General features: G+C 35.2%; 1 protein-coding gene and 1 pseudogene across 2 annotated transcripts; one reads left to right on the forward strand and one right to left on the reverse strand.

Moving 5' to 3' along the window:
* Positions 1–749: 749 nt before the first annotated feature.
* Positions 750–36,464, reverse strand: LOC149800024 (interferon-induced very large GTPase 1-like). 2 transcript variants are annotated; one of them, XM_089959544.1, is made up of 2 exons: positions 36,303–36,464; positions 750–8,699 (listed from the first exon to the last, which is right to left on the reverse strand). In XM_089959544.1, the coding sequence occupies exon 2, from the start codon at positions 7,982–7,984 to the stop codon at positions 2,759–2,761; it is 5,226 nt and encodes a 1,741-aa protein (XP_089815670.1). In that variant the 5' UTR covers positions 7,985–8,699; positions 36,303–36,464; the 3' UTR covers positions 750–2,758. The 2 variants fall into 2 exon arrangements, 1 of the variants encoding a protein (XP_089815670.1); XR_016421304.1 differs by lacking the exon at positions 750–8,699 and adding an exon at positions 22,709–24,102.
* Positions 36,465–57,080: 20,616 nt separating this feature from the next.
* Positions 57,081–57,395, forward strand: LOC149800025 (calmodulin pseudogene; annotated as a pseudogene).
* Positions 57,396–72,089: the final 14,694 nt, after the last annotated feature.

The following is a 72,089-nucleotide window of genomic DNA, read 5'->3' on the forward strand; positions in this document are numbered from 1 at the left end:
GCTACAGCTTTCATTCTGTTAGTATAATCGTTCATACCAAGCTTAGTAAAATAATCTTAAGTTCGTTATTTTACATCATCCCCCACATTCACTTCCACATTCAAAGATGTATCGTGCTGATTATAACGTTGATCACGGTTACAACTGCTTCAAGCTATGTCCTTACCTAGCAATCACTGTTACAAATAAGATTTATTATGCTAAATGCTGAAACATAAGACAACAATATTTGTACTTAACTTCTAATAACGTCTGACAAAAACTGTTAATCATGATCATTCTTTGACAGTTTATACGCGTATGGTGTATGATTTATATATTCTCGTCGTGTCTGTAAATACATGATAGTCACCTTTTTTTTTGCATTTATTAATGATATAAATATCAGTGTATATTCTGATCATTCAGGGATGAAGTTTGTTTAATTATATGCATTCAGTGTGGTTTCATTTTGATACCCACTCATATCCATGCAGTTAATTATGTTCAAATATTTTCTTTTAAATAGACACATAATGTTCAGATCTGCATATCGTGAGTGACAGATCAAACACCATCACTCATATATTTAAACTTCTTCAAAGGCTCATGAAATGGTACGTTTTGCAATTAGGATATATATATATATATATATATATATATATATATATATATATATATATATATATATATATATATACTAATTGCAAAAGGTACCATTTAATGAGCCTTTTATTTATTAAATACATGTACTGGGGTTTCGTTTTCTTGGTGAACAACGATACCCGAAGGTGATTTATGCATAATGTACAAAGATTCGAAATAGTGAGTTCGCATCATTCGCATCATTCTATGCCACACGTGTGAAGTGCTTTCTATGGGAAGAACCGAATACTTCCAGGGCACAGACGACGTATTGCGGCATCATCTGTGTATAAATACCTCACCGTAGGTCAAAATCTTTACATTACGGAAAGTCTTGTCATTGAGAGGTCTGTTTCAATATGTTGTCACTTGAAAAGGAGTAATATCAGGAAGAGGCAAGGGAGTAAATTGCGCGGGAAGGCCAGACCACGAGGCGAGAGTGAATCAACTGTTACTTCTTAGGAAGTATAACCCATAAAGCAAATCTGCAATACCATGGCAATAAAACAGGAACGAATATGGACTCTGATTCATGATTACGGATTAAATATATACAGGAATTATAAACTTCGTACTTCTCATAAAGTGTAACTCATAAACAAAACTACAATACTTCGTAACGGCAATAGAACGCACATGGATAAGGACTTTGATTCATGGATAGAGATTTAAGGGAACTTTAAAACGCAGTACTTCGTATGATGGAAATTTTACATCAGGTTTTAAAAAAAAGATAATTTCAGATGAAATATTGTTTGCTGAGGCATGGATCTTACTACATCATGGAGAGAAAAGACGTCACTGAAGACAAGCAAATAGCCCTTTTGATGAACAAAATAAACCAAAGGCAATATTTAGTATGATTTTGAAAAGAGTTTGATGTTCACAAATATACCAGCAATATATAATGCACATAAATGATTTTTGAAATATAATGTATGGTTCATGAAGTTTTGTTAATATTAATACTGCTATAATCTGATATCAGACGTCATATCACATTAAATAGTCATTAGACAATTGACGGCGTTCAAACAATTGGACATAATTAAAATTACATTTCATACATAAAATATACTACAAACAGTCTTGAATGCGTAGAATGTTTATGCAATATCTCATTTAAAATCAGCATTGTTTCTCTATATTTAAACAATCGGAAACATGAAGATTTTAAGTATAAAAATGTAACAAAGCACATGTATGCTTTGAAACAATGACGACGTATTATACCATGGGACTGATGCACACTGATCGGGAGATGAAAAGGCGTACCATAATACAACATTGTATTGACGAACTAATAGCCTCTTCAACCATGTTTCATCAAAAAATGCAACTCAATTGCAGATTATCTACTGCTTAATAAAAATTGAACCTCAGAAAAGTCGATTAGTCAGTTTCTAATGAAACGATATTTGATGGTGTATCCAGTCTCCAAGGTAGCTGATTTTCGTTTTCAAGGATAATATATAAGTTACAGTTTTGGCCGAACAACTGAAAAGAAGATGCAAATGGGAAAACTGCAGCATATATATATATATATATATATATATATATATATATATATATATATATATATATATATATATATATATATATTGTCATTTTTAATATTTATATGTTGAATAATTTATGTTTGTTATAATTCTGGAATGGAAGCCTTACCGACTTCTTACTTTACGAGAAGATGCGGCCAGTTAGGTTTAAATATTCTTAATATGTTTTTTAACATAAGCCAATGTTTCTATATCTTGCCATATATATCCATAAATTTACTTGATTCTAGTACATTTTTAAAAATCTATTTACAAAATATACAAACTGTAAGTCCTTTGAAATGTGATAAAATAATACAAAGAACATAGGCAATACATTACCCGATAACAAGGCATAATTGTGATGTACTTACAAGAGCGTTGAACATTACCTGTCACTGTTATCTGAACAAAGAATATCCATAGCTTACTTGGGTTAGGAATATCGCTTCTACAGAGGCCTACATGGAATGCACATTTCTTTACATCATTCTTTTCTTTACATAGGATGTTGAACTTAACCCGGAAATTTTAATTTATTTGAAACCACGAATAGGTATGTCAAGTTCATTATATGATACAATTTGCAGAGTAATTTACATCGTACCATATTTCTTCAGCTTCTCTTCTAACTTTTTTATTTCAGTTTTACAATCAAGTTCCTTCCAGGACAGAGGTATAACAGGAACATTTAAGCCGTCAGCTGCAATTTGTTCTGCGTATTTTGCAAAAAAAAAGTTCCAGAAACTTGTTTCATCTCCAGTTGCATCTGCCGTTATTTTCCACTCTGGATAAACAGTTTTGTAATCCTCACAATAACACGATTTTTCAACGCCATTTTTATAATATACAAATTGCATATCTGACGATGACACAGATTCAGGACACGTGCTCGTAACAAGGATCTTAGTCCCTTCATAATGCCCTCCGTTACATCCCTGCGGCCTGTGAAGCGTTGTGTAATGCTCTTCATTATGACCAGCGTGGGCTACCATACAGATCGCTCCACAGAATGGACAACTATTTGTGCACCCTATAATGTATTTCAAAATTCTTTTCGTAATTTCGTTCTTGATTAACTCGTGGTTTTCTTTTAGGTATGAACACATTTCACTTTGTATCTCTTCTGACGCACTTTTCAAGCAGTGCGACAGACGTTCGAAAAATATATTTAGGTCGAATGCTCCATTTTCTCTTAATTCATGAAGTATATCAATGTTTTCGAGAACAATAAGTTCTCTTGTTTCGCTGCGAAAGGTTTTGAGCCAAATGTTAAAATCCGATCTCCCAGTCACAACACTTTTTTGTAAAGCTTGCCATAGGCTATCCTCTATTGCATTAAGCGTGATAACAAATTTATCTTGAAGTGGGTTTTCCGTTTGTTCGACATATTTTTCGATGCGTGTACAAATGTAATGAGTTATACTAAGGAGTGGGTCTCTGATGAAAAGTTCAAAATTTTCATAACATGCGTCTCTAGCCAAATTTATCATGAGGTCATATATAGCCATGGCTTTTGTTGTCGGTATAAATAACCCGCGTCTCAAGTCTTTCTCTATCGTGTCAGGGAGAGTATGTGATATCCTGTGTAAAATCCCTTTTCTCAGAATTTCTCGACATTGAACCGCTAAAATGTTTACTGTCTCATCATTGTTGCAAAGACTCATGAATATCCTTAGGTAGTGCATCTTCTCTTTTTCTAACAAATTTCCGAGACTGTTTTGAATCTCACACTTTTCATGAATTCTCTGCAAACGTTTAATAGCATGTCCACATACAAGTACTGCTAAGTAGACTTCCTGGTTTGGCTTCAACAGGATAAGTTTCCTATTTTCTTGGAAGTGTTCTTTGATATCCTGTACAACCTGTTCAATATCATGCTGCGAATATGGTCGAAGGAAACCTTCTCTAGATTCAAGTGTGGCTTTTACTCGGCGAAATAGTGATTTGGCTAAGTCTTTAATTTGTTTCTTTCGCGACAAACCAATCTTAACTGTCCAACATTGAACCTTTGTTAGCATGGAATCCCATTTAAAATCATCAAGATCGTACCTTGACAGACTTTTTACTCGCACCCAATGCTTCAAGGCATTTGTTCCTGATGAAAATGCCCTGGAAAGAGCATCAAATGCATCATCCTCTATGCATATGTGTGCCGGACGAGCTGTGGCTCCTTCTAAAATATTTGACTTCCAAACGATCCAATGACCGTCAAAAAGAATAAATTGTTCAGCTTCTGTTATGGTACTAAATTCCGATAATTTCACTGACTGGACCAATTGTTCTATGTTTCTTCTCAAAGTAGCATTATATTTTAACTTCGCATCTGTTAGGGAAAATTTTCGTCTTTGATCTCGTTTAAACTCTCTAAATTTGTCTTTTGTTTCTCTGTGCAACTCGTTGCTCAAATCGTCGAAACGTTTATCCATAGTAACTGACCATTTCTTCATTGTCTCACTAAATAATGTGTCAGCTTCGCTTATGAGGGCAGAAAAGTCTTCTCTCTGCCTTAAGCGTGCGTTTGCAATTGTTTCTCTCACCTTAATTTGAAGCGTTTTGACAATCCTTTCGAGCTCATTTATATTCTCGGTGTTTTGTATCAGTATGTAGCCTGTCGACATAATATTAAGGACTGGTTGCCTTAATTTCCAATTTGCTTCGCACCAGTATTCCTCGAGTTTGGCCATAACCTCGGTCTCAATTGTGTTGCGGAACAGAGGGACGAAATCATCCTGCTTAATAGCAGACCATAGCTTTTGCAAATGATTGATGAAAGAAGAGAGTGTATTGCTTGGTTTTCCTAATGTTTTCTTGACCAGATTTCGCTTTAGTAGGTTCAGCTCATCACTATACCTTGTATTAATTGGTGCCATAGGCTGACTTTCCTCGAAGAGATCTGGCAGGTAATATACGTCCTTACTAACGTCAAATTCAATAATATCTTTGAACGATTTGAGGTTCGTTTTCTCAGCCTTGCAGGCCAATTTTGTCATCTTATCCAAAGAATCTTCCAATATTCTTCCTTGTTGTAGAAGTGTTTGTTTATCGTCCTTTTTGACATTATGATGAACAATTATGCATTTTGGCCTGAATCGTGTTGTCATTTCCATTCTCAAAAATGCATGCACTGATGGTGGAAAAAGATCATTAAGATAAGTGGTATTTGCTCCCATCACGTTCAGAATAGTCAAGTCTCCAAGACCAATAACAAAAGTAAAAAGTTCATTTTCGTGAAGGACCATCTGTCCACTTGCTGAGTGTTCTGGTGCTCGCAACCCTTCAGTGTCTACTGCTAAGACATAATCTATTCCTAATGTTTTACTGTATGTCTCCTCAACTTTAATTAGATGGCAATATGCACCGCGTGTACATCTACCGGCACTTACGGCGTTTTGGCATCCAAACAAAGCGTTTAACATAAGAGATTTCAATGAGCTCTCTATTCCTATAGCTGTTATTACTTTCATTCTCACGGCTCTTTTGTGCTTCCTCTCAAGGATATTATCGAGATTTCTGAGTACATCTGTAACCCACTGAATTGGAACGGCATTTGCAGAGCCATCAAAAAACTCTAGCGGATATCCGTCCAGTAGAATTTCAGCCGCAAGTTCCGGCAAATTGTGCTTCAAAAGCAAATGTCGAAATCGCTCAACATGCAAAGCTTCGTATATTTGACCAATCTCTCTCATGATATTCTCTAAACCAAAGGTGCGTAAAGCTAGTTCCTTTTCTAAGTCTATCAGTCTACGTTTTAGCTTCTCTTTTCCAGCGTTCTCAGCCATTATAAATTCCTGCATAATATTATGGTAAGTTTCATATACTTGGCTTAGATCCTCTCTGGATAAATCATCAATTTCAAATTTTAACCATCTGAGGAATAATTTTCTCTCGCTTGATCTGCTCACAGAGTCCAGAAACATATCAACCAAGCTTCTTTTGTCTCTTCTTTTAAGAATTTCTAGCTGTTGTGCTCGACACCTTTTCATAGTGTTTACTCTTTCCGCCACATAAATCTGATGATCTTCATTATTTTGTTTGAGCGTTGCTCTTAATCTTTCTTTATCAGCAGTAGCCCACTTGATCCAGGGATCACATTGAAGGGGAAGAAATGAAGCCTTTCTATCTTTATACGGGGTTTTCTGTAATAGTGTGGACATAGCAAGAGCCTTTTTCTTTGTTTGTAGAAAAATATCAGTTTTAGCATCGACCTTGACGTTTATGTCGGAAGAACAGGCTTTTTCTAGACATACACGTTTTCCCTCAACCAGTTTCATTAGTAGAGATCTTGTCTCTTGTACAAATTCCGCTCTTTGTTTGTCAACAACCTCCAAATACTCCACTTGATTATCTGCCGCTCTGAGATTGTCCGCAAAATTGTCAATAACAGCTTCATCGTCATCTTGGATCTGTTTGTCAGTTAGTATTACGAGCACTGTGTTTCCCATGTCGAGACAGTACTGTATAACATGTCTACATCTATCAAGATACTGCACTGTAGTCAAGACTGTTATGATATTTGCAAGTTTTGATAACACTGCAAGGTGACTTTCAAACCGATATGCATCTCCATGCAAGTTGAGAAACATTACCGCATCTTTGAAATGATTATCATTTTTTCCATCCAATTTCGGCAAGGGAATGTACCAGCTAATGTCTATCAGGCCATCAACTAGATATCGATGCTTTGTGGATTTAGGAGAGTCTCTGTGAAAGAAAATAGAATGCGTCTTCTCAGTCACACTGATCACACTATTTATCAAAGCTGACTTGGATAATTCAATGTTACCTACACGAATGAAGGCGACGCTACTGAAGAATTCCTTGACAAGACGACCCTCTCTCACAAAGATGTTTCCATCATGTTTTGTTTCCCACGTCATCACAAGATTTTGCAATGGCCATAGAAAACATGTTGGCCGGACTGGAGGTGCCTGTTCTTGAATAATGAAGGGAATGGATAATCGACAGTTCCACATATGAGACACAAGGTCTTGTTTGCACAGATCATCGCAGCATAGAAATACAGCAATTACGATGTCCATAGGATTGAGGTCTAATTCTCTCTTTCGTTCCGCTCTTCTATTTATCTTTTGTCTCAAACTATATTTTCGATCAGTTCGAAACGTGGACGGCTCTTTATCTTCACTTCTTAAGATAGGGAACTCCCTTGCCCTGTAATCGTACCTCGCAATGGTATGCAAAAAGTAGCTCGCTAATTCGTCCTGACATTTTGGCAGCTCATCGCACAGAGAACATTTTGTTATTTGGTACATGTCATCTCGAGATAAGCGTCCAGGGTATTTGTCTGTCAAATTCAAAACTTTAAGGATCATTAATAGTTTATTTTCTGTAGCGCTGAAGTCAAGGTCCACATCTGTCTTAATTGCTGTACTTTCTCTTTTTGTTTTTGAAGTCTCGGTCATCAATGTTTGCTCATTTACATGTAAACTCAAATCTATCTCTTTTTCGGTCAGTCTTTCGTTTCCAATATTATTATGATTTCTTGGACTACTTTTATCATACTCTGACCGATCGTCATCTTGTACCTTTCCATTTACAGATCTTTGGTCTTCATGGGCCTGCTTAATCTGATTTAGTAATTTTTGTTTCAGTGATATATTTTGAGTGATGGAACGTTTTTGGTTCCGATTCCACTGACTGTCACATTTCTCTGTTCGAGCTGAATCATTTCTGTCCATTGTATCTTTGTAGGGCATGTGTTGGTTATACTCATCTGAACTTTCAACACCCCTTCCAAATCTGAGTAATGTAATGAACACTAAAAACCCCAAAAATAGACTTAATAAGATGACGATCATCATCTCGATATTATGTTCTAAGAGATTACAGTTTGGTATTCTTTGTGAGAAAAAGTAAGAAACGTATTAACGTTGTGAGCGATAAACTATTTAGCATAAGCTTGAATTGGTAACTCAAGGTATTGGCATGATATATATTAAGGCGATGTAATCAATGTATGCATTTTCATGAACTCAGGTTTAGCTTCCCTTATAATACATGTCTACGCCTTAATATTAGAAAGGACCACTCCCCCTTCCAAACAATGGACAATACAAAACCGAAAAGCCAGAACATCGTTGCAATCAAACCAAATCATACTAAACAAAAGGCAACAAACGAAACGCGTGAATTAGATAGTTTTCTTTTCCTGAATAAATGAAGCAGAATGAAGTCCTCACATTTTCATAATTCAAATGCTTCTTCCGGTTCCGGGCTATGAGAGTTACCATTCTTAAGCGAAAGTCTGTATTCTATCATTCTCAGAGCAGTTATAAAGACGATGAACGACCATTTTTCGATTGATATAAATACAATATAATGTTGCTGTTAGGTTACGCTCGCTCTCAGTGTGTCGTTCATTAATTGTCGCAGCTCCTTTAATTCGTGATTGAATAATGCCATCAAATCTTCTGTACTTCTTTCCTCGGAATTATTTCATTGAGATTAAAGTTCTGTTTTTCATTTGAAGTTCTTGTGGAGCCTGGCAGTGTAACTGAGTGTGCCGCAATCGTCTTCCTAAAAGAACATAAATTCTTGGCATCAGTTGTAGAAAGCGATCTAACTTATATACTTAATATTGAATGCATTCAGAATACACCGTTAAAGTAGACAAATTTAGGTTTACAACGTGGAGAATTTTTTTTACATCGTTGAATGTACATATATATCGTTATTCCTATAGATTTACCACTTATTAAAGCGTGATTAAAACACACTCTATATTATTTTGTCATTACCTTTAGAGTTATCAATACGCAGAAAAAAATGAGACGAACAACTAGATTCATTATTGGCGTTTTTTACATGTTTTATGCCTGGTGCTCTTAATCTATATTTCTTGCATTGCTCTTTCAAGTGTAGGTGACCCAGCAGCAGCGAAGAACCATTGAGTGTCGTGTAAACAACTGCAACTTCTAATATAGTTACGAGTCTATGCTCTTAAAATAAATAACAGAAAAGAGTGAAAAGCAACAAGCTTTTTAAAATTCAACAAACATTTATTTCCCTGGATACAAAGTGATAATAAAAGAGAGAACATACGATATTGTTAGTTAAATTGCAAAATATTCATAGAATTACAGACAGAAGTCCAAATAATTAAAAGTTCTGAATAAACTTTAGTAGAAATAAAAACTAAATCCAAAGCTGAAGTGTTGATGTGTCTGTGATAACCTGTATAATGCTCATGAGCCAACGGTCTTTTGTTGAAAGACATTAATATAATTCCAGGTTTGAATTCACTATATATCCCAAATAATGCATCTGTCCAAGAATATTATTTTTATGAGTACTCTGTATTTCCAGAGAAGATAATCACTGACTTAAATAATCTGAAGAAATAAATTCCAGCCCAAATGAAAACTAAACACAACAATAATACAAATTGATTCTTTTAGATCTTAAGCACGAAATAATACTTTTCTCCAGTAACAAGCTTGTATAGTCTTCTACTTGACCTCAGGTCACAATTAGCATTTTCAATTTTTTAAAAAAAAAAACATTTCGTAATGGAAAACACCGTCTAGAATATTCTTAATGTTAACAAAATAAACTGTTAGTTATTATGGGAACATTTGTTGCTGGGTTCTTTCTCACCAGTCATACTGGCCGCCACGCATATTCTATCATGCGCTGAGAAATGGCGTTAAACCCAAAACAAGAGCGGATTGATTTGTTTTGAATACAATAAATACCCAAACCCCTAATTTGTTGGGAAATGGAAAACTTACGTTTCCCGCTTTTTGATATGGTTATGACGAAAGAAAAATAAGGGGTTTCTTCTTTCAATATGCTTAGCTTTAACAAAAATGTATATTATTTTATTTTCTTATTTAATAGTTTCACATCATCCAAATTGCTCTGTCCGAACAGGTAGAAATAGTTATTCCACATCATATTGTTTTACGAATGGCCAAGTAGCTATGGTTTAAGGCGCATAAGAAAACAAGCTATCAGATCTATATGAAAGCATATAAAAAGAGAAACACCAACCCTTCATATAAGGATATACTGTTAAAGGTGTAATTCATTGGTATAAGACAACTCTAGTCACAGTTTGACAATATGTTTCTAATATTAAGGAATTATTAAACATTATCAGCTTAATAAGTCAAAAAAAAATAATGCATTTGCGTGAAATCTACGTTTTTCATAATATACGGGCTAACATGAGGCCAATTTCTTTATGTTAGGACTGAAAATTTAGAGGATAAGCTATTTTCAACCCTGTGGTAAATTACTAATTTGAACATAAATCCGCCAATTTTGTATAATTGTTGGAAACAATATCAAATCCATACTAAAATTAATATTGTCAACATTAATAAGCAAATTTAATCATTAAAAGATCATGCAGACAAGTTTGGACTTGCAGGAACATTCTTGATCACGAAGAACTAAAGGGCAGAATTAATTGAGAATGGTGAAATATTTTAAGTAGTAAACAAGATAAAATTTGTTTTAAGACCAGCAAATTTGCAACAAATATATTCTAAAGCTTCTTATGCTACCTTAATTTATTATTCATTATTGTTATTATTATTATTATTATTATTATTATTATTATTGTATCAGCAGCAGCATTAACATCACAACAAATGACGATCATCAATTAATACCTCGTTAAGAACAGCAGTGACATACATGCACATTACTTGAAATAAATCTTTTGGTAGTTCTGTTGTATATTATTGTTCATGTTGATCTATTATTTATTTTTATGGCTTGATCAGTATCATGCCTGATTATGATAATTTTGTTTCTGATCGAACCATGGGCTCGTGATAGAATTGACCTAATTGGTTTCTCGAGCGTCATAAATGTTAGAGATAAAGAATTTAGAGCAGAACGTTTTTCTGGAGGTATTTCTGCCGATGAAAAAGAACAGGCAGCAATGCTGTATTGTAATATCTGTTAACTTAAATCAAAATATATTGCCCAACTGAAAATGTGCCTATATTTACAAACCTTACAGGAAGGCCTGATTTTGGTGTGGTATATATGTCACCTTAACAATCCTTAATACAATTAGAGAAAGATCTATTTACCATTGTATAATTATGTATCCGAACCCAGCTTTTATTATTGTGAAGACGTCAGTACATTTCACACTACAGAACTTGTTTTTATTATACCTGATAGTAATACGATCATTTATAAGAACAAAGTCTGTATTAAGGATGTAGATTTGGGGCGGCGGGGGCGGGGGTGGGGGTGGGGGTGGGGGGCTAACAAGGATAGAAAAGAGTTTAATCAGTATGGTGAGAATTTACTGAAGTTTTCCTTCTTCAGATATATGGAAGACTTTTGCAGATGGCAGAGGTGGGGATGATAAAGGTATTGCAAACTTTACATGTATACAAGATAACGCAACTACAATCATATACTACGTACGTTTAAGATCAATAACTTTTGGCATGTATAGCTACCTTCAGGGTTGGTAGCAGGATTGAATCTGCTCACCAACCAATAATATATCAATATACTCTAGTTGATACCATTACACTTGCAGCTAAAATTTATGAATGTATGTCTCAAAGAGAGAGATACATAAGGAATGAGATACAAATATATATATATATATATATATATATATATATATATATATATATATATATATATATATATATATATATATATATATATATATATATATATATATATCGTAAACATTTCATAATATATTTCAAAAAGAGAATAATCAACTCGATACTGCTTTATATTCTTTTATGAGAGTATTTGTTGTTCAGCGCACACTTAGTAGTTCAATATGATATTACTAATGGATCGGGTTTCTTTCAACGAAACTGTAAAGCACCAAACACTCTCGCACCGGATTCACTTAAAACCCTTGAGAAATTATCATATGACAGCTATCTTGGTGTCATATAAGTATCATATAAATATGTACAAAAACATACCCAAGCACGCATGCAACCAATACCTAACAAAGAAATGGTAAGGTCTTGAAAAGGCACTTTCAGAGATTAATTCGAAACACTTCTTGGGATTTTATAATATCTAAATACCTCGTTCAATAGTAGCCATACCACACAGGATGGTACAAGTTGTTTTCAGAATTGCTTCATACATATGATGAAATGAACCAAATTTCAGCGAAACAACCAATAGTCTATATGAAAACTTGGACAACAACAAAGTAAGGAAATGGTGAAACATTCTAGAGAATATTAAATCGTTTTGGTAAACTGTCTACAAAATCTAAATTCCAGATATTTGATACTAAAATAACAAAATTTTAAATTATGGTCAGAAGTTTTGGAGAAATTACGAGAATTTACAAAGCAAATGATATTGCTGCTGTACATAGGCCATTTTATAAATATATAATTCGGTTAAAATCATACTCATATATAATGATTTTGGTAGAATTCCAGTGCCATTAGCAATATACAATAGAATTCTCAAATACTGGGTAAAGCTATTAAAGCTGACAGAGATTCCGAAACAAAGTCATAATCTACAATTGATTCCAAAACGAAAGCGATATCTACAATTAATTCACAAAACAAAGCGATAATCTACAATTGACATAGAGCGAACCGTGTGGTAATCTTAGAATAGGTATGTTTCGTGACGGTACCATATTTTATTTTCCATACACAATAATAGTAGTAATAATAATAATAATAATAATAATAACAACAATCATTATCATTATTAATATTAGTAGTATTAGTATTATTAGTATTATTATTATAAATATTATAATTATTACCATGATTAGTGTTATTATTGTAGTTTTTGTTGTTGTTATTGTTGTCATTATTACCACCTCAGAAAACACATGAAAAGTAGCAAAGTAAATTCATGCATAAGTCTAATATCAACACTTCTATGTCACTCATTATATAGAAAACAGTTGTATTATTCATGGCTCGTATCATGAAAACGTTTACAGTTTTGTCTAAAATAGAAAATGTTATGATACTATTCTGCAATGTTACTCACAGAACTTCAAGCCCAGGTCCAGCGATGCAGCCCTGTCACTGTTCTAGAATGCGTGTAATTTTTCAGACACGTGTACCAACTTTTATAGCTGCTACCCTGATGCCTAGTATACGGCCTTGAACAAACTCTTACCAAGATACAACAACATATTATTACTAGCAAAAAACTAATCAATATTTGGGTCGTGCTGTGTACTGAAAATGGACTTATTATAAATACGTGCCACTGCAACGTCATTAAAGGAGTACAACAGCGTTTTCAAATCGAACTATGTTTTAGATAATGACACGTTCTTTTCTTCATACTAAAATATGCTTTAAAAACACAGAGAGATTAAAATAGCTCTTTGTTATTGCTAACACTTTAAACTGTTTCTAACAAATACAATAGTTAGTCTCATTTCAGATTTCAAACGATTAGGGAGCATTTCTTTCATGTTACAAAACCAGAACCATTTCCACCTGGGTCTTTTTGATACTTTATAATTTCTTTGTTTACAGAAATACATAATAAAACGGGAATCAAATGATATATGTAAGTGTAATGTAGTCCTAGTCTGGATAGGCAACAAAGTTTATCTATCTACCTATCTATCTGCATGTCTGTATGTCTGACTATATATCTATCTGTCTATCTCTCTGCATGTTTTCTATCTATCTATCTATTTATATATCTATCTATCTATATATGTAATAAAAAAAAAAGCTTAGCAGCTTTTTACACATTCTCAGCCCGATGGTCTTTTTCACAAAATTTACAATTTAAACTGAAAAAGTAGAAAAGTATTTTATGTATGATCTTTGTTATCTTGAAATAACAAAATTCTTTTCTAGGTACAGTGAATCGGCGTTCAAGTTGTACCTTAAAGGTGTCTTTGTCCCATGTAAGCCTGCTGAAGTTGGTGTATGATTTGTGAAAGTTCTCAATAATATTTGATTGCTAATTTCTTCTAAGTTGGTTGTTCACGTAATTTTACGAGTGTAATGCATGAGCTGAAACAAAAATAAAAGTTCATCTTAATATAAATAAAACATTTTCTATTTTCCCTAGTTAAATCTAATTATAAAGATAGTCGTGTTCTTAAGGTATAGTTCTAATTAAACGAGCCCTAAGGTATAGTTCTAATTAAACGAGCCCTAAGGTATAGTTCTAATTAAACGAGCCCTAAGGTATAGTTCTAATTAAACGAGCCCTAAGGTATAGTTCTAATTAAACGAGCCCTAAGGTATAGTTCTAATTAAACGTGCCCTAAGGTATAGTTCTAATAAAACGAGTCCTAAGGTATAGTTCTAATTAAACGAACCCTAAGGTATAGTTCTAATTAAACGAGCCCTAAGGTATAGTTCTAATTAAACGAGCCCTATCTGTAATACTTCCATGTATTTAACAATACGTTCAGTTAAAGTGTTATATTAATTTTCATACAACTTATTTATTACAATAGCTCTATGTACAGATAAATTATCAATTCTAATATTACATTATATTTTGGTTGTAATTGCAAGCGATAATACATAAAGGCATAACCTTGATTTCGTATTATTCTATCGTTCCATTTCATTGTCTCAGTATATACAGATGATGTGGTGGAGGATTGGAGAAACATACCAAAAATACATTTTTTATTGTTCATCTCAATCTTTATTTGTTGATTGATTATTTTGTTGATTTACCAAACAACACTATAAGATAAAGAGGTGCTGGAGGCTTTAGGACCCTTTGATATTAACCAATCTGTCTTTAGAACTTTAGAACCTTAATAACAGGTTTTATAAAATAGGAGAAACACAAAACAAAGCATTAAATATATTATATTATGTATGTGCCTCCTAGCCGAGAAATGCACCGTGTAGTCTCGACAGGCTACTGCAACCTAGTATCAGAGGTGGGTTGAATAATGTGTTTAAATCGCATGGAAAATGTACATCAAACAGCGTCTTGTAGATAATTTGGTTTAAGTTCCATTTCTTGGTTTCATCAGACACAAATTCTTTTTCTCCGTCACTACAGAAAATTGTTCGTATTGTATCCCGTATGCATGTGTGTGTGTGTGTGCGCGCGCGCGCGTGTGTGTGCGTGAAAGAGAGAGAGAGACAGAGAGAGAGAGAGAAAAAAAAATAGAGAGAGAGGCGAACACAGAAAATTTCGCTGTGAATGTGCACCATGTTTACTATTTAAAAAAACGGGGTTTATTCGAGTTTTGTTTTAACTCGCTAATCAGTGGAACTTCAGCACCAATTTAGGTAGAATAGAAGCGACAGATTGCTGTTGAAATATTATTATATATGTGTATTAAAACGCCATGGACGGATCACAATATGATATACCAACAAAATTGATATATGAAATTGCTTCATGTGTGTTTGTGGGTGTGTATGTGTGTGTGTGTGTGAGAGAGAGAGAGAGAGAGCGAGAGAGAGAGAGAGAGAGAGAGAGAGAGAGAAAGAGAGAAACGTTTCTCAACTGGTGTGGAAGCTTGTGTTTTGTTAATATAGTTTAAAGCGTCAAAGTTCCGTTTAATGTACGCTTCAAGTACATTCACAATAATCACAGTGTACTTAACGTATACAAGGGTTTGCATTTATCAAAAGGCCAAGCACAAGATTAATTGATTTCGTGATCTGGATTATAATTATCATTTCTAGCCACAAATTAAGCAGCAGTCTCCCTTGCCGACTAACCATGTTTGATAGACACGCCAGTACAGTTACCGGTCTACACCTGAACTGATTTTACTTTCGTGCTTTTTACATGATATGAATAATGTAATAATCTACAAATACAACTCTACCAATAAGAGTAGATCTAGCTTTTATAATGTTTTCTTTCTTAGGCAGAAACTACGCTAAGTTGGATTCTGACAATGTACCAGTCAGCACCCTTCATCGCCGATAGTATATCAGTTATAAATAATTGGAAAAATGAACCTTCTCAGCCTGTTTTGATTTATTGATGGGTTCTCGATAAAAATGCAAACATTCCCTTTCATGCTGGACATAACGTTAGCCTGAAACGTAGGAATAAAAGATGAAAAAATGTGTAGAACGAGATAAAAGTTGGGACATCATAATCTGTCACTCATTTGCGTAAAGGATAAGCGGGAAAAATTCACGTGTGCGAGAAGCTAGGGTGAGATATTCGAAACCTAGGTGAAGACATTGTTAGAATAAATGATGTTATATTATTAAATAAAACTTTAGTTATACTTAAGGAACAGATTTATAAACAACTACTGCTAAATGAAGAATTTGCCAGAGCAAATGTCTGATTTATTTATAATGGTCAAGTAGAGTCGCAAATGCAAAAAAGGACAACTTTCAGCGCAATAATAACTATAGATAAGACCAACTATAAGAGCAACCCTAATGCATTTGAACCGGTCTCTGTGGATTTCGTACGTACAATCCTGATGAAGAGTGCACCAAAGTCATGTGAACTTGATCCAATTCCAACATCACTGCTGCTTGAGTGCTTAGATCCAGTATTGCCTTCACTAACTGATGTTATTAATACCTCTCTCTCATCAAGGGAATTCCCATCATTTTTCAAAACTGCCATTGTAAAGCCTCTGCTGAAGAAACCAACACTAGACCATAACGATTTAAAGAACTACCGCCCAGTTTCCAATCTCCCATTCATATAAAAAATCTTAGAAAAGGTTGCTCTATCGCAGCTTGTATCTCATCTGAATTCAAACAGTCTTTTTAGCAATATACAATCTGCATATCGCCCTTGCCACAGTACTGAAATTACTCTTCTAAAAGTAGCTAATGACATTCTCTTTGTACTGGATAGCGGAAAGATTACAGTCCTCACCCTCCTTGATTTGTCTGCAGCATTTGACACAATATACCATGATATATTACTTCAACACCCCCAGCACGTATTTGGCATTCATGATACAGCCTTACTGTGGTTCAAGTCCTACTTGGTCAACAGGACACAAATTGTATCTGCAAATGGAATACACTTCAGCCCAGTTGATGTATCTTGGGGTGTTCCACAAGGGTCTGTTCTTGGACCTGTTGTCTTGATTCTATACACTCAGTCGCTCTCAAGTTTCATTGTTCATCATCCAGTGTCTCACCAACTGCACGCTGATGACACCCAAATATACAAATCTAGCCACCCAACTGAAGTTGAAGCTACCATCCAAGCTGTAGAGAGGTGCATTTCTGATGTGAAGTCATGGATGACATGTAACAAGCTGCAGATGAATGATGCTAAAACTGAGGTCATTCTGATCACAACACAAAGACGTTCTCATTCACATCCTTTGCCTCAAACAATAAATATCAGCAACACCAACATTAAATTCACACAATCAGTTGGAAACCTAGGTGTTACTCTTAAGAGTACTCTCACATTGAACCAACATGTCATGAACATATGCAAGACTGCATATGTTGAGCTGAGACGCATCAGCTCAATTCGCAAATATCTTTCAGTTGATGCCACTAAACCTCAATAGGTGTCATTAAACTTCTTCAATTTGTTGATCATATATCTTCAATTGGTGCCATTGTCATTCATCCATTAGTGTCATCACCCTTCCTCAATGATAATAATAATAATAATAATAATAATAATAATAATAATAATAATGATAATAATAATAATAATAATAATGACAATAAAGTAACTAACACAGGATATGAGATCTTCTGAATTTTAGTCTCCGTTTATAGCATTCTTAACGTTTAGTGATTACTTGTTTGATTATGCGAGATCGCTATTAGTAATGCATTACCCAAACCGTGTAACGTGTTAATTTTTAAAACCGACGTCATAATGTACATTATTCACGAGATTATATGGTTAAAAAAAGGAAGTCTAGGGATATTTTTGCAGATACGTGTTTAGCAATTTGAGATTAGAAAATATCTTGGTACAAGATGTTTGAGTCATGTTTTGAAATTGTTATGTATCTCTATTTTTTGGTAACTCCTGGTACTCAGTTCTATCTAATTTTTATCATTTTTCATTCATTGTTGTAGATTGTACAGACTATTTTTAGTCAAATTTTGTATACGTGACCGGAGTCTGTCAAGAGCATAGTATTACATATTATCTATAAATAGATGCTTACGTATGTGTTGACAATTATTTATAATGATTTCAATAAGACCCATTGGCTTAATGTGTCATTGGTTGATGGGGTTTCAAAGTTTCTAAAAGAATTTAGTAACTTGCCACTGGTTCAGCCAGTCACATGAATATTCCAGTTCGACGCAAAATGACTAGTAAGTTCCGTCACGCTTGGTCTATTGCGAAATATAGTAGCAAACGATGGTGTATGTAAAGAGAAAACCGAGGAATTAGTTTCATTCGGGTTTTGGAGTCATCCTCATTTCATGTGTTCTTGTAAGTCAGTAAACGTGTGTTATGTTGTATTTATATATTGTTCGAGAGGAAAAAACATTTGCTTGAACTATACAATGGATATAGAAAGTGCTCAGTATTTGGACTATAACTTTATTCTGTAACTGTTGTGAATTATTCCAAGGAGTTCTAGAAGACGCCATCTTGCTAACGCCACGATTCTTGGTGAACCAGTACATTTCCGGTTATGAAGTTTAATCAGAACTTTTCATTCATTTAAGACTTTCATAGAACTTCGTCAGGATTATTCTGGATTCACATCATAATACTGTAAATTCCTCTCACATTGCCATTTATGATTTTGATAATGAAATTCTTTATTTAGTTTTACAAAACTTGTTGATTTTTTCTGGTACCTAGTTTGTGATCAGATAGTCAAAACAATAAGGAGAGAGAAGCACCAATATATGGCATGGAAAGACTTACTGATAGCTTATATTAATATTAACAAACTATGGTAATTTTGAAGTGGATATAGTTGTAGCAGATTAAAGAAAACCTACTTGCAAAAACCATTCATGTCACAACTTTTGAACTGTATGAAATTTCGATTTCAAACCAGATTCACCCAGGATTCGTTTCATTTGCTCCAAACTGAGACATCTTCCCCTTGTGATATGATTTTGTTCTATGTAGTGTGAAAAACGTATTCTGACATGCGGATCACCAGCTAAACATGAAGCAACCGAGAGCACGTTATACATGTGGATAAATATTGTAACTGTTTATTTAGTTTACTGTTTTTCCTTTCTTTCAACGTTCACTGTTTATTATCATTCTCTTTATGTACAACCAGTCTATGGTTTGCCAAAACATTTATAGCATCTTTCCTAACTTGTCTTCAAATAAAAAGTTAACAGCATCATTTCGTTCGGGTATCAGAAATTTCTGAAAAGAAAACAAAACAAGAATTTTTATGGTAAAAATGAGCCTCTACAATGGCTTAAAAGAGTGTTGCTAGAGTTCATTATTTTTGTTTACTCAGAGCAAGACAGAGTTTGTAGTTCATAGCAGCAAACCATAGAAAGAAAGAGAATAAAGGGCGTGAATCATAATGTTCTCTCTAATTTAAATAATAAATACAATGAGATGATTGTTTCCCTAGTTACATTATGTCACAGGATGAAGCCGGGTTGGGACTGGATTAGGGAAGACACCAAAAACTGCGTTTACAAGATGTGTATTTATAAACGCAATTTAAATATAATCAAATCTGACACCATTATAAACAAAAAGATAAGGAAAAATTATAAAGTTCCTAACATGGAAATATCATCAACAAATAACTCAACGAGAGAAAATCTCAACATTAATTTAACGAATGGAATTTCAAAACAAACGTGAAATCCTATCACCGATCAACAAAATAAAAGTGACCTACACCCCAGTATAAAGAGTCTTGAATGTAACGTTCAAATAACGATTTAGAAAAGAATGTAATTATGAATGTATCGTTCATAAAACGATATTGAAAAGCAGTGTAAATTACGAACCTATCGATCGGTCACATAACGATATAGCAATACTTGTAATTATAAACCTATCGATCGTAAACCGATATTGAAATAGGAATAGGAATGAATGAAATGATGAACCAATCGATCGTTCATATAACGACATAGCAATAGGAATTAATTACATTATAAACCTATCGATCGTTCATATAACGACATAATAGGAATGAATGACATTATGAACCTATCGATTGTTCATATAACGACATAATAGGAATGAATGACATTATGAACCTATCGATCGTTCATATAACGACATAACAGGAATGAATGAAATGAACCTATCGATCATTCATATAACGACATAACAGGAATGAATGACATTATAAACCTATCGATCGTTCATATAACGACATAACAGGAATGAAATACATTATAAACCTATCGATCGTTCATATAACGACATAACAGGAATGAATGGAATGAACCTATCGATCGTTCATATAACGACATAACACTAGGAATAAATGAAATGATGAACCTATCGATCGTTCATATAACGACATAATAGGAATGAATGACATTATAAATGCAGTTGTGGAAATAACATGGAACACTATAACTATCGTGGCGCCCATTTGACGACCAAGATGTTAACTCCGGTTCCACGCGCTCTAGTAAATGGCCAGAGAAGCACCCACGCATGGTCCGCTCCTCTCAGTCTGTTGAAGGATCCCTCACATCACAGATCCGTTGGTCGCGAAACCCTGGTCCCTCGCACCGAGAAAACCAGTCCACTCTTCCGATCCAACGTCACCAGAACACAGCATATACGTCACAGGAAACCTCACAGAGCTCTGTGACTCCACATCAAACGATGTACAGGGCATGGCAGGCATGTATAAAGCAGCTCTACAGCTGGTGACTCCACATCAAACCATATACAAGGCATGGCATTTAGGCGGCTCTACAGCTGGAGATTTGCTTCCGTAAAGGGGAAAGCTTCCTGACAAGACTTGGCGTAATGTGATTTGGTTATAGAGAATTTGCTCTATAAGTACACTAGCTGTGACAGATATGAGCAGCTAGGTACTTAGTTTCCGCGCTGCAGGCAATTTTTTCGTGCAGCATGGTCTGAGTTTCGCTCAGGATTTCGAAATAACTAAGCCGAAAAAAATATACCACCCTCGGGTGATGCTGTACGCGGCAACGAAACCCGAGTACATTTTTGACAACATATACATATTGATATAACTCCTACACAATTCCGTGACATTTATTGATCGTAATATAGACTGCCGAAAATATCTGCATATGTGTGTGTGTGTGTATATATATATATATATATATATATATATATATATATATATATATATATATATATATATATGTGTGTGTATATATATATATATATATATATATATATATATATATATATATATATATATATATATATAACTTTGATGTCAAAGGAAGCGAGTAAATTAATAACAATATTAAGGGTAACAACAATAATAACAATTATAATCATTATCATTTAACAGGGCCAAGAATAAATTTTTAAATAAAAGAGGACTTGTTATTACATTAGAACCCAATGAGATGATCTAGAGAAACAATAAGAATACTAATACGATTAATACTGAACAGAAAATATACCAAAGAGCATTTTAAAAACATATAGATGTCCGATAATAAAACAATGTTTGGGTGCATAGTTAACAAAGAAAATTACAATGAATATTCCGACAATCGGTTATTATGCACCCTCCCTTTACCTCCACCCTGTCCATCAAAAGCAAAATAAAATGCATCTCCGCAAATTGCTGCACATCAGAAGAATCGACTGTAAATAACAAACGTAAACTATGTACGCATGCACGCACGGACGCAATTTGTTTTAAATAAATTTGATAGTCGAATTTTCATTTCATTTGATTAACCCCCTTCAAAGAAAAACCCACGTCGAACGTATTGATCTATACAATGCTTGAAGTCAGTATAGGGAATTAACATTCGGTAGTGGACGATCGCTGGGCAGCTTTAGATGCTTTATCTGCACTGTATACTTTCCTTACCCTTTATAACAACGTCTCTAGGCAGCCAACAGTACATAATACATTTCCTTGATAGTTTGGGAACATCATGATTTTGTAATAATTTTGATCTTAAGCGGTCGTCTGATTTATGATTCTGCATGAGAATCAACGTAACGAAGGATTCGAAAATATCACTTAGCTCTTTAATATGAAATTTCAACATAGCTCATTGTTTTGGGTTTGGCTGTAATTTCTACAGAGAAAAATGGAGTTTATTCCAGCAACCATCTCGGAATCGATTTGTCATTTGGTCCTAATCATTACTTTACATATGCGGTCGGATGGATTAGAAGATGGTTTGGTAACATACTGAAGAGCCGGATTAGGTCGTATGATATAAGTTATTGCTTTATTTGCCTCAACAGACATTTTCTGCAAGGAAAGCTCGTAACGCATCTAGACGGAGCCCGAGTCCCTGACAATGTATTGGATCTAGCATATGCCGGTAAGATGTTATAACTGGTTCGTACACAATCAAGCCATAATCAACGACATGTATAACCGGAGCAAGGCCTTTCGATCTTATCCGAAGTCAATGATTTTTTAAACCTTTGCCATTGAGTTATTTAATATTTGAAATAATAATTAACATATAGTCAAAATTACACACACACACACACATACACACACACTCCAAGAATTAGACATCCATCAGGATACAGCTTTTGGTCATCATGATCACGATATAATCGACAGAAATCAATACATTTAGTTCTGAAAATATAAAAATGTGAATACTCCTCCCGCCCATTTCTCAGTCTGGTTTATGCTCATTCGTAGCTGATGTTCAATAGAATGCAAATTATTAGTCAACAAGGATTATGGCATTTAATTATGTTGATTTAGAACAGGATGACTGACAAGATGATTCCCTGGGATATACCCAACTCCTAAGGATAGCTTTTAGAATAGGCCCTGACTACCATAACTTTGAAATTAGAAGCAATGTTAGGCAGGCGGCCCATAAAACCTAGGTTAAATAGATTATTCGTCATACAGTACTTCTACGTGGCGTCGTGAGCTTTCTCCAAGTCGAGCAAGACGGTAATTATATGTCCTATCTTTATAAACGCTACTATAATGAATGATTCGAATCTCTCCCGAGATGGTCGATTATGCTTGTATAGCTGATGAATCCACATTAAATGTCTCATAAGAGTTTGTTGGATTCGAGATGCTTGATCAATTATTCATCACAAGTTCCATGGTCTTGCAAAAACGTATTATCAATGCGATGGTTCAGTAGTTCGCAGAGTTATTGTTTTGGTCCTTTCCAGGTTAGCGTACTCGTATCAACGTTGATTCTCGCAATGACTGCTAATGTTTGGACACATTTTAGCTCGATATATTGGAAATTTAACTAGATTTTCACTTGATAGTTTCGTAATAAAAATGCTAAAGGACTTTTTCCGTTCCCTGTTGCCATCATTACATCCATCATCACAATATAGTTTCTTTACACGTTTCGAAATCGTCTACGTATTTTGCATTGTATCGCTACATGCATCCTGGGGTATCTTTAGAAATATAAATATTGGATCCACTTTGTTGTCAAAAGGATTTCTGCAAGATTATAAGATTGGGAATATTACTTTTTAAATATACTGGAAAACACATTGATAGTCATCAACTTCCCAAGAGAAACCAAGCGAAAGAGTGATTGCAGATAGTCAAGTCTGCAGATGGGTATGATCATGTGTCAGGTGTCAGGCTGTAGTTATGTGTACAACTATGTGTTAAAAATAAAGATTATTTTATTAAGAAAATGTTTTATCTTGTCTTCCTTCTATTGTCGGTTTGACTTCAAACAATGTTCTTAGCTTCCGAAGGTTGATGTATATCTCCAGTTTCACGCGTTGAATATGTTTCTCTAATTCCCACTTAGGACAGTCATTAGTGTCTCAGAAATGTTCCGCTTGCCAATTCGCACAAGATATTTTTCCGAGCTGGTCGACCCTCCTTGCTTCATCATACATCTAGCAGCTATCTTTGTGATGGCTTTATTTCTGATTGCTGAAAGACGGCAAAGAATCTAAAATGAACAGATCATCATATAGCCACCGAAGAACCTATCTTTGATCCATATAGACAAAATGGTGCAGTTAATAGTATTGACTGAGTTGTGTGGTAGTACCCAATAATATACGCAAGCATCCTCGATCAATGTCGTAATCAGACAAACTAAGATAAACGTTCGAGTTTGTATATAAAATGGCTAACAACAATAAGAACAATTTCATCAACAGCAACAAAAACAGCAAGAACAACAACAGCAACAATAATACGTTCAGAACATGCAGGTGAAAATCATAAATTAGTTTTTTGTAATAGTTTCAGCATTACATGTCTATAGGAGATACAAAATGTAATATTATTCATTATACCTTTTGATACAATTTCGATTTTAGTCGATGTCAAAATAAGATTATTAAATAATATTCTTCAGACACAATCACATTAAAACCGGGAAATACCACCGGCGAGGTGGTATTGATATACCTATAGTTTTGTAGTTTGGGGTTTAACGCCATGTTTCAGCGAATGACGGCCAGTACATTAGGTGGAAGAAGAACCCGGGTAATATCTAGTGAAAACCACCGACCCACAATAACATACTGACAGACTTTATCACATGCCCACATTGGTCGAGCGAGAGGCTTGAATCCATGGGATCGGAAGTGAGATTGCATTGATTGGTAGATTATATCACGTTAAACGAGTCGGCACTTCAGGACCCATCTGCCTATTACATCTATTGCTTAGACACAAGAATTGTTCTCTTACCTTTTATATCGAATATTCTGGAAGGTATAAGAAACAAAAAATCCCAACAATATGTTGTTTATCGAATGAACGGTACGATCAATTTGTTCACTAGAAAACGCCCTTTTTATCTATTGACTAATATTGTAATGTGCTTGGAGCTTTTAAAGTATACAGCTCTGTACTGAGTCATTGTTATTAGTATTATTAAAATATAATCGTGTAATAACAAAAGAGAAACACGTTCAGCTCATTGCCATTGTTATCATATTTATATGGATTTTGTCAAGACAATCGTTCACTTTGAAGGTTAAAAGACAGAGTAAATGGAGCGTCATAATAAAAATTTCAATTAGTTGATATTTTAAAAAAACATAATAGAGGATATTTGCTTGAAACGAGTGAATAACGGATATATTTCATCGAGTGGATGAAAAACTCAGTATTTACACGAGTGGCGGAGCCACGAATGAAAATACTAGAGTTTTTCACCCACGAGATGAAATGTATCCGTTATTCACTCGTTTCAAGAAAATATTCTTTATTTTATGCTCACATAAGTTGGCTAACTAAAGTTTGTGAAACAGTAAATTAGCAGATTTCTTACCGTAATGTCAGCTGTTTACCGTACATGTTCTACTGTGCTATGTGTACCTGCGCACAAAATTAGTTCCACATCAGATTGATAAGAATTAACTGATATGTCCAGAATAACAAACTTCACGTTTCAAAGATAACAAACAGGGATTATTAATAATGACAATGACAGGTACATAAGGAAAAAGTAGTTCACGGACAGAAAATCACAGGGAGGTAAGTATGTTCTGACCAAAAAAAGTAGTTCCTGTAGTGAAAAAATATTGTTAATTTTTCACTACAGTGATATATCAATATTATGTTAATTACAAAATCAAGTAATTCACTGTTTAGAATATAAAATAATGTATTCTGACACGTAAAACTAAGCTAAAAGGATGTATCAGAATAAATGATATGCACGTGGGTAAATGTCAAACAGTTTCTTTATTATGCTGTTTTCTCCGTTTCTGACGTTGATTATTATCGTTTTTTTCTCTGTTCAATAAGTCAAAGTATTGCTGAAACATTTGTAACACCCTTTGTAACTTCTCTTGGAATGTGACCTTAGAGAGACATACTTTATCAAAATGGAATCTGGAATTTCTGCGAGAAAGAAAATCATAGAGCAAACGCGGCAAAGATTAGGACATTAACTTAATAGATTTCAAAAGCAAGACAACGCGAGTATTTCATGGCAACAAGCTATTAAATAAAGGAAAAACGGTAATGATCATGTGTGTATGTGTGCGATTTGGAGTTTTAACATATTTTTAACAATTGTTCAGTTGTATCTATACGATGTCTGCAGCGATGTCTAGTACTGTCATGTCGCAGAACACATTGAATGATGTCCCATCCAGTCACCTTATCCTTACACCAGGCCGACCAGTCCTAAGACTACCCTCTTAATGCTGAGCGCTAAGCGAGAAAGCTGCGAGTACCATTTGTATAGGTTTTTTGAATGAAGAGGCCGGGGTTCTAACCTGTGACCTCCAGAACCCGAGGCGTATGCTTTAACCACTACCTCACCGTAGCGGTGATAATGATCGTAATTTATCGTCTAATTTTAATGTTAACATGTTTACCAAGGATTCGGACAATATAATCATTCTCCTTTGAAGTTCGAGAAGACTCGAACGTTTCTATGATCGCACTTACATATTTTTCTTGGAGTCAGTAGTAATGAGGCAAAAGAGCCGACTGTTCATTATATTAGCGAAATCTAACTTTAACAACTGAATGACTGGTTTCATGTTGATGTATTATTTCACATCACTTATCAGAACAGTATATATATTTACTCTGAATAATTCTTGCCTGCACACCTTCCGCAGAACAGGAGAATAATCACTGCACTAATAGGCTATGGTCGTTGGCACTACCCCTACTAGGAAAACTTCAGATTACCGTATTGCCCCAAGTTGATGTTCTCTTAAAGTTATTAGTCTGTACATTTCTTTTTCTATACCAGTATAATCGACGGTAAACAAAATACATGTTTCCGACTGATTCATTTCGACCATGTGCGTACATTTCTGTTAGGGAATGAAAATATAAAAAGGGATATCGTAATTATGTTAACAGCCAACAAATAACAGTTAAATATTGTTTGCCAGGAGCCTGACACCTTTCGAAAATTGCTGTCTCTCATTAACTGGAATAATATTTTGCGCTGTTTACAAAACAAAATTACACCATATTATATCCACAATATTATTCCTAAAGAAAGAACAACAAGAGATGAAGCAAAAATAAAATATCTCAATACTATAAAAAGCGCAGCCTTTACCACCTGTATAACGGTAATGCCAAGTAAATCTAACAAACACAACAAGCTGACCTAATTGGCCCGCGATGGAACTCCTCAAACAAAAATGTCGTTCAGTCAGTGGCGTCACTCGGGTTGGTGTCACCCCGTGCGGTAGCTCATGGTGTCACCCCCATGGTCCTCCTTCCGTAACAGACCATACAGAATCCTTAGTTATGTCATTTTGGTGTCACCCCCTCTGATGGTGTCACCCGGTGCAGTCCGCACCCCCCGCATCCCCCTAGCGACGCGCACTGCTGTACCTGCTAGTCATGTCTTTAACTATGATCGGTTATCCGCTTATGAAATCCGACTAGACCGAGCAGCGTGTGCTCTGTAAAATTTGCAATTTTTCATTTTGTGTCACCCCTCTCAGATGGTGTCACCCGGTGCGGTCCGCACCCCCCCCCCCCCCCCGCCCCCGCACCCCCCTAGCGACGCCACTGCGTTCAGTCACATGCCCATATTAAACCTGGCATAAAGTCCATTGTTGATTCCGTCACGTATTATATAGAGTTAGAGTTTATTCTTTGACAAGTGGGAAATGTGAAGACAATGAGATACAGTATGTACCGATACTTCCAAAATGGACTCTTGAAGTACGACGCAGTCTAGCCGAAGTACACAAAAAAATTCAAAACAGAAATGTGTTTTAGTCGGGTATCCAGCTCCGCGTATTGTGAAATGCTTTCTATTGGTACGAGGTTCCAAAACAATGATGGTATAGTGCGCCAGTTGAAGAAATGGGTCAAAATGCAAGTCAAATTGTCATACTTAAGTCGCAATAAAAATAGCTGGTGAACCTGCTTTTGCGTAATACATACATTCTGATTCCGACTCCTGCTGTCCGATTCGGGCTCATAGTTTGGTTGGTGGATTAGATTATCCAGACCATGAGACAGTGAAATTAACAGACGTAGCCATAGGCAACAGCCTGATAACCTGCAACTGATGATACTGCGGCGAGCCCGATGGAAGAACATTCTAATTGATAGAATGATACAAGTCAAAACTGAATCTAGATAGCAGAAGTAAAGATGTTGTCTTAACACCAATTCGGAAACATGAAACAGATCAGGAATGACAGGTTTGATTCGAACACGGCAAAATATTGCTCCAACTGGGTTAAGTAATAATATTGGTAGAAGAATACACAATTTGCCTTGACCAATCTGCCTTGATGTTGTACAGGACTAGTGTGAAAAAAATATTACAAACTCCAATATTAATAATATTAAAGGTAGTTCCGATGTCAGAAACCTACGAATGTCAGATGTACACTGCTTGATCAGCAACAAAGCTCTTCCTTGTAATGGGATCAGGGAAGGTGGTAATACATCTCATGCATATAAACACGTAGAAATGACACGCCGATTACTTTTGAGGTTAGCTTTATGGCATATACACATACATTTATCTAGATCTACAACAATAAATATGCAATTCCCAGATCTGCATAATGCTTTGAACAAGCTAATAACATTTTGATAGGAACGTAAACGTAAATAATATCAGATATAAACATCAACATTTTTATTTCAATTCGTTTAACTTTGAAGAAAGTTTGCGAATCTTTATTCTGGCAGATCGGGAATTATGGAGGCTAATCCAATAATACTGACAGTCAATTAGGAGTGGTTTCGAATTTGTTAATATTTGTACCAATAAATCGATGTTAATTTGTACAAGCATTTACGCTATGTAGTGCGAGGTGGTTCTACGTAGTACCAAGTGGATTAAGTCAAGACATGATTTACCTATGATACACTGCGTGCATGATCACATTATTCAAACAAAGGACTATGCAAATAGTAATTGTTATTGTTTCATTTGTAGACATTGTAATGCTTGAAAGCACATTGTCCCAGATATTGTCCAGGATGATCCAAAATCCACTTACCTTTAGCTGATGATTACATTAGTGATTTTAACATTCCACATGTTTCAATATAACAATGTCAAGTCAATGATATTGGATATATACTTTTAGATTTTTGACAAAATGACAAATGTATGAATTTATAATGGAAGATTAGGTGATTATATAGGTGCTGTGAATTTGTTTTTAATGGAGAGCAGTGGCAAAAGTTTTGGTGGTTTGCGTAATTGTCGTCATCATTTAATCAAGAGAATTAGCTAATTATCCATAGAAGAACCGAATAGTTGTTTTCACAACATTATATTGCATAATTTACTTTTACAGTTTGGGTATGAGGGTTTGATCCTTAGCTTATTCGTTGAGGAGGAGCAGTCGATGCTGTCTGTGTTCGTGTCTGAACTTTACTGTATTTGATGTGATGTGATGTGATGGAGCTGACGAGAAAACCAGTCCACTCTTCCGATCCAACGTCACCATAACACAGCGTATACGTCACACGAAACCCCACAGTTCTGTGACTCCACAGCAAACGATGTATAAGGCATGGCAGGCATGTATAAAGCAGCTCTACTGCTGGTGACTCCACATCAAACCATATACAAGGCATGGCATAAGGCAGCTAAAATGATAATTACTAAACCGTGTAGTACATATGACACGGTTAAGTACTTCTGCATTGATATATGTAGCGGGTGACGCTGTACGCGGCAACGAAACCCGAGTACATTTTTGACAACATATACATATTGATATAATTCCTACACAATTTCGTGACACAGGCTATTATACGATATCATGGACCAACTTGAGAATGAAAACAGATATGGTTCATTATTGTTAATATGCTTTGTTAAAGCCTTTCACTCAATTGACTGGATCTTTGTGGAAGAAGAATTACAATATTTTAACTTTGATGATTCCGTTTGTAAGTGGTTTAAACTGTTTTGTAATGACTCTAAACGTTGTCTTATAAATAATGGGCATATGTCAGCTTTTTTAGAGTTGAAAGAGGATGTCGTTAAGGAGATTCCCTTGCACCTTATTTGTTTATCGTAGCGGTTGAGATTTTAGCTATAGCTTTAAAGCAAAATGTGGATGTATGGGACTAATCTTTGACGCTAGTGAATATAAATTAGGTCAGTATACCGATGACGCTTTTATTCTTCTCGATGGATCTCAACTTTCTCTTGAAGCAACTATGAATATCTTGCAAGTTTTATTTCTATTATCTGGACTTAAATGTAACATAACAAAAACAAAAGCTATTTGGATTGGAAACAGGAAATTTGCTAATGAAAGAATGTGTCCCGAAATGGGCCAAATTTGGTCCTCTTCTAACTTTACACTTCTTTGCATAGAATGTTCTTCAGATTTACAATACATGGTGGAAATTAATTATATGAAGAAACTAACAAAGGCAAAACGAATACTGGCAAGCTGGAGTCAAAGACATCTGTCAATAGTTGGTAAAGTAATTGTTGTAAAAACTCTTGTTCTGACCATATTCATTCATCTTTTTTCAGCACTTCCAAACCCATCAGCAAAAGTTGAAGCAGAAATAAATAGCACATTATTTAAGTTTGTATTGGGTGGAAAAGTAGAGAGAATAAAACGTGATATACTAGTTTCCCCAGAAAACGAGGAAGGACTAAATACAATACACATATTTTCATTCATTAGGTATATTAAGATAAGATGGGTTAAAAGATTGCTGGAAAAGGAAAATGGAATGTGGCAGAACTTAGTCAATACAACTATACTCAGAAGTAGAAAGGATATTTAAATTTAGGGAGAAGGACATTGGAAGAATTTAGTAAGTTCATTAAACACAGTTTTTGGAGAGATGTAATTTTGGCAGTATCTAATTGGATAGAGGAACCACAAATTCCTAACGAGTATCTTCCCGTGAGTATTTTAAATGTTGTCTTCCCTAAAATGTTTTATCAAGACAAATCCTGGACAGAAGCCGGTTTTTAAATTGTGAATGATCTAGTAGATGATCACGGTAATTTAATACCTTTTGAAATAATAAAATAAAAAACTAGAAGCGATGAGTTTTTTTAAATTCGTTTCCTTAATATCGAAAATTCCAAACACATGGAAGGACGCAATAAAAAAAAAACATTTAGTACATAATAATTTTGATAAGCAGGAGGATAAAATAATGAACTTGCAAAAGCAAAATTCACTCAAGGTTATTTACAAAGATCTTTTAGGGGCCCCGATGTGGCCGAGTGGTCTAAAGCGCTCACCGTTATGGATCAAGCAAGAAACTGAAATTTAATAAAAGTATAAGTAGTGAGGAGTGGTCTGAGATTTATAGCCGGGCGAAATGCTGTAACAAGGATACCAAGTTGATCTCTTTTAACTTTAAACTAATCCATAGAATAATCGTTACTAACGATTTTCTTAAAAGAATTAACATATCAGATGACAACAAATGTGCTTTCTGTAAGAGTGAAAATGAAAGTTTTGAGCATCTCTTTTATGATTGCAGTATTACTTCACAGTGTTACCATTTTATTGAAGTATTGCAACTTTTACCCCAAATATTGTAAATTTGTCCAAAACAAAAACATTCTCAGGAAGTGAACAACTGGACAGTTTGTGTAATTTCCTGAATTTGTGGCAAAATATTATATTTATGCTTGCAGATTCAATATGAAAAATCCTTCTATTTTTTTAAGCAAATGGTTGCAATGCATAAGAACAATGAAAAATACACTGCCAAGGTAAATACAAAAGTCCATGTCAGCTAGAGTGTGTGCCTCCGTGTGTGTGTGTGTGTGTGTGTGTGTGTGTGTGTGTTTTCTTTTTCTGTAGATTATATTTATTATTCCTAGATTATCTGATAACCAGAAATGTTTGCTTGTAAGGTGACATTGGGATGGTTCCCCGACCCGGTGGTAAACCTATTACGGGGTTAATAATATAAAAAGATATTATTTTCTTTTTAAAAAAAAACATTGTAAACTTATTATCTTGCTGAAACTAAACAATGCTTTCAAGAAGCAATATCTATTACAGCAGTGTCCCAATCGAAGAAAATATGATTAATATGTGCAAATCAAAATCAAGGTTCGAACACGCCATCAGATATTGTTGAAAAAGTTGTAAAGACAAGCAGATCCGTATGTTGTTAAAGATCCAAATCAAACCGTCAAAGTATGTTGGAAAATGGTAAAGTCGTGTGCCTTTTTCAACATTCTAAACTTTACTGCAGATGAATATCTAAACTTTTGAAAGTCATTAAATCAGCCCGATGATCTTTCGTTTATAATATTTGCAATGAGTATGTGCCTGAGGATAGGACATTTTTATTTAATAAATTTAATAGAGTTAAAATTAGTGGAGAATTATCTGAAAAAAATTAAGTGAACAATGCCCGAGAAAAGTGCTGGTCTCGATTAAATATTAAATGGCATTATTTCATCTGGTTCATCAGAGTTGGTTTCTGTTACCTTGTCTATAGTTCACGTTATTTTCATACATATGTATACCACAATTGTAGACGAAACTTTATGCTTTATATAATGCCCTTACATTAAAAGGGACCGAATGGTGACTATTTAACCTACAGTTATAGGGAAACATTTTACCAGTGGTTTGAGAAATAAATTAAATTAGGGGTCTGAAAACTCCATAGTGAGGCTCAAGCCGGAATCATGTCATATAATTCTAATATATATAATATATTCACATTTCATTGATTAATAACACATCTAATTAATTATCCTAAATGTTATGGATTTTAAAAAGGCATCTGATTATATTGTAAAGAAATTGTAATGTTTTAAGGTTTTTCATAATTACATTCGAGGCAAATTACTCAATATAATTAAAATTATGTGAGTAATAAGTTACATATGATAATACTCATTCCTATGAAGTTATTGTACAAGTACTTCAACGACTGAAAAGAGTATGGCAGGAAAAGCAATGCGTTATTGCCAAATATTTTATCCAGTTTATTTGAATATTTTTTACTCATGTTCTGTAATATGGTGTAGGAGTCTGGGTATTTATACAAATCTCTGTTTCTGAAAGAGTTAATTTGTTTTGCTTTTCCACAGTTGTTTTAGGTTATAAGCAACCAATACAGAAATATATTTTAATATAATGAATTGGGGAGTGTTCTTTTCCGAATACTTACACTCATGAGGAGTGTTATATATTAGGTAAAGATTGTAATTGCATGCAAAAGAAAATATAAAACCATGTATATGACATTTTGTATGCAGAACACAAAATAAACCCCCAAAATGTTTCATGGGTAGTAACACTTGGTTTCGGCTTGTATGGTTACAACAAGGTGATGGTAATTCGGCATGTATGTTACATCAAGGTGATGGTAATTCGGCATGTATGGTTACAACAAAATTATGGTAATTCGGCCTGCATAGTTACAACAAGGTATTAGTCATTCGGCCTGCATAGTTACAACAAGGTGATGGTAACTCCGCGTGTATGGTTAAAACAAAATTATGGTAATTCGGCCTGCATAGTTACAACAAGGTATTAGTCATTCGGCCTGCATAGTTACAACAAGGTGATGGTAACTCCGCGTGTATGGTTACATGGTGATGCTAATGTTGATGTTTTCCTACAATTAGTATGAAATGATTGAAAATTATGTTGTTGAAATTTAGAATTCTAGTTTGTAATAGAGGGGCCTTTCATATAAAGAGCATCCTTAGAATAGCAGTAACTAAATTGTGAGATCTATGTCATAGACTCCATGTTGAAATCAGTAGATGGGCCAAGCCGAAAGCGGTATCGTATAGAAACAGATAATATAATTTATGTGATGGAACATAATTTTTAATATAGTCGAATGTCAGTATTTTATGGAATGTATAGAAAACTATGTGCCTGAATATTACAGGAGACATCCAAATATGGCACAATTATAGATCTACTTTCAAGAACATCTTAGAAGACTATAAGAAATGTTAGCAATTGTGTTCGTAGGTCTTGAAATTCCACAGAGAAGTATTGAAATATGTACCATAATCATACCATGATATTAGTAAGCATTTGAGAAAAATGTGCGCTTCTTTAAGATGACTAATTCAACTACTACATTAGATTAAAATTTTACATTTTTACATTTTTGTTTTTACTATTTCAATTCATTAAACTATACTCACGTTTTTTTTTTGTTTGTGTGTGTGTGTATGTGTGTGTGTGTGCTTAGTGTAATTACTTGTACATTCTTGTTTTTCTTTATCTGTATTCTCCAGGTCGTTTATTTGTTAAAATGCTTGTAGTAATTAACATAGATTAGAAATCTTAATTATTCTTATCATGAAGCTAAGGTCAGTGTTGATTTTAATTGAAACTATTGCATTTCCAATTACACTGTGTGAATGAAAAATACCAATTTGTATAGCATATTGTAAAATATATGTTTGTCATTACTTCACTTTCGTATTAATTAAAAATGTATATTTCATTGTATATAAAACTCTGATTAGCTAATATGCATTAAAAACTTTTTTCAATATAAATTCAATTTCAGTCTAATTTGCATATAATAGAAATTAAAAAATAATAATAATGACATTACAGAAAGATTAGATAGACCTGTATTCAGGGAAAAAGAAATTTTGCATTACTGCCATCACCTAGATGCATACATTTATTCATAGTCGGAATTATTTGTCCTGTCTGAGTAACATCCATATTATAATAGAAAGATAACCGAATTAACTCATAAATTGAAGCAGGGGTCATATGATGGTGAGAGTGGGTGGTCTCATATTAACTGTCACGATTTGTAGGCATGATCAGAACTAAAGCATTTTCATTGAAAAATGATTGACGCACTTAGTTTTTTATCAATCGTTAAATGCGAGGTGGATCCCGCGAGACGTGCGTCAAGTTGTCTATTGTTCGCAACGTCCTCCAACATGGCAGTTCTTCACCGGTAATCTACAATACTAAGTCGAATTTGAAGATTAAAGTGAGAAACATCTAGACATTATTCACTCATAAAAAGAATTAGTCCGTTACATTTCATATATATGTCATTTATGATTAATGAACGAGTAAAAATACGTCATTGATCTATAGGCCTGCAGTTGAAAGAATGTTTATATACGTTCGTATTATTGCGCCATGGGCGGATCACAATTTGATATAACAACGGTATTGGTATATAAATTTCCTTTATACCAACACTTTAAATGCCATGCTATATTTAAGAAAATAATGATAACAAGTATTAATAGTACCTGTTTTCTAAAAGAAATTTAAATGGGACACAATTTCTCTGGAATCCTTTCTTTTTTCCGTTCCCCTATTCCTCTTGTGCGTAAGGGAAATAATATTAAAACATCTGGTGTGAGAGAGAAGAACGAATTGCGCTGGACGAAAACATTAAAACTGAACTTGCACCAAGTAACCTACTTTGTTGTTGTTGTTGTTATTGTGGAGTTTAACGCCATTTTTCAGCACACGATATGCTATACATGGCGGCCAGTATTAATGGTGGAGGAAGAACCCGGGAAAACCCTGGAAAAAACCATCGACCCACGAGAAGCTACCGGCAAGCTTTCTCACATACCCACACTGGCTGAATCCGAGACTCGAAAAGGCGCAGACAGAGGTGAGATGGCAGTGATCCCTAACGGAGAGCGCTTTAGACCACTCGGCCACTTGGGGCCCCCCAAGTAACCTAAAAGAATATGATTCGTCGTAACCATATTTTTATACGTTCCGTGTATTCATAATATCAATGATACATAGTTCCAACATCCTGTCAACAGGATAAGTTGAATGTGTCGTTTACGAGGAACACATACTGTAATAACGTATTTAATGCGCTGATATTGTTGTTTTTAACCCTCCAACCCAAACCCACCCCATCCCCTCTCTCTCTCTCTCTCTCTCTCTCTCTCTCTCTCTCTCTCTGTGGATTATCGCAACTGGATACGGGCGAAAATCCACGAGCGTTGGGATTTTGTTCTATTAAGTCAATCGACGATGTCGCTGGACCTATGAATTATGGTAATGTTTGGTGAAACCGTCCTAAGGAAGAGAGAGAGAGAGAGACAGACAGACAGATAGACAGACAGACAGAGACAGAGAGAGACAGAGAGACAGAGACAGAGAGACAGAGAGAAATTTTTAAAAGTTTTTAGAAATGTTAATTAAGCAGAACAGTGACATACATCAACTTACCTCTCGCTGGTTCGTCATTTCGCTTAGTTCTTATTCCACGTTAATTTCCATAACCCAGAACGTGAATGCCTGAGAGTTCATGTTCAGTGTACAAAACGCTAACCGTCTTTGTAGTGCACTATAAGTACAATATCGTAAGAAATGTCAGCCACACTATATCAAAGTAACACAGAGGTATGTGCATGTTTCAATTGCAAAAAACTTCACCTTGCATACGTCACTCTCTCAAAAGTACGTAATAACTGGTGAGCGCCCCCTTATGCATGACTTTAGCTGGAAGCTTTGCAAACGTGCCACGAATGTACGCAGAATGTCATCTACAGCTTCCGCATACTACCCCCACCCCCAGAACCGCATGTACCCTCCGTCCAATTACAAATGTTAAAAGCATCAAGGATATCAAAGGTGCCCAAAACATACTTATTTCATTCATTCATTTGTTATTTCTAACTCGATTTTCATCAACCCGTCCTTAATATTGTCATCATTTTTGCATTTCAAACCAGTCAGAAGTTATCAATGTAAATGAAGAGCCAAGTTACTGTTATATTCTGGTTGCTGGAAGAGTCCATTTTCAGTCGTGGGTTTTTGGGGTGGAAGCAAGGTTAACACATTCATAAAAATGAAACTCTGTATCGTCTGCATTCCATCAATGCAATTTCAAATTCTATTATACACAAAGAAATTGAAATAAAAAAGTTATGGGGATATACGCCTTAACACCTCAACGTCAGGAAACTTTGCGCAGGTATCCGTTGGTCTAGAAACACTATGAACTAACACAACTCGCCTGCGCATATATCAATGCAAAGTTAGTTTTGAAATTCCGTTACGTTCGAAACGTGAATAAGATGACAACGCTAGGAACTCCTTCGTGATAATCGAGTTATGAATCAGTGAAAACAATGAGTAGGTTTTGTGCATTTATTTACATCCTTGATGCTTTTTATTTATACACTTGGTGGTTTTGGGTTCAATCTACGTGGACGGTGGACTAATAAAATACATCCTGAGTATATATTTAACTAATTTTTCTGTTTTCAATTATCAGCATTTTCTTCCAGCAATCTATTGAATGCTTCAAAAAATCTCGCTGTTTTCGTTTTCGTAGTTTCTGTCATTTGATCCTCCACAAAAGTCGTATTTCTTCCTCCAATTGTTTTTACTTTAGCGTTTCTATTCAAGCAGGAAAGACATTTGCAAGGGACGTAGCTCGTAAACAGAGCATGTTATAAGACCTCAACATTAACCTCCCTTAATAAACTGTCAATTTTCACCATCTAATAAACGCAAGATGTTTGGGCATCCAATAAAGCCCCTGCATGTGAGACGATATTCGGAAACTGTACAATATGTAATTGCATTAGCCAGTCACTTGGCATTGTATGAAAGAATTTGATATTGCTTGAGTCTTTTCTGAATTTATCAAGAAATTCGGTAGGTGGATCATATGCACGGGTTAGTAAAAGTGCTCCACTTATACACAAAAAACAGCTGGAGTGAGGTGAGCAAGTATATCCCATATAAAGCCCACGCTTTTATAATTCAAGACATGATTTTTTCAATTGATTTATGATTCGTTTTATAGATAACAACAAGAATACACCTGTCAGATTATGTTATGTATTATTTTATATGTATTATTTTATATGTATCGGCATGTATTTTGTGAAATTCAGTTATTTCCGAAGAATGTACAACCATTTAACGTTTAAACTATGAAATCTGATTTTGTTAATATTGTTATATTTTATTTTATATCGATACTTTGAGTAACTGTAACCAAATATGCTTGGCGGGAAAATATCCCAACATTAACCATATTTGTCTTTCAGCAGATGTTTTCGTCTGGTGAAAACTTTAATTACAGACTGGGATTCCTTTTCGCCGAATTAAAGTGTATGACAATGTTTACACAAATATTTCTGTGAAGTAAATTTCTAATATTTCCACGAAAAGGTAATTTGACAGTAAGTTGCATTGTCGGCATGTCCGTGATATTGATCATGATTCAGATTCCACTCCATAGTTTCGTATATTCCAGGAAGAGGGGCAAACATTAATAAGTTATGTTAGTTTCGATATATGTTTGCTAGTATTCTTATGTTACGTATTCAGGCACGAATAAACAACAACACAAGAAAGAGTGAAAACAACAAGCTTTGAAAACTATAACAATTTATTTCCCTGGAAAAATTCTGTAAAAATGAAAAAATATGAACTTACGGTTTTAAGAATCAAATCCAAAAATAATCCACGAATACAATTTTTGAAGTCCTTAAACAAAATGTGCTAATGATTTCAAATAACAAAATTAAAACTGACAAAACAATTAAATTGAAATAAATATATATTAAAACAGATATAATTAAATCAAATATAGATAACATTATACAAGCAGGGTGTAGGCATATTGTATTGGAATATGTTTAAAAAAATGTTTGTGAGATCATTTTTTAAAATCTAAAATCTTACTTACAGGCAAATAAACTTCAGAATTTCTTTGTACTTTTAATTCATTTTATTGCTCTTATATTATCTAAAATAAAGGCATAATGTGTTTCTAATATGATTAGAATCACTACACAAAAATGTACGTGTCATGTAAATCATTATGTGCACTGCATGAGACGGAACTTTGTGTACAAGATTGTGTAAAACTGTCCAGATCAACGAGCAATGAGATGTTGCAAAAAATATGGTATCAAATTACTCTGGTCAATGGACAATTACATGTTTGGTTGAAAATATGATATCAAATTGTTTTCTTTTAACGTGAAGTTGGATATATGGTATCAAATTGCCCTGGTCAACAGGCAGATGGATGTTGTTTAAGAAATGGTAAAACTCTCCTGGTCAACGGGCAAAGAGATGTGTAACATATGATGTGATATGGTCAAAGAGCAATGGGAAGTTTGACGAACTGCAATGTACATAAATAATTTGTAAATACCGGGAAGATAATGAGTCATCAATTTGTATTTTATACATTCACTGTTTACGATAACACAGTTACATAGACGATCTATTATAGTATCCTCATACTTGTGACGTGTCCTTCATAAAGAAAAACTGCTTTAAGTCTTCTGATTTTAAGAAATATTTTATTGAGAGACAGTATATAAAATTAGTGTTCCCTAAAAGATAAATAAAATCTGCACAAACATGAAAGACAAAGCGTGCAACACACACACACACACACACACACAATTTCGACATACAATGTTACAAGCGTATTTAAACTAACATATACACGTTGTTGACAATTATTAAGAAAGGTATGCATTACTAGACATTACAAGTTACAAATATTAAAAGCATGGATGCATAAATCAGGGTCTTTTACAATATATGCATGAACAAAAGGGGCAAAATCTAAAATGGTAAATGCTGAGGGTGTTAACATGATTTTCAAATATGGGTAAGATTATCGAAAATGGTACAATACGGATGAGTTGCATTCACAAAGCAAATAGTCATACATAAACCTAAATAAATGCAATCAGAAAAATAAAATCTCTTAAGACATGAGTATTGTTTAAAATTTGTTTGCGTTAAGGTGGTATTGAAATTAGGACATTGTTTAAGTGGTGGCTCATATATATATGGCGGCGTTTACACATGGTCACACGTCTTATCTGAAAAATATAAAAACAAAGATGGTTGAATGTAACTTCTCAACTACTTCTTGAAAGTTTTCATAACACAAATCACAAGGCCAACTATGTATAATTGAATGAACATCCATCTTCTTCATGCATCAAATTCCCAAGACAGGCAACATCGTCATTTGTAAGATCCATCAAAATTCTCAAGACTTTTGGTAGCCTAGTGGTTAGAGCTTCCGACTCGGGTGCGTGAGGCCGCGTATTCGAACACTGACTGAGATATACCTCGGATGCGACAGGTTCCAATACTGGCCGAATCATACCAAAAACTTTTAAAAATGGTTCTAATAGCTGCCTCGCTAGGCGTTCAGCATCAAGAGGTTAGGTTGTGGACTGGTCGGCCTGGTGTCAGGATTATGTGACTGGGTGGGACATAGTGCAACACAGTTGTACGTGTAGTTGGATGCTTAGGCTTATAACTGATGTTTTCGGTTGACCATATTGCTAACGGTTATTTGCAGAAGGGCAAAAGTTGGGCTGTTTTGCGTATTGTACCGTCATCATGCTTCATCTTGCCCACATTTTATTCAATCTCAAACGTGTTTCGACCAACGTGCAACTGTTAGAAAAGGTTCACCTATGCAGTTCAGACCGATCTGCTTTAAAACTGAGCCAAACCGTATCTATTCCAGACACAAAACTCCAGTTCTTAAGCCTATTTGTTGTCCTAAAAATTTCTGTCCTCAAAATTTAGCTTCTCCCATTGTATTGTGTAATATAAGTCGAAGATCCACATTATTTGGTATATTTGTAGAGCTACATCTGTCTTCTGTTCTGTAATGCAACCGTGATTGGTTATAATAATGATGTTGACTTTAAAGAGATTGGCAGTAAGGTATAAACTCATGACGCGTAAACGTGGCACGCGGGGTTAATGAGTTAAATGGGGTGTACAAATTGAGTCTTAAATTTAGCAGTAGTGTGCACGAAACGGTTATTTTGACAGCTAAGCGAAAATACATTGCAAGCTGAATTCAGAATAATCTCAGATGGAAATCAGAATGGATACAAAATGCAGAATGAACGAAATCAAAATAAAAGGCAGTATGAACAAAGGACTATACAACGCTTGGTCTATAACCGGAAAGAACCTAGACTAATAACTTTGATGTACCACATTTTCTATGATTTGATTTTATCTCGCTTTATTAACACCATCTATAACTTAGTTCGCATTGTGCAAATAATGTTGATCTCCTTCATTAATATACAGTAATTAATACTATTAGGTCTGATAAGGACGCACGGCTCTATTTGCCATTCCGACACATTTACTTGAGACCACGTGACGAAAAATGGAGGAAATATCCTGTGACTGGCTTTTGGCCAAATACACTAGTGGTTATTCAGAGATAAAAACATACATATGATATTGACCAAATAACTGACACTGGCTAAATATATTGTTGGTGATAATAGATAAAGGCAATTTGATAACGGTCTCCAGACAGCGGACTCTGGCGAAATATACTAGTGATTTATTAGAGATAAAGGTAATTAACTGATACTGGCCAGATAACTGACGTTGGCCAGATAACTTACTCTGGCGAATATACTAGTGGTTAATTAGAGATACAAGTCATTAACTGATAATGACCAGATAACTGACCCTGCCGAAATATACTAGTGTTTATTTGCAGATAAAAGTCATTGACAGATACTGGCCGGATAGCTGACGCTGTTCAGATAAACTAGTGCTTAATTGGTGAAAAAGATAGATATTTGACACAGTCCAGGTAGCAAAGACTGGCCAAAAGCACTAGTGGGAATCAAGAGACAACGACAGCTGGTCAAAACACGATTTGGTGTTGCCAAACGTAAAGTGGGCCTCGGTAGCTTACTTAGTAGCGGGTTTGATACTGCTGCTGGCTGCCACAGTTTATCCTTGAGAAAGGCGCTTACATTCAGTTTCCTACGCATAATATAAAGACCAGGAAAAACGAAGCAAACACAACCCTTTCCCTACCACACATACTCCTGACACGAATCAAGCTTACCTCTGATCTGTTGTCTACACTAATGGATAATTGGCTAGTGAAGTAATACCACACATATTTCTCTTATTTCTAGCCATCTTCATGTATCCTTCGATTCCACAGAATTGACCTCAGTTGTAAAGATGTTAGAGAGAATTAAAGTAAAATGACAATATTACTGTAATATTGTATATTTACAGTGTCATTAAAAGTAAACAACTTAATGTTTAACATGATCGCAGTTTTACATTATATCATCACAAAACCGTGCATTAAATAGCCTCGTTAGGTTATTCTTTTATAGTAATTTGCTCGTTAGGATATTCTTTTAAAGTAATTTGCTCGATCACGACCAGTAGGTAGGGATGATGTGAGTCTATATTTAGACACATATCATTTTGCGCTCAAGTTCGGAAGTTGTATGTCTGGTAATGCTGTTTCTCACGGAATTCTATAAATTATTTTATTTATTAAATACATGTACTCCTATTTTTGTGTACAACGATACCCGGTGGTGATTTATGTATTTTGTGTCGTATTTCGAAATAATGAGTATGGTTCATCCTATGCTGCACGTGCGAAGTTCTTTTGATGGGACGAACCGATTGCCTACAATGCATAGACATGTATTTGTATGAATACCTCACCGTACGTAAATCTCTTTACAACACGGATAATATTGTCAGCCAGCATCCTGCTTTAAGGACTTGCACATCTTCAGCTGTAGAGGTATCTGTCTAATGTCCAGAATGTCTGGAGGGTTCAGAGGGTCTAGAGTGACTGGAGGGGACAGTGTGGTCGGAGTAGTTAGACTGATCGGAGTGGCCCGAGTGTTCGAAGTTACAGGAGTGGTCGGGGTCAACGTGGTGCAAGCTGTAAAACCAACCACGGGAATTAACAGTAGCAGCTGTGAAGCTGAATTGTAGCAGCCGTGGAGCTGAAATAAAGTGTACTAATGACACAGTGTATCTCTTTACATGTAATCTGTTAGCCGTGGACTAATTTTGGGGATCGTAAAACCCATTGCATATTTCGGGGCTGTAAAGATAAGTTGTATTTCTGTCAATTTTTGTATGCATACTTTCACTATCTGAGTGAATTCATTTTACTAACATGAGTAAAATTCTACATTGTTTACTAGCTGAGTAAACTATATCCACTTTTTCATTGTGAAATCACTGTGATCCATTCACCTTTTGCCTTTGTATTTTGTAAAGTATTTTATTTGTATTTTCCATGATCAAGTCTGTGCTTTCTTATGTTAATTAATCCAATATTTGATTATATATGCACGCACATATTTATATATACTCGTTCATTCAAGTCATTCATTCATTATTAAACATTGTATTTATATCATCGTCAAAAGTGTTATGTTCTTAATCCGAAATTCCCACCCGGTTACCTTGTTACAATGTAAAATGCATGACGTGAACAAGTTTTATCTCTAAGTTTCCTCTATCCTTCAATCAGCCAGGAAGCTATTATTATTTTTATCATCATTATTATTATTATTATTATTATTATTATTATTAATATTTCATATAGTTTGTCAATAACTACTTTTACCAAAAACAATTTCAAGGGCATTGGAATAAAATAAAAGTATCTAAAAAAAAGACATTTACTAATATCCATGGAATTAAGCACATTAATACAACAACAGCAACATGCCACAATGAATATTTTTAAATACAACTACCAAAAGATGCATTTGAAACCTATATGGAGCATTACTGTATGTACATTCATTTTTGCTTTTGACAACTGTGGGGTTCTTTAAATTCTTCAGAGTTTTGTATCGGTAATCACTTGAGTGACTAGGATTAAAATGCATTATTGTTCAAAGAAATGTACTCGTTAAATTGAAATACGTTTTTTTTTCTAAAGATTTGAATCTGGAAGGTTAGTCTCCCTTTCTGCTAACAGCATATGGCGCCATTCTTACAAATAAATATTCACCGAAATTAAATACCAATCATCGTCATGCCAGAAATCTCCTTCAGTTTTTAAATGATAGCTCATAAAAGATTCACATATCGTTACCAATACTCAATACATTCTTGGAGATATCTGTTCATTTTAAGTCTTCGTATAGCAGGGAATATTATGTTCACATACGTAATATGGGAATTCTTAGGAACCTTTGGAGAAAATTATAATTATTGACAAAGTTGGCAATGTACCAAACAATAATTTAGTTTATGCATTAGAGGAATTAATGAAGTTGCAGTCAATGGATAATTATGGGAAGCTTAGTGAAGGGTGAGTCAACAAAATTTGGGTAATGACTTTTATTATCTGTATCAGCGTATCAGTCATCGTCTTAACTTTGTTCCTGGTGTTTATTATTAAAGATAAGCTTCAATGGAGTTGTAACTATGGATCTAACGAAACTAATCAGATATGCGAGATGAAATTGCTATGTTCCTTGTTATGTATATTTGATTTAATTATATCTGAATTAATATATATTTATTTCAATTTCATTGTTTGTCAGTTTTTTGTTTCATTACATGATTTTGCAATGTAAATTTATTAACAAGCGATGATACTTTTTGAAAATAGTTTGACCTTAAATGTTATTTTATAAACACCAAATATTGATCTAAATCCTGACCTTATTTCAGAATTTGTAGAACCTTCGTAAACAAGTTCTATTTTACTTTAGAATGATTGGTTGTTTCCAAGGCCATGACTGGGCCTTGTCTTTAAGATATAAACAATTCTTTTTATTTCTTATTTCTTAGAGTAAAAATGATTTGTATTTGTAAGGATCACACTGGGTAAACGTGAGCTGTAGCAAGTAATTGCTTCTATAACATTCTAGAAGATGATCACGTGACCCTTATTTAGGTTTTAGAAACCCCATATAACACATGTTTTGGAGAATTAATCAGTAGAACTTGGGCTGTTAAATTCTTAATTATATGTTGTGCTGCTTGGAGTTATTTCAAATTACTTGGTTTGGAGTAGTTTCAAATTACTTGGAGTCAAATGGATTAATTATGTTTTTGTGTGGTTTTTTTTGTTCTGGAAAATACGTGTCCTCATGTAATATTGTGGAACAAGGATAGATTTTTATATAAACTAATTCAGCTATCAGAAACCGGGGTGATAATTTTTATTTCTACAAAGACTGAGGACTTCAACACTACATAATGTATCATTGTCTTCCATCTTGGATTCTTTGTCCGGATTCGAAGGTGAAATCAGTAGAACATTTTGTTATTAAGACTACTAAAATTTTATTCTCGGATTATTTTTGGATCATTTTTGGATTTGATTCTATAAAACCGTAAGTTCATATTTTTTCATTTTTACAGATTTTTTTCCAGGGAAATAAAATATTGCATTTTTAAAAGCTTGTTGTTTACACTCTTTCTTGTGTTACTGTTTGTTTGAGCCTAAACAGGTGACATAAGATCCTTCTTAATGTATATAGGTTTTAATCAGCAAACTAGCCGCAACTTCGTTATATTTTAATTTAGAATTTCTAAGAAAAGAGGAAGTCGCGTATCATTGCAGTTTTTAGTTTTAGATTAATCGATAAATGATACGTTGGACGTATATTTTTTCAAACTCAATAGACAACAGTACTGACCCAGTGTATAACCCAGGTAATGTAATTACCTGGAGATGAGTATTGCCACCTAACTCAAGCAGCCCTCCTAATCCGATCTCTGTTTTTGTAGCCTTTTATACTTTGGTGTAAGCAACAACAAAAAATAAATTGCAAACATGTATTTCAATACACACGGAATAAAGCCATTAATTATACCATAAAGTCCTAATCTGATACTCCCATCTTAACTTGAGTGTAAAACCTCACCGATTTACATGTCTGAAATTGAGATATTCCGGAAGCAGATTTGATCATGTCACGCCTCAACCTACTGATGAACTACTGGAGGGAAACTGGCTGGTTTCAATTAATAGTTTGTTTGAAGACTACTTTCATTTTTTATATATGATTAAGCTTCTTGAAACAATCTCTTCTGTAATTTAATATTTACAAACTGACCAAATCTATCGAACCAAATATATGCTTCTCGACGATTTCATAGCTACTGTTGCAAAACATCCCAAAATCTCAGTTAATGACTAACCTATGCTTTTATTTACGTCCACATGGCGATAATTTCAGATTCGTCATATTGAATTTGCATAAATGTGTTTGGAATTTCGATGACAATGTGTATCTAAAAATATTCTGATAGCTTCAAAGAGCGGAGCATGTAATACATTCAAAGGATGCATTTGTGTTTGGTTCCAAGATGGGAAGGAGGAAGACCTGACTTAAGGCAGCGCACAATGATGTATCCAAAATCATAAATACTATTCTTGGAACAAAATACTTGGAAGAAAATACAGAATTACTTCTGTGACCACTTTTAGAATTGTTCTGTCGTTTTGTACATTCTGCGGGACATGGCGATGGCTGGATATTGCAAGCAGCTGATTACCGAAACTCCACCGTATGTCACATACTCATACATATTTGTTAAAATACAATAATTTTTGCCCTTTTCCGTGCCGTGTCCTGTAAGTACGACATCATGGTTTATCTTATAGCTACTGCAATCCGGCTCATCATACATACATAACACATGTAGAATATGACGCTCAGGCTTGAATTTTGAATTACGTGGCTTTGCTTGATACTAAATAAATATACATTTACATGTTATTTCCTTTTCTTTGCAAACCGCTGTAGTACTACTGAGAACTGTCATACCCTAAAAAACATATTAATACACTAGAAAGAAAATAGCCCATATTATCAGTTTCGGAGGTCAGTGAACACTATTTCTAGAGATGACTACACTTATCAAGTTTTATTAATACAAATACAAACAGGGCAGCTAAAAGTACAAAACACTTTCAGCTTGATAATCAGACATTTATCACTAATAATGGAACAAGGAAAAGCAATACATAAACCAAATATGTTTTAACTAAAAATATACTTGTAATAAATATTAGTTTTCGACACCGATAGAAACGATATGTTCCGAATGTCGTGTGTTGCTTCAAACAATTGAAAGCTTTAATTTTATTGGTGAATCAGATCACATGATATCGTATCGGTGTCCGTTATATCTCATCTATGTCACTGATCTAAATTACAATCGGATAGTCCTTCTGCTGTGAAATAAAGATGAAACAATAATTGGCGTGTTTTAATTACTTCCTTCATAGTCCTGGAACGAAGCTTGACTGACATCAACAGCTACTACAATTGGTCCGACGGAGGCAACAGCTTGCTGCAGTGCTGGTTTACTACACTTCGCGATATCTACAGAGCCGGTATCCTTTACCACTATCAAGGAGTCATTATAGTCACAGTCATCTTCCTGCTGTCAGCAGAAACAGGATGGTTGTAAAGATATGGTATTCATGTCATTTTAACCCTTCTGTAGTATGACAAGTTACAATTTATCACTAATTATATACCACCATGAAAATATAACAAACTTCCAGTAATTCGCGCGCGCGCGCGTGTGTGTGTGTGTGTGTGTGTGTGTGTGTGTGTGTGATTTGGATTTTAAAGTAGCTTTTACAATTTGTCGGTCATATCGTTACGATGTCTGCAGTGTGGCAGTTTATAGTGATGCTTAGCACTGGGGCATCAAGCCGCAGACATGTAGCATCATGTCCCCCCCCCCCCCCGTCACATTATCCTGTCACCAGGCCGACCAGTCCTATCACTAACCTCTAAATTCCGAATGCCAAGCGAGGCAACTGTTAGTACCATAATTATAAGTCGCTGGTATGTCAGCCGGGGTTCGAACCCGCGATCACCCGCGTCGGAGTCGGACGCTCTAGCCACAAGGCTGCAGGAGCGGTTTGTAAATTTTTGTTTGCAATTGTAAAGGCATAAATACTGGGGAACACTGATCATATTATTGGAAAAAAATTCCTTTAAAAATAACGAATGCAAAGTGTCACCTTTTAGCTCTGTGATTGTTTTGTCATACACTTGATATAGGAGGATGGGGATCACCAACATATTTACAACTCTGCCAATGTTCGTGACCGCTTGCAAATAGAACATAAACTCCTTGCACATTACCATTTAATAGAATAATACCCGAACCCAAATGATTTTGTGGCAGTGTAGTGAAATTTACTATAGAAGAGATTTGTGTAGATTAATAAATAATACGTACCCCTCCCACCACATATTTTCCTTGATCTGATTTACTTTAAGACCACTGACATGAGTATATAGAATCTCAAATTCTTCTTTCACTTTGAAAGGTCACAAGTCAAGTAAATGGCTACACAAATTAAGATGTCTGATGAATATTCATGAACAAGAAAATGCATTATCAACGAGCCAGTGAACTAAGCTTTAATATACATCTATGAAGATGGCCTCTTATCGATCAACAAGCGGTGTCTGGAAGAGAAAATCTCGCTTTGTCAGCATGAAAAGTCACGTTTGGATATATTCTTTATCTTCCTTGAGACTCCGCATACCCATGAGATCGAGATTGCATACGGTTGTTAAGGTCCAAAGAGAGCAGCATATTTTCGTATGTTGCTTGCGAAGATGGTGAAGACTAACTCCGTGGCAAACAATAATTCCCGCCGTTATAGTACAACATTCACTGAAAAGCTAAACTGGCATGAAGATTCAACAGCACACTAAAAGTAGAACTCATATAGCATTGATCACTATCTGCAAAATGGCTAAGTTGCAACTGTTAAAATATTTACCACAAAATATCTGAACACACTCTTACGCTGCCTGCTTGATAATCATGATACAGTGATTCCTGAACGTGGGCTACTCTTTAACGTAATACAAAAGGAAATGATGTAGTATATCTCTGCTGTATATGGGCTATCCACCTCAGTCTCGATGCCGTACATCTTGAAATATGCAAATAACGCGTCCATAAAACCGCAGTTACATCCAAGGCTTTAGAAGGCTTTGGTACAATCCGTCAACTGCTGTTCACTTAGGGAGATCAGTTTACCGGTCTTACGGAAGACCTGACTGTCCAGAGCACCTGTCTGAAAGATAGAATATAAGTCACTTAGGCCCTTTATATTTGTCGTATTATACGACAATGCATCATTATAAATTTGTTTAACATTTTTGCCTTTATCATCGTCTTGTATCCTAGGTTGTGTTAAATGCTTGATTACCCCCAAAAGTACAATAACTGAGATGGACAAACCCCGTGATTTGGATTACTTAAATGTGTACATGTTAAAAATTCCCATATATTATTTAGATTTCAATATCCATATATTTTGCTCAAATTTCATTATTCTACAGGTTTCTCTCATATGGAGTCCTAGCACATCCCTATCCAAATTATTGAAATGGACATTCTGGACAAAACCATTGTGAAGAAGCAGATATTTGGAATTTGATTTTTATCTTACAATTAAAGTAAATTCGGAAGCTTGCAATTAAAGGAAACGCTCAGTTCAAGGCACACGTATAAAGCACTCTGACAAAGCCATGTTACTTTGGCCAAAGGAACAAGGCTACTGATATTTAGATTAGAGTTCATTATTATATATTTCATAATATATATTGAAATATATGCGTGAGAACAGTAGTTTTGGAAACAATTTTTGTTACCTTTTAGGACGTATATATGCCCTTATGACGTATATATGCCCTTATGACGTATACATGCCCTTATGACGTATATATGCCCTTATATATGTTCTTCAGATCTGTATTGTCTTTTTAAGCCTTATTATCTTTTCCATATGTAAGTTTGTTTCACATTGACACAGAATGGAGAAAACAATCCATGCAAAGATTTTGCCCTAATAATATAATAAAAAGAAAATGTGCTTGTTTCTACTAGATATGGAGAAATATATAGTGAAGTCGAACAATTCAGCATTGTCGCTCGCTTTATTACACTACAGTCTCACACCGCTCGCTTTATCACAATATGAACTCACATAATACTAGGAAAGAATACAAATTCAGGTTTGTCTATTTGGTTTGTGTCAGTGAGGAGACGTACTATTTATTACAGACGCTTTCCAGAATGATATAGCGAGGCACCGTAGCTCAGAAGGTCGCGGTTTTGATTCCCATCCAGACCAGTTCAGGTCGGCTGCGTTTGTGTGCCCTTAGGAAAGGCACTTAACCCATATTTCTTCAGCAAGTTGCAACCAATATTTTAATATTGTCGTTAACACCAGCATGCAAGGACCAGCCGCCTGCTTTTAAAAATGGGCTGCTTTTGAAAACGGTTATATCAATTGAAAGCTTTAGTATAAAATATCTAATATATATAGTTAGTAGTTTTGTTTACTTGAACGTTGTTTCCATGTAACAAACATATTCTGCATTTTCACTTACTGGTCAACAAGGTTCTCTTACAGTGGTTTGGAAAGGAGTTACATTGGTTTGCAAGGGAGACACGGGAAAGTATCCAGTCTCTCTTGTCACAATTTTGAGTTGCAACTTTCGTAAATATAATTACTAAGCTGAATGCCCAGCATTACCCACAATCTTTCTGAAAATGGATAGAAAACGTTGATTAGAGTCCTTCCTGCACAAAATTTGCGTAAGTAAGGATGTGCCAGACACTGAAAACCCAATGTTTTGTTTCAAACCTTAATATATTTTATTTATCATGCATATGTGTTGCTAATTAATTTCTTTTATGGGAAATGACTTATATTTCGCCTACTGTCAATTTGTTCCTTAGGTCAGAACTTCATATATTTTGTTTCAAAATAAATGAATATTAATCTTTTTTTTCTGGAAGGCACATACTTGTCTAAGAATGCGTTCCGTTTCATGCACAAAAAATCATTATTCGGATGCGTTGTATCAATCAGTACGTCCACAAAACTAACCCAGCAATCAGATCCCGATAGGGAACAACTTTATCACTATGCCATCCATGTTTAAAATCAATACATGCCAAAACAGTATTCCTGTTAAAATGCAGTCTCGATTTTAGGGACAGTCTTTTCAAACCTCCTTTTAAAAATGCAGACTCGATTCCAAGTACTGTGCTTCCAACCTTCTTCGTAAGAACCTTCAGTGTTCCCCATATCCCCAAATTTGTCTCTGATCCTACCACCTACAACGTTTCTAGTTGTGCTGAACATTTAATGATCACCTAGATTTGATGTACGTAAACCTGGCAAAAGAAATTTTATATTATTGCCGACCCAGCCATAAACTAATGAGCATCAGTATGGCTTGCATACTTCCAACGCTTGGAAAGACCTGCATAACAATGAAACTATGCATTATTTAGATGCTTTTTCAAAACAATCAGTGATATAATTATCCATGTCGGTGGCAACGGGAAAATGAGGCCTTTGAGCTAATTCTTATTTTCTTTTTAAATATTACCATTAGTATGAATATAACATTTACATTGCATCATTGTTAAAGTAACAGTTTTACTGAAATTCATATCATAAAACCAGTAGATTATTATCTCAGTGGTGTCGACAAGATATGATTATGGCTGGTTTAACAGATGAGACAACACCAAGATATTCTTACGTAAACGAGACGATACTAACTACATAGTTAACGTGTGCATTTTATACAACAATGTGTACAAGTTTTCAGTCTCCAGAAACCATAAAAAGTATGAATACTGGAGTTCAGAGAATGCTAGGGTCTCTAGAACCCAGAAAAGAATTTGAACATATCAGCTTAGACTTTATCAGTTTTCGGAACACAGAAAAAGGTTGAACCATTAGCTCAGGCCTTTCCTTATCTACTATAGTCCCTGAGCTCAGGCCATTCCTTAGTTACTGTTAGCCATGAGCTTAGGCCATTCCTTATTTACTGTAAGACCTGAGCTTAGGCTATTTCTTAGTTACTGTTAGCCATGAGCTTAGGCCATTCCTTATTTACTGTGAGACCTGATCTTAGGCTATTCCTTAATTACTGTAGGCCATGAACTTAGGCCATTCCTTAATTACCGTAATTCCTGACCTTAGGCAATTCATCAGTTACTGTAAGCCATGAGCTTAGGCCATTCCTTATTTACTGTACGACCTGAGTTTAGGCTATTCCTTAGCTGCTATAAGCATGCGTCTAATGTATATCCTTTGGATGTCATGTAGTGAAGACGAATGAACTGACCTTTTCTGTTCTGTACCGCAGCAAATGTTTACCTGGTCCTTCACATGTGTTACATATCCCTTCTGTCCCCAGCTGACTGTGTATGGAAGAATCGCATTGTGCGGGACTGCAATTTAATTCATTGACTCTGGTGTTTATGATACCGATATGCAGTGCTCTGAACTCTTCTGCTTTATGAAAACAGTTGTATATGTGCCGATGACATCACTGGGTTTTAAATCTTTATATCTCCCACTTCTAGCCATGTCAATACTTTGACATAGCTGAATATTTTGGTCATTTGTCCTTGCAGACTTTCCGTTTTGAAGTAGCATTTCCCCCTGTCTTGTTCAAAGTTCAATTATAATCAAATGTATATATGTTCCATGAAAACACGGCATTTTAAAATGTTGGCAGCAACAGGATAAACTTTTATTACTAATGAAAAGGAAATTGCAGAGAAGCATTTGAAACAAATATTTAAAAAGAATTTAGATACACTACCTCTGTTCCGTGCTAAGATTAACCAGCTTGCATTGTGTAAGTTGCTGAAGACAATGTTTGTAACATAATTAACACAAATTCAATGGATCGTGAAATCGTTCACATGGCTTATATTTGCTGAAATGCCAATGTAATAATAATAGTTTTAGAAGTATGAATTGCCACGTTTAATAATATGACCGTCCATTCACTATTGATCATATAATCAGACGTAATCAGATATATTTATTCATTATAAAGTGATGATTCCGCAAGTTTTCAAACTCCATGTGGAACGTGATGGATATCAAGAGATGGATATCAAGAGACGGATATCTAGAGACATTTTTATAAAAATTTATTAATTAGATAAAGCCCTATATAAACCACTTTTTCCTTATAATCTTGTAATTAAATCTTATGATATAAACCTTCACAGCGAATTCCACTCAACTATGATTATATTGGAGCCTACACATCATCCACAAGGCACACTTTAAAGAATGCATGGCAGACGGATGACGGCCATATCCAAATGTCACTGTGCCAGGTGCGTTAAAATATATATTTTACACTAAAGTACATCTTTATCTCAAAACGCTGCTTACAAGATCTGAGAATTTGTTCAGTCCCATGCTGAAACTTATCTTTTCTTTCTTGTATTTCGGTGAAAACTGAACGTCTATATGCGTCCTCATCTTTGGTCGCATACTGCTCGCCTGGAGTGAAAAAATTACTAACACATATACTCGCGTGTAAGCTGAGGTCAACTGCAACCAACACAGATCCTCATCTGCCATAGCATAATGCGTCTGAAGATCAGGATATATATATATATATATATATATATATATATATATATATATATATATATATATATATATATATATATATATTGTGGTCTAAGGTTGACATTGCCGGGGTGGGAGTGGGAGACAAGCGCCCCAATTATCCAGAAATGCCCCATACGGCTTGCGTCTCTGATTGCCTCTGTCAACTAAAATCCAGCTCCTGGCCTTCGCGAGTGGCTTAGATTTGAAGTCCGGCAGACCACGTTTTCCACTAACAGGGGAATGGGTGAAGGCGGGCCATTGGCCCCTTAAAACCAGTTGCTTTGGGTAGATGGGACTCGTAACCTTGGACGATAGCTCATCTAGGAGAAGGAAAACTCCGATTCCAAACCTTTGCTGCTTTGTGGCTATACCTACTCACGGGAAAGGCTAAGGGAGTAAACTCCGACAGAAAATCCGGAGAGGGAGTCCCTAAGGCGGTCTGACATTGACTTGAACGTCATTCCGACAACTCCTGCGACGTCGTTGGTGCCAAGCTGTATCGGCAATCGTCATTCCCTTGGGCCCACCAGCTTCGTGGAGAGGGGGGATCTGCTGCATGGACAACAGCTGATTCTCCATACCACCCTGCCCAGGCATCGTAACTCCACTGGAGAGGACACTCCAGCGTCGTCCTGCGGTGTCGGCACAACAAGAGAAGTAGCCGTTTATCAGTTCTAAGTCAAAGCTCGATTGGAGTAGAGCTTGGCGCCAGGGGTTACTTTTGACGGTGGGAGAGATCACTAGGTCTCATTGGACGGCTACCGCCCGCCAAGCTGGGCAGCCCCCAGTCAGTAAGTTGCTGCCCGCCATGACCTGCCTGCTTCACTGGGTGCGTGGAGCTTAGAGAACCATCTCGACAAGTGAGCCACAAAACTCCGCACCAGGAAAAAAAAAAAAATATATATATATATATATATATATATATATATATATATATATATATATATATATATATATATATATATATACAAGCGCATCACACTAAACCACCAATGTGTCATTTATAAACAATTCTGAAGAAATCGAGAGTAAACCAAGTAACTATATAAAGCATTTTAAAATCTTAAACTCACGCACAATTTCTACTGTTGGCAATATAACTGTAAAAATATCTGATTCCAATTTAGCAATATTTTAGCTTCAAATACACCGAAAGCCTTATCATTTTCTGCCTGCCTGTTCTAAAGAGGAAAAATATTGGAGGAATTTTTATGTTTTGTAGAATACTCAGGAACAATAGGACATAATCTTCTATATTGCAAAATATAAACAACGTTTTCATTAAAACAGCTTGCATATTTTTACCACATGGCTTTCACTTTTATTGCTATATTGTGTTGCCATAGTTTTAGACAATCTCACGTTTCCCTTCAACTTGCCTTGGGCAAATTCACTTTGATAGTATTTAATAAAGCCCTGACTGATGCGCACGAGGACGTTCATACTGACCCTTGGTTGGGTTTGGAGTTGGTGAGGGCAAATTTGGAACAGTAGTGAACCAGGATTTACAGATATATGCTTTAAAAGAAAAATGTCCTCTCCACTCCCCAAAGTAGTGGTTATCACATGAGATACCTGGAGTTTTGCAAAATCATTGCTATTATCGTTTGTCTTATGGCGAATCTTTAGTCTGTGGTTTAATGGATTTCTCTTCATGGGGATTTTAGCATACGTTTAAGTCATTACCTTCATGTAACGTGACGATCTCACTGTATAGCAGGATTGTGCTATTGTGCCATCCAACATACATGTTCATGGAGTTTGGTGACTCTTTACTCAGCGGGTTATGAGAACACAAAGCCACAGACAAACATAGTATATCACACTATCCTCCACAAAAGCGCGGGGATCAAAGTCTTTATGGAAAATGTCTTAACTAGAGTAATACTACTTACCGTTCTTTGCCTTGAACATTTCCTACGAACTTCAATTAAGTTTCTATGTATGTCTCTGGCTGGTTTGATTTCAAACTGCTTGACAAATGTCATATGTCCTGTTGATGATGATATCCGAGACACTGCCACCACAAATGTCACGATACTTGCACAACACTTTTCTTTTCCGTGAAGAACAAATCTTCGTCTCGAAAGACGATCACTTCTCAATTCATTGATAGTTGGTCCATGAGAACTTGGAATATTGAAAAGCAACCACTGCCGATGATGGGAGTCATCATTTGTGGGAAAGCAAATTCAGGATCTTTCATTTTTAGTGTGAATAACCTTGCGTGGAATAAATCGGACAATAGCAATAGATAGCGCAAATTCTTAAAGAACGTTTGAACTTTGTCCTACATCATAAAAAAGAAACGATTCTGATTTCATAAAGAAATTTCTCAACAGTGTGCAGTATACATTTATCACAATTTGCATGTAAAACATGCGCAACATTTATTGCAACAAACATTGATTATATAATGTATCTAAATATAGATGCGGATAATGAAACTTTACAGTACCTGAGCACTTTATCTCTTCAAGTCTCTCTCAACAATGGCATCAATTACCAACCACGACTCTAGTAACAATTTGAAGTTAAGTGGTTTTTGCCCGATCAAGCGCTAGGTTGCTCACGTGACAGTTTGCAATGTTCGGATTGGTGCACAATGTTTCCTTTCACGCGTTACGTAACATAGTCACGTGACTCGTCATTAGCATCCGACACTGAGTGACAGAATTATATTTATCCAAGCCAGTCAATGAAATGTATCAACTATTGAACGCATGGGGATTGAAACAATTCTCATTTGCCTTTGACGATAGAAAAGCCATTATCAATATTAGTCTATTTGATTTTGATTTTGTTATACAAAGATCAAACGTTGTTTTAATTATATGTCATTGTTTTTGTTATTATTGAATACCAGAACATCTGTGCTAAATTGCAATTTCCTTTTCATAAAACTTCCATAACTGACTCAGAACCCTGGCTGCAACTTAATTACCTTGATACCATTTTTAGTAGATTATTTAACTATGAAGATCAAAGAAACTACCTGGCTGTAATTAAGTCCAAATAACACTTGCTGGGAGTAAAGGAAATCACTCGTTTAACACGGTGTTCTTTTGAAATTGTACATTTTAAAAACAAATCTTTGACATAACGGACATACATACATACATACATACATACATACATACATACATACATACATATATATATATATATATATATATATATATATATATATATATATATATATATATATATATATATATATATATATATAATTTATTTGTCATTTATCTTCACTCAGCCGTGTAGGGACAATTGTGTACTGTAATGGTGATCAATTTCTATACGAACGGAGGAGAGAGAGAGAGAGAGAGAGAGGAGGAGGATTATGGGGTATGAAACGAAATGTTCTTTGATATGGTGCGAAATGTCCTGAAACGTCCATGTACAAGGTTGGCCGACATGTCCGTTGAAGGGGATCGAAATGTCCATTTGAAGTGGGGCGAAATGTCCTGGGTCAAAACATGTACAGGCGCGAAAAGTCCAGGTACCAATTCAAACGGTTCTCTAATTAAATTCTTATTGAGAAGTTGTGTGGTCTTTTCCAGAAGAAAAAAAAACATGGGCATCACTCAACGTAAATTTGAGTTGGTACAATTATCTAGAGAATTATTCATATATTGTAATGAAAAGGGGCAAGTGTTATTTCGTATAGTCAGTACCGCCATCATCAAAGTCTACATTCACCGTGTTCAACTCTCGGCCCTTTTCAATACAAAATGGTAGACCAAATGTCACAAAAGCAGATTGAAGAATATAAGGAAGCTTTCAGGTTTTTTGACAAAGATGGAGGTGGAAAAATCTCGATCGACGAACTGCGAGCTCTACTGGGATCAATTGGCCAAAAGCTATCTCAAGCAGAGCTGGAAGACGTATTTAGTGAAGTTGATAATGACAGCAACGGCTTGATAGATTTCGAGGAGTTTCCTGAAATGATTACCAGCACTATCAATTACATTGACAGCGAAGAAGGCCTCAGTGAAGCTTTCCGTGTTTTAGACAAAGATGTGAATGGTTTTATCACTGTATCTTAGTTGCGACAGGTAATGACAAATATTGGAGACAAATTAACAGATGAGGCAGCCGAAGATATGATTCAAGAAATTGACATTGATAGAGATGACCAGGTGAATTATGAAGAATTTCTGGAGATGATGTCCAAACAGTAGTTTTCCTAACGATGATGGCCCAACATTTACCTATAGTAAACCGGCACAAAATTTTAAAAGGCCCATAAAATGCATATTTGCGTAACGCAAGCCGAAACACAGAGAGATATATTTGACACGTTTCAAACGTTCATAACTATGAATGCGTGAGGGGATTGAGGAACGGACAAAAGCCTAATAGGACAAAAAAAGCATTAGACTGAAGCCCTCTGACAGGGGTAGGCAAAACTAGCCCTAGGTCAAAACCCACTCAGTGGGAGGAAACAAATCCCCCACATCCCCCGTTTCATTGAAATAAATATTTGTATGATTGTTTCCATTTATTAATTATTTGCTATGAACCACAGCAAATCTAACACGCAACCACTGTGAGTGTGTGATTTAAATAAGAAAATATTTATAAAACTAAATAATATAATTATTAAAAATGTCTTTTTTTCTTACGTACTTTATAACTTAATAATATATTTCTACGCTAAGACTTGCTTAAACAGTTAACTGTTGACAATTACAGTTATCCAAGCTGAAGTGGGTAATTGTTCTTGTTTGAGATGTAATGAACCTGAACTTTACAATGAACTGCAAATCAATGTTCCAATAACACCTGTCACCTACCTTTCTTCAAAAGAGCTGCTTTTATATAAAAGAATGCAGCAATCACAGCAATGAGATGTTATTTAATTATAAAATGATGGGGAATCTTCTCATTGTGACCAAATGACTTTTTTATTTTTTTAGGGCATACACTTTAAAAGAAGTATTTTTTAATCAAAGGAAGCAATAATCACAAAAATGTGAATTTATTTCTATATACAATTACAGAGACGCTGCATAAAAATGACTCCTAACCTAGTGTGAGATGCACTGATGTGTTTAATAAATAGAGGATCTCAAATGGGTAATGATTAAATACTAAAATTATGAAACGAGGTTAATAATATCGAGCTTTTGCCAAAGGTATATTTTGCCCTAAGGGGGCAGTTGTCCTACGCCAGTTACGTGGATTTTGACCTAGGGGGTTTTGTCCTAGGGAGCCTTTACCTTGGAATCAAGGTGATTGTGTATTGTGGCATATTTTCGGGGTGTTGGTGGGGGGGTGTGAATGTTGCTCCATTCATTTACATGACATTCACAAGAATATAAGACTATAAGCTGTAACAGAAATCTGGCACATTTGTTTGACAAAATAGCATCGCATTTAGCAAACAGACATTTTAACCAAAAAATAAGGTCTAAATTATAAGACATACAAGACACATCTAACAAGCGGCAGATCGGATTAGATGACTTGGATACAAAAAATCAATTTTTTAATCACCTGCATCTGGGTTTTGTTTTTTCACTGCATTTTGATATTAGATCTTGGACCGTTCTCATATGGCATGATAAGTAATCGTCTTACTTAACGATATCTTCAGAAAATCAACAAATGGTTCAAGTTTTCCTTGACTCCTAGAATAATCCTTCACCATTCCAGATCAATAGAAGATTAATTTGTCGCAGAAGAAATCAGAATTACTTCATCAACAGCCTAAGGAGTAGTTCATATGTTGCAATTCTTTTTTTTTTTATTGTACTCATCAAATCGTGCTGAGCGCAATACAAGCAAATCGTCTGCTTCACAATTTAATAAATACAGCAAAACTGGTGACATGACTGACGCTCTTCTATAAAACTTGTTAACTAACAGACGGGGGACTGAGCGTGGCTATTAAGTGATTTTTGTTTCAGTGTGGCTTACTGTTAGATGTACGTATAAAGGTAAGTTAATGAATCATGCCAACTTTCAAATTGGTACACAGTGTTTTCTAGATATGGGTCATACCATTTAAGTTTTCTTCGGATTGGGTTAACTATAGATATGTCATGTTATCAGTGGCGGACCTACGGGAAGATGGGGGGGGGGGGGCATTACAGGTAGGAGAGGGGTCTGTCATACATGAGTCCTTTGCATTTTAAGCGTTTTAAGCGGTTCCAGCGCATACTTTTAAATATATAACACGAAGAGAAAAAAATTACTCTGGGAAAAGTTTCGATTTCGTGCTGATGGTGGTGGGCCCATCCCACACTGATGTCCGTTTCCTTTATGAATTATACCAAAATTGACACAAGACATCCTTTTATATATAAAACCACAACACAATGTGTATTTTAGGAAGAAATTTGTTGTGTGGGACTCATCTTTGCTAGCCAGGGTTCCGATATTATAACCCTATCTACATCTTGGCGGACCAAGCAAACATTTTAGTGGTTTTTCCTAGCGACATCTATTTATTTCAAGAGTTCTCTCCCCTACTATGTAATGCCAAATATCCAATAGCGTGTAACAGCGGTGTATTGTGTATCGGCTGAAAATTCGAAAGGATAATTTGTAAGTTTAACATCGAAAGTATGACTACGTACTAGAGGGAATCTATTACAGATGTATTTGACAGAAAGGTATTTGTACAAACACGGACCAGCAGTGGAAAATAGCTTATTAATCAGTCCATTCAAGCAGACTGTTCCCGTTGTCTCGATCATGTAGGAACAGTGTTCAAATTTGAACAACTTAATTTTGATTGGAAACTGTGTGCTGCCGCATCTAATGCAATTGACAGACCCGAAGAACGGAAACATCTGCCCGATACGCCAAGGTGTAGATAGGGTTATCATAGGAACCTTGACTGTCGAAGATGTGTGCGAATAACACAGGCTGTTAAAGCTTTATAACAGTCTATAATTGAAACATCAGCTTGTTGTCTTCAGTAGCAGGATTGTATGAGAACATGACCGTGAGAAGGTATAAAAGTTAACTACATACATACATACATACATACATACATACATACATACATATATTGGTAGATGTGATTAAGGAGAAAAGTCTGATTGAAAGCTTTAATTTAGTTTAGTAAGGATTCTCCAGTCATGCGAAAGTGTGCTGGTGTCCAGTGAGAGTTGAAAGATGTCAAGTAGACCATTATAACATTCTTTTGCACATGTTTTCAGGACTATAATTCGTATATCAATAGTTAAGGTGAAAACCAACTGGAATTGAAAATGATATCTATAAATTAAGAGATAAATACGCAGACTATACATTCATACTTGCTGACCATTTTAACGTGTATTCGAGTAACGTAGCTAATTTTTCTTATGTACTAAAGTACTATTAACCGACTTCCTGATTCTAACTGCATGCAAGATATGCATTTAGAAGATAAGTAAGAAGCCAACGCGAGGGAGATAATCCATTAAGGAGAATAACTTCTTAATTTGTGCAGAATTATTGTACTTAGAATTCTGATTGGCATTTGTCGTCAGATGCAGGTATCGGGAAAAATATGTCGTCAAGCTGATTCGGCTACTACAGTAGACTGTGTTCTGACTAATAAATCGATTTTAATTATTTAGAATCCTTCATGTTGATGAACGAATAGAATCAATACATTAGCCATTCATAATCTGTATTAAAAACTTCGACCGATGTAATCACAACGGCATGTCGGTCAAATCAAATGTCAATCCGATGGATAAATACTTACGAGATAAAAGAAACGGACCACAATATGTATAGCATTTACAGTTGCACAAAAATCATAAAATATAATAAGCAGTTGTTTGAAAGGCTCGTTTGAAGAAACTTTAGAACTTTTAATAATATAGATTACGACGCGGCAAACGAAATGAAATGACAATGCTGCAAGACGGGGACAGTGCTATAATTGTAAGCAGAAATTCCATGGTTCGATAGAGATGGTAAGTCTCCCACTGCTTTAAAAATGTTCTTAATGATTCAGATTAATAAAACATCTGAATTATTTGAAGAATGTATGTTTCATCGTTATGCTTATAAAGCGATTTGCAGAGGTATTATATGCATGAACGTAAAGATACACTAATACATTCTTTGTATGCCAATTATGTAAACTAGTTTTGGCGGATACCAAAGCGGCCTGTGCCTATTGTAATATACCAGTATCTCCAGTTCAGCTTGGTACACATTTTTGTCTTAGTCAATAAAACACACAAATCTGAACATTTCCAAGAAAAGGAATTTCGTTATTCAGCACGAACTATTAGACAATGCAATTCGGAGAAAGAGATGCAAATCGCACACTCGAACCTGAAAAGATGATTTATGAAGTTATTTGTTTTAAGTGAACAAGTCGTACAATTACCCCATATTTACTCATTCTGTTTTAACCTTTTAAATACTTGTTACTTTGAACAAAACCTGTCAACAGCAATCGTAACTAAACTTTTGTTTTAAGAAAGATGATACAAGTAATCCATTAAAATATAGAGGAATAATTTTTTTTTGAGATTAAGGCGTCGTATTTGCAGCAGTATAGATGACCGATTGTATGACTGCGTTACACACGGTGAATGTTTGGGAGAGGAACAGCCTAGCTTTACGTCTAGATACTACAAGTTGATAATATATTCAGACAATACACATTAGTAAGCAAATGTGTGAAAAGAGCACTGGGAGATTTTATACCATTTTTATAGATTTCGAAAAGGAGTCTGACGGAATAGAAAACACGTCTTATACCATAATCCGTTACATTATAACATAAGTACCAAAATATTACGAATGATTAAAGCAATCTACATATGTGTGAATGTTGAGTTTTAATAATTATTTGAACAATGGCTTAGATTGTCCAGCTGGAATACGGCAATGTTGTTTTTTAATCTCAATTACTTTTTTTATTTGTATCTAAGTGATCTTCAGAATAATGTGGCAGAAAATACTTTGGGGATTAGGATGACTCTATGGCCACAAGCAAAGTAAAAGAAAGAGGCAAAACCAATAAGCTTTGTTGAACATAAAAATAATTGATTTATCAACGTTATAAAATGAAAATCTCAGAGAAACTTACATTATTATGAATTATATTCAAAATGACCATAAAATGTTCTCTTCAAAGTCCAAAAGAATTTAATATTCCTAGTGAATTTCAAATCCTCGAATGTACTTGTCTGCCAAAAGTTTTGATGTATCCGAAACTCCTTTGAATAAATTCTCAATAATCCCAGCATACTATTTTAGTCCAAAGAGCACTTAGTAATTCCAATAAATAATCCAAACAAATGTTTCCTGTCCAATAATATCTAAACACACCAATAAATGCATTTTTAGACGGAATATACCACATGAACATATGATATAAGAATAAAACAAGTGCCCAACACCAGTCACGTATATACAAGCATAAGGATACTCACTGTGTGTGACTTCGCAAGTATTCCACATCGTAAAAGAACCCATCTGACCTAACCCATCCAAAGGGAAATAACTTAATTCCTCTAAGAACTCACATGACCAACCTACCTAATGGGAAACAGGCCCAAACATGAAAACAAGTTGTACCGTTGTTGCTGTTGTTGTTGTTGTTGTTGTAGAGGTTAAAGCCATTTTTCAGCACAGGATAGGCTATACATGGCGGACAGTATACCTGGTGGAGGAAGAACGCTGGAAATTCCCTAGAGGAACCATCAACCCACGAGAAACTACTGGCAGGCTTTCTTACGTACCCACGTTAGCCGAGCCTGAGACTCGAACCAACGCAGACAGAGGTGAGATGGCAGTGATCCGTAACGGTGAGAGCTTTGGACCACTCTCCCACTCGGGGCCCTCAAGTTTTATTATTTTATATTATCATTAATGATCATGAATACCTACATATGCACCTGTGTTTAGCTTCTGTGCAATCTACACTCGTAATATCTTACAATATAGTTTTATACCTGTGTAAAATATGACTATCTAATATTTTGATTTTAGATCATCATTACAACTTACAGCCATGAACAAAAATTACACATAATATAGACTCAGTCATGTACCAAGAGTTGTCAAAACTATCGATATGCATAACAACTTCTCGCATAAAGAAAGCAAAGATTTATATAAGAACGCTTTATTTGACATATTAAGCAAGCTACCATATGATACTAATAACAAAATTACAAATACGTCTTATGAATTATACAAAAATATATAGAAAAATAAAGCAATATCGAACTTCTATAATCGTGAAAGTGCATCTGCAATCCGAGTTTCTTTTCAATTGATGTGCCTAATGTCAATGTTGTATTTTCCGCATAACCTATTTCCATTTCAAAGTAAGGGGAGTGGATCACTGAATGCAATAGACGATAAAGGAGGCAAAATCGTACACCTTCTCGATATAATAATGTCTCTGTTTCTTGTTTAATTGTTTTTAGAGAAATTGCACAATTTTTGTCTTCTTGCATTAATACGCCACCGTCCTCTACAACACTCACATCAACATACATTTGAAATGACTGGTGAAATCTGTAGATGAAAGAAATGGCGCATGTTTAAGTAAAACCTTTAATTTGTCGATTGCCTCTTGAGATGTGTCATGCCAATACAATTTCGTTATCCTGCTTAATAGTATTGTTAGGGGTTCAGCAGTAATGGAAACAATTTGTGCAAACTTTCTGATAATATCCAGCCATACCTCGAATCGCATCAGTTGCTTTTTACTGATAGGCACATGGAATTCAGAGATAACATTAATCTGAACTTCTTCAGGCTTAACTTGACCACGTTACAACATATGTACTAAAAATGTGACAATAGCTCGGCAAAGTTCACTTTAATTGAAATTAATTGCCCAATTTGCCTCAGTTAGTGGAACAATAAATTTCCGGATAGTTTCAAGATGATCTTTCCAGGCGCCGTTGTATATCATGATGTCATGGACGTACGCATCACGGCTAGCTATACCAGATTTTGCCATGTTCATTAAATGCTGGAATGTTGAGGGAGAATGTTTTTTTTACCAAATGGAGTTACTTTATATTGGTACAGTCCATCTGGATTTGCAGAGGCCTAACAGGTCAAAATTGGTGGCATATTTTGTATTTCTAATTTTCTCAATGCAGTCATTGTTACGTATACTGGATTTAGTTTATATTTATTTAATTTAATTGTTTTTAAGTTTTAAAATCTTTTTATTTTAAGTTCATTACATGTCAAAATAACGTAGTCTTGTTTACTAGGAACTCGATATTTTTAGAAAATAGTTTGACCATGACTCTTCAGCTGTACACACCTAAAGCTGACCTAGTTCCCGACCTTGATTTCAGAAATCATTGAGACAAGCAAAAAACTTTTTTGAATCTTATTCTTAGAGTAAAATTATTGTTTTTTGTCAAGGTCATACTGGGGCTATGTGCTTTTAAACGTAAATGCTTTTCGAAGATTTTGGAATGTTGACTCTCATCCGAAAATCTGTTCTTTTTTTTTTTTTTTTTTTGATTTTACTGTATAAACTTTGTTCATAGAGATATCTCTCAGTTGGGCTTAAAACACTGGGACGTAAAAGTGTTCTTTTGTCGTGTCAGTTTGGAGTTATTTTAATGTTTATTCAAAATATTTGGATTCAAAAGGATCAATTCTTTTTCCTGGAAATGTATGAGTGCTCATACATAATTATCGGACAAGGAAATTTCATTAAATTTTATTGGAAATTCATACACCAGATTATTGTTTGTGAATAACACAGAACTGTAGACCTTACAACACCACAAAGGATACATTATACGTCATCGCCTTCCATCTTGGTTTCCTCGTCGGGACTCGAACTTGAATTCATAAGAACATTTCATTTATTAGGACTTCTAAAATTTAATATGTGGATTATTCTTATATTATTTTTGGATTTGATTTTTAAAACCATAGGTTCTTATTTTTGTCATTTGACCATTCGAGAGAGTTTCATAGACTAATTAAAGAATGTCCTGTCTATTCTACTTAGGAAAATCCATTTGAAAACACTCTAATCAATTGTCACCAGCGGGTACCCCAAGTGATCTCCATTTTCGCATAAGGACTTCATTCTTTTAGAAGATATCAAGTTGGTACTTCTGCGAAATCAGCTTCGTTAATAGCCCTTTTAAATAAACCAGGGATCTCATGATCTTGTTCCTTTTCAAAAACAAGTGATGGTCGTTTGTCACCTTGATTGGAAATAAGATAATAGGTGGTACCTGAAGAAAGTGATATACCAAAGGACTGACAATAAATGTGCCAGCCAAAGGAATAATTTTCCTTCCAACTTCATTCACAAGAACTCTTTTTGCCATAGCTCTAGTAACTGCACAAGATTGATATAAATGGGGTATTTCAATCTCAATAGTCTCAACCCCTAATTACAAGTTGATTAACCACAACCTTATCTACAGCAAAATCATTGCCTAGCTATAAATGTACACCCTCAAAAAACAACGAATTCAGTCAGATAATCACTGGGCCTGATACATACTATGATGACAAATTCACATTATATAGTGTAACTTGAATAAAGCCGCCCTCTAACTCATTGAATAAGAACACTTTCAAAAGAAGATGACGTACCAGATAAAGGCAAAGAAGTTAATAATAAAAGACCCTGACATAATATTTTAATAGGGATATGATTGGCAGAATCACCAATAAGAGAGACAGATACTTTTGACATGAATGGTTCATAATTCTCCATACTAAAATCAGAATGGGTTTGTTTGACCAAACAAATGTATTGTTTCCATTTCATGCCAGTGACCTTGACTTCGTAGAAACAAGAGCATTTGTAATAGCCCTGTCTTTACTCTGTTGCTTAATTTTTAATTTATAGCAATGAAAACTAAATTGTTATATTTTCTGCCAATAAAGTAACGTAGGAAGAGATCAAGAGTTCTTATCAGTCTTATCAGACGTTTGATCCTATAAGTTGTGCCAAATTGAGATTTGTAAGTACTCATATTAGACTGGTATAGTTTCTTACCAAACAGCTGCTGAGACTTATTGACAAATGAAACTTTGTGAGTCAAGGACTAGTCTTCAGCTGAACAAGCAGCATTTTCCAAAGTGTCAATCTGGTGTTCATCGTTTTGACGTCACTATGGACGCAGTTTTTGATCTCTTCGACTAATATGAGTTGTCTAAGTTTGTCTTAATCTTTATAAATATTTTTGATGCACGTGACCTGTCGAATAATTGTTCTTTTTCCATAGCAAATCCGATATGTGGTTCCTAAACCTCTGTCGATATGTATCAGGTACTCCTCAAGATACATTCCATGACCAAATCATGATCAGCACTTTCTTTTACTGACGGTGAAGTATAAACTTCACGAGATTTGCCAGTAAATACACCCTGCGATAACAAAGTTCAGTGCTCTCCTGGCCATTTTGAATTCTCACCTATTTTATTTTTTTCCGAAATGCAGCAAATATTGATCTACATGTTTTAAAGGGTGTAGGGACCTAATATTTTTGGCAACACCATAAAGGGGGTACGGACCTAATATTGTTGGTAACATCATAACATGATCTTTGGTGAGGAGAGTTCTTTCTGCTTCCCAGTTCTAATTTCAACTTCATTTGCAACTCTCTTTCTTCCCTTAGCATTTTCATTTAATTTTATTCTTTCCGCATTTGCATTTGCCTCTCTTCCTCCATCTGTCTTTGTGAAATACAATTTCGCTTTCGTACCTCGTTTTGATTTTAGATTTCCATCATTTCGTTTTGAACCTGAAGTTTTCTTAAATATATGTGCATCAAGGTTTTCAATTTTAAATCGTTTATTGTTATTAGAGAGCTAGATAGAGATTTACTAATTAACTCCAGCTGTCGGATTGGAAACAAGACTCTTTACCCTATAAGAACTTGTGAAGGCTAGTTGGTTTCACTATCTAAAATGCAAAAGCCATGGAAAAACAAATTGCAGAAATGAATTTAAATTTCAAAAACAAGTCTACTTTTCTGAAATATTTCTGACTTTCGTATCCGAGACGAGTCCCCGATATCTCTGACGACTCGTTGATCATAAACTAAGTAAAGAAGCAAACCATACGAGTTTTGCAAAAGGTAACATGAAATTTAATTATCTAAGTTATAAATTAAAAATTTGAAAGGGACCTACAGTATTATGAATTAAGTCAAAAATAATACTAAACGATTCTGTTCAAGTACCAATGAATTTCAAATCCTCTGTGTTCTGGTTTGTCAACAATTCTGATGTATCGCACCTAGGTAAAAAACCCTTTTATAGATACTACTCAATTTGCACTCTTGATATCATAAAATAGCTTGCTAATAGATGATCATTACAAATTACAGTCATGAACAAAAATTGCACATAATAAAGATACAGTAATGTGCCAACAGTTACACAAACATGCATATACATAGCATTATATCACAGTAAACAATACGAAATATTTATATTTTTGTACGCTGATGACTTAATACTATTCTTAGGCACGGTGTTTCATCTCCAGAAGATGTTAAATATATTGAAAAAGTATTGCTCTTGGTGGAAGATATCGGTCAACAATGTTAAAACATCAATTTCAGTATATTCCGTATTGCAGCTTATCTACTTCTCTATGAGACATGGTAATATGATCCAATAGAACTTGCAACTGAAACATATTATTACTATCTTGGCTGCATCCGTACACGACTTTGCTCTAGAGATACAACAGTTTTGTTTATATTAAAATATTGAGCTTCCATGAAGCACCCAAAATATAGAAAAGGTGCACGATGAGTTTTGTAGATTTGTATTGGTCTGTCAAAAAAAAACCACACCACGTTATCCTGTTTACCGTGGTTTAGGAAGACTGCTCTTGTAAAACATTTGACGTATTTGAAGTTCTAAGTACTAGGTTCAGATATCGAATTGAAATGGGGTGAAACTTGCAATTGTTGGACAAATAATACCGATCTAAATATTTATATAGATATGGATGTAGGTCAACATATTCTTGAAATCAATATAAACTGGTTTTACTTCATGCTGAGGTATTCCAAATTCTGTAAGAAACCGATTGTTTGCAAATGATACACCATGATACTGTCAGGACTTTTACCAGAGTGTTGTTTGAGGAAGAGGGTGTAATGATTGATATGAATGTTACGTTGAAGTCTTGTATGAAAGGCGAGACGTTGGCTTGCGTTTTCTCCTCTATTCTATAAAAAACAATTTTGCAGCAAATTTGCTAAACGATTATATATGGAAGAAGGCCTGCATCGATCTCAGTAAAGCAAGGCAAATCTTCTACCTGTCATACAACCTGCTTTCGTTGATAGCTTAGTATTCCTGCATGAACCAAGATATAATATACACACAACAAATTTGCTTACAAGCTACAAGCGATATAAGGATACTGGCCCTTAAATGTAGGTCATCCAATAGAAAACACACGGGGAAGCATGATTTATACAGAGCTATCAGGAAATGCTTAAGAAATGTCACTTTCATTTTGAGTGAATAAACAACTTAGACGCTAAATATTTATCTTATCCACTAGAAGTTATCTATTGTTGACACTCATTGCAGGTCACGACGCTCATCTAGAGAAACTGTACACCTATAGTTCATCGAATTAGAAATAACCAGCAAAGCTGATTCTATACTGTTACCTGCAAGTATAATTCTATTTTATGGGTGTTGTAATCACCAATATGAAAATCTTTGGTCTTTGAAAATCGAGATTATGTTGTCTTTATTGAAATTATTTACGGTCTAGCTCTGGATTATCACTACTGTTTGGGACTTCAACGCTATTGTGTTTATAATTTGTGGTCCAGACTTGCCGTGTATGAAATTGTCCAAGTGGTAGTATGAGAGAGAGATAGGTGGGGGGGGGGAGAGGGCGAGAGGGAGGATGAAGATGAAACTTCAATTTATCAGTGGATCATTTTGTAGTTTTATTTATTGGCTTTGCTGAATTTCCATACAAATGAGATTTAACATTTTTTAATTTTTTTTCAAACCTAGTCCATCTCTCTCACATGTCCAGTATAATTTGTTTATTTTATAAACTTCTCCATGTTCGCATTCTTGATCTTAAAATGCACGACCTCACATGGATGATGAATGAGTCTTTTACCTTAAAAAGAACCAATTGGACATGTTCAATACCTCTCAGTGTAGACTCGAATTACATGATAAATATCAAATAATTCTCTTTACACTAGTTCGGAACTAGTCCTTACAAGAACGACTACAGTACGCGTTACCAATTTATTCATATAATTTCAGATAACAATATATCTAAATAATGATTTTTAATTTTATTTCTTTTTTTCATACTTGTGTTTTGATATTATCTGCAATTGAAACATATCTAAATGGCATTTTCATGTATTATAATTCAATCTGGATGTACTGGATCTATTCTAATTTCATATGCGGCTGAATTCGGCACACTGCGGTTTACACCTGCAAAAATACAAGGACTGCTGTTATTTACTGTCACCTCTATGTCTCGAATGAACTGTGAAACGCTTCGTTTCATAATTCTCCAATAAGCAAGGGTGTATATAAGATGCTTGTGGTTGTCAAAAACGTTATCGTTTTCATCACAGTAACAATAATTATTACAATGTAATAGACTTCGAACTAAAACGCCATGCATATTAGAAACTGAATTAATAATTAAAGTTGCATTACAAATTAATTCCCAATGGATCTTCTTTATTTGTTTTGTGTTTAACGTAACATCAACACATGGAAGGTTATATAGTGCAGAGGCAATAGCTGAAGTGCTTACGCAAGGAATATGCATTGGAGGTCAATGCTGCCTGGTCTGAGCAGAATTCGAACCTGTATCCTTATAATCGTGATTTTTGCATGGTAACAAATGTGTCGCCGTTGCTCCAATATTAAGAAATTACGTACCTATTCAGAAGCGATTGCAACACAATTTCCTCTAATGCACCACTGTAAAAAAGAACAAAATATGTATATTTGAAGAATAAAAGACTAAATGAAGAGTCTGCACCCACAGCCACCCAGTAGGACGAAACTGCCATTTTTGCCCCATTCGCTACCGTCTGGGTCCCCGGACACCCGCTCTCGCCTCTAACTTCCATGGTAAGTTATCCTTATGCGGGTCGTTGTCTGTCGTTCACTTTTTTGTCCCGCTTTATGTAAAACCTCCAGGTGTAAACACACACATGATGCGAGTGAGCCATTCATGGGGGTTAGAGTCTCGTACGGATGTCCGTGCCTTCATAGGGTAGCGAATAAGACAACATTCCATTTTCTTACTATTCTAGTTGGCAGGTATTGTAATAACGAAAATCCTGCTGAGAGAGACATTTTTACACAGCTAAGTCTATGGTAGAAATCAATATACGCGGTCTGCATGTAGATTTGTTTTACTCCAATTGTATGTGATTTTCAATTTCTGCCAGCATAATCTCAAACTCAGCCGCACTGATCTTTTTATCCTCGATTGCAACCGAGTACAATTTACTGATCGTACTGAAACAGCTCAGTGAAGCCGCAAGGAATTCGGAGTAGACTCGTACAAGGAAATGTAGTCTCATCGTAATTAACTTGATCGCTCTACCAGAGACACCATTTACTATCCATATAGCTCCGACAACAATACCAATTGCTGCACCTGTAATGGCGGATGTGGTCGTGATTCCAGTCACACCAAGACCAACAGTTGCTGCTGCAGTGAGGCAGCATGTATAATCTACGACCAAACACGGGTGTTGATATTTCATGATCAGTGCAGTTCTATTGTTAATTTTATCTCGCAGCTGTTGTTGCACTTCGATTAATTTTTCAAGTCGGTAGGACCGATGGTCTGTCATAGTTCCTCTGTTAATAATACAATCATGTAGTACAGTTGTACGACAAGCCGACCTTGTCTGGTATCATCATCACGTGCAGGAGTATTACGCACACACACTTCTAGCCAGTAATTCTTTTTGACTGGGCGCAACGCTTAAACGACAAGATGACCACATATTGGACCATCCGACCGTATTTGTACTGGTATGGTCGAATGAAACGTCGGCAGACGACTTTGTCGTCCATGCAAACAGTGTTTTGTTAAATAATTAACCACTTCAACTAGCAGTTCAAGTCAACACGAATCAAAATACAATGTTGAGATGTTACTACGTATGCGACACCGTGGGTGCCAGGGCCTGTTGATGAATCCAGGTTGATGAGGCCAGTTTCGCTTGTGCGTGACACCATCGATGCAAGTGCATATCACATAAAATCATCACGAAAATATTTGATCGATTTTGCCAGAGCGAGTAAATCAAGATAGGTCAAGGGCTTGTCTTTTGGGACCGGGTAATTAAAGACCTCTGCCCAAGGATATTCGACGATTCGTGCCTAGTAATCGAAAGTCTCTTCCTGTTTCATACTTCCACCATTTTTTCAAAGCCATTTATGATGCAGTTTCGACAGCTCGTAATGATGCAGCTTTTGCAACTACTGGAGGCACTGCTGCTGACAATAATGCAATCCCTGCAAGGAATGGAAATATTCTACCCGTCTTTTGCATTTGTGCCACCTATGACTTGGATAATTTTAATTTTACTTAAGCGTTTTTGTGTTTGGCTGCGTTATTCTGAGCCAGCTGCGTTTGGGGCAACCACACTGGGACATTTCGAGCTACTTTGTCTGGAGAAAGTTTCAGTTTGACCCCATGATGTTTTACTTGCATTTCAGATTTTTCCCAGCTGGCGTGGAGTAAATAGGTATTACGAACAATTATGAATTTTCCTCAGGTG

This window comes from Sinohyriopsis cumingii, chromosome 5, assembly GCF_028554795.1.
Source record: "Sinohyriopsis cumingii isolate HCF-2022 chromosome 5, ASM2855479v2, whole genome shotgun sequence".
Lineage (NCBI taxonomy): Eukaryota > Metazoa > Mollusca > Bivalvia > Unionida > Unionidae > Sinohyriopsis > Sinohyriopsis cumingii.

Bases quoted from the DNA above. Each gene is read 5' to 3' on its own strand.
- LOC149800024 (XM_089959544.1), bottom strand. From the start codon at position 7,984: ATGATGATCGTCATCTTATTAAGTCTATTTTTGGGGTTTTTAGTGTTC.